The 72,089-nt window shown below is 37.1% G+C and overlaps 1 protein-coding gene across 1 annotated transcript; it reads right to left on the bottom strand.

Annotated features, from left to right (window-relative positions):
• Positions 1-12,384: 12,384 nt before the first annotated feature.
• LOC106089060 (rho guanine nucleotide exchange factor 10) lies at positions 12,385-56,716 on the bottom strand. Its single transcript, XM_013254815.2, has 6 exons — positions 56,662-56,716; positions 55,159-56,309; positions 50,456-50,698; positions 36,738-37,575; positions 15,103-15,734; positions 12,385-14,975 (listed from the first exon to the last, which is right to left on the bottom strand). Exons 1-6 carry the CDS (start codon positions 56,714-56,716, stop codon positions 12,708-12,710), a joined length of 5,187 nt encoding a protein of 1,728 aa, XP_013110269.2. The 3' UTR covers positions 12,385-12,707.
• Positions 56,717-72,089: the final 15,373 nt, after the last annotated feature.

Genomic DNA, 72,089 nt, shown 5'->3' on the forward strand with positions numbered 1-72,089 from the left:
GTCTATTTCAACTTTTATTAATACGTAGACTGCAAGAAAACATATTTGAATCACCATGTTTCAACTAGCACAGACATAAACCATACGGTAATTTCTATTAAAATCTTTTACGGTATGAGTATATCGTAACAATTAAACCATGTACATATCAACAAACATTCCGTTGAGGGACATGGGACAAATTTTTGACATATCAATTAGTGTTGTCCGATTCAAGTTTGCAGCTTTATGATAAGCGACTCTTTATTATTGCCAATTCCGAACGGCGTGTCGTAGGGCGCCATCTCTTCGGGGAAAAGTTTCATTTAGCCGATTTACAATGTGGCTATTAAAGACGTGACAGTTACAACTGAATGCACTCGTTTGGTTGTTTTTAACATTCAGTGCGTATAGAAAAGAAAAACTAATTACACAGTGAGAAAAAGTAATCAATGGTTTATGAGAAAGTAATCGAAAGCCCCTATAGCTTATTGATTCCAGAATACGTTATTCTTAAGACGGGAGATGTTCTAGGAAAGGAATAAGTTAATTTTGTATGTTCGAAGAAGCATTATATAATTCGTTTAATAGAATACATTATTTAACAATGTACAGAGAAAATATTTAAAAAAAAAACAAGTAAGAGCGAGCTAATTTCGGCTGGGCCGAATCTTATATACCCTCCACCCTGGTCGCATTTGTCGAATTCTATGCGCGGTATCTCTTTTTTGGCAAACAAAGAATATTGAATAAAAACTGTTATGCTATTGAAGCTATATCAAGTTATAGTCTGATTCGGACCATAAATGAATGCTGAACGTTGTAAAGTCATTGTGTAATATTTCAGTTCATTCGGATAAGAATTGCGCCTTGTAGGGACTCAAGAAGCAAAATCGGGATATTGGTGTATATGGGAGCTGGTTCAAGCTATAGATCGATTCACACCATATTAGACACGTGGCCCTATAAAGTATCCTCGAAAAAGAAAATTTAAGTTAGGAATTTCGTGTTTCTTATAAAATCCTTAATTGTTTTCCTCTATGTTGGTTCATGTCTGATATAGTGTCCCCACCTAAGTACCGGGATCTCTGTTAGACGCGAAAGCCGGGCAATGACAAAGGAAATGCTTCAACGTCTCTTTATCTTCCACGCATGCCCTACACATGCTATCACATGCCGTAGTCCTATGTGTCCCGTCATGATACCAAAAGCTATTCTGACCTCCTTCTTACTTCCTTTCAGTAATAGCCTCGTCTTCTCACTATCTGGATCACCCCTTAGGACCTACCGACCGTTTCGCTGTTCCACAGTGTTGCATGCGCATTCGTCACCCACGCCCTTAACTCGGACTGCGTCGACCCGAAAGGCTTCGTGTTAACCAAGTTTATTGACGGAGTCCTCTGGCCTTTCGGCCAGACGAAGCGGATTTTGCCATCCTCAGAGAAGGCATTAATCTTCTTCTTACACTGCAAGACTGTTCGTGACCTTAACGCGTCCTGGTTGTTACGACCCTTATTGTAATTTTACTGTCCGTAAAGATATTTACACTCGACATTAGCACCACACCACCTCACGCATTTCGCGATCGCCCGGATCTCCGTCTGCAGGAACGTATTATGGTCAGGCAGTCTAAAACAGATCTCAATCCCAGGGTTCTCAATGTAGACCCCCAGGCCCACTCTGTCCTCTGGTTTTGATCCATCCGTGTAACATGATCTTCCAAAAGCTAATACTCGGCTTACGTCAATCCAAGATAACGGATGAAAGCAGTGCCTCGCACTCAACTTCAAGGTACATCTCAGGTATCCGAGATGATTATATTATCGGATTATAAATGGGCCTTTTTTGGAGCCAAGACTTTAAATCGAGAGATCGGTCTATATCCAAATCTAAACCGATGTGGGCCAAATTGAAGAGGGATGTCGAAGGGCCTAACACAACTCACTGTCCCAAATTTCGTCGAAATCGAACAATAAATTCGCCTTTTATGGACCCAAAACCTTAAATAGAGACATCGGACTATATAACAGCTATATCCAAATCTGGAAATATCTGTGCCATATTCCAGGAAGATGTCGAGGGGCCTAACTTAACCCACTGTCTCAAATTTCGGCGAAATCGGACAATAAATTCGCCTTTTATGGGCCCAAGACCTTATATCAAGAGATCGATGTATATGACAGCTATATCCAAATCTGGACCGATCTGGGCCAAATTGAAGAGGGATGTCGATGGGCCTAACACAACTCACTGTCCCAAATTTTAGCAAAATCGGACAATAAGTGCGCCTTTAATGGGTCCTAAACCTTATATTGAGAGATCGGTTTATATGGCAGCTATATCCAAATCTGGACCGATCTGGGCCAAATTGAAGAGGGATGTCGAAGGGTCTAACAGAACTCACTGTCCCAAATTTTAGCAAAATCGGACAATGAGTGCGCCTTTTATGGGACCAAAACCTTATATTGAGAGATCGGTTTGTATGGGCCAAATTGAAGAGGGATGTCGAAGGGCCTAACACAACTCACTGTCCCAAATTTCAGCAAAATCGGACAATAAGTGCGCCTTTAATGGGTCCAAAACCTTATATTGAGAGATCGGTTTATATGGCAGCTATATCCAAATCTGGACCGATCTGAGCCAAATTTGAGAAGAATGTTGAAGGGCCTAACACAACTCACTGCGGCGAAATCGGACAATAAATGCGTCTTTTATGGGCCTAAGACCCTAAATCGGAGGATCGGTCTATATGGCAGCTATATCCAAATCTGGACCGATCTGAGCCAAATTGAAGAAGAATGTCGACTGGCCTAACACAACTCACTGTTCCAAATTTCAACAAAATCAGATAATAAATCTGGCTTTTATGGGCTTAAGACCCTAAATCGGCGGACCGGTCTATATGGGGGCTATATCAAGATAGAGTCCAATACAGCCCATTTTCGAACTTAAACTGCTTTTGGAAAAAAAAGAATCTGCGCAAAGTTTCAGCTCAATATCTCTATTTTTATACTCTCCACCATAGGATGGGGGTATACTAATTTCGTCATTCTCTTTGTAACACCTCGAAATTTGCGTCTGAGACCCCATTAAGTATATATATTCTTGATCGTCATGTCATTTTAGGTCGATCTAGCCATGTCCGTCCGTCTGTCTATCGAAAGCACGCTAACTTTCGAGGCCACTTGAAATTTTGCACAAATACTTTTTATTAGCGTAGGTCGGTTGGAATTGTAAATGGGCCATGTTTTGATATAGCTGCCATATAATCCAATCTTGGGTCTTGACTTCTTCATCCTCTAGAGGACGCAATTCCTGTCCGTTTGACTGTAATTTTTCACGTGGTGTTTTGGTATCACTTCCAACAACCGATCCTTGGGTCTTGACTTCTTGAGTCTCTAGAGGGCGCAATTCTTGTCCGATTTGACTGAAATTTTGCACGTAGTGTTTTGGTATCTTTTCCAATAACTGCGCTATGTATGGTTCAAATCGGTCCCTGTTTTGATATAGCTGCGATATAAACCGATCTTAGGTCTTGACTTCTTGAACGGCTATATGACGCAATTCTTGTCCGATTTGACTGAAATTTTGCACGTAGTATTTTGGTATCACTTACAACAACTGCGCTAAGTATGGTTCAAATCGGTACATAACCTGATATAGCTGCCATATAAACCGATCTTGGGTCTTGACTTCTTGAGCCTCTAGAGGGCGCAATTCTCATCCGATTTGACTGAAATTTTGCACGTGGTGTTTTGGTATCACTTACAACAACTGCGCTAAGTATGGTTCAAATCGGTACATAACCTGATATAGCTGCCATATAAACCGATCTTGGGTCTTGACTTCTTGAGCCTCTAGAGGGCGCAATTCTTGTCCGATTTGACTGAAATTTTGCACGTAGTGTTTTGGTATTACTTCCAACAACTGCACTAAGTATGGTTCAAATCGGTCCATGTTTTGATATAGCTGCCATATAAACCGGTCTGGGGTCTTGACTTCTTGAGCCTCTAGAGGGCGAAATTCTCATACGATTTAGAAGAAATTTTGTGCAACGGCTTCCCTCATGACCTTCAAAATACGTGCCTAAGATGGTCTGAATCGATCCATAACTTGATATAGCTCCCATATAAACCGATCTCCCGATTTTGCTTCTTGAGCTCCTACAAGGCGCAATTTTTATCCGAATGAACTGAAATATTACACAATAGCATCTCATGCAATATTCTTTGTTTGCCTAAAAAGAGATACTGCGCATAGAACTCGACAAATGCGATCAATGGTGGAGGCTATATAAGATTCGGTTTGGCCGAACTTAGCACGCTCTTACTTGTTAAAGGCTGTAACATGATTTCAACAGATAGAAGGACGGACATGGCTAGATCGTCTTGGATTTTTACGCTGATCAAGAATATATATACTTTATAGGGTGGGAAATGGAGCACTTACCCTATTTTCTCCAAATCCCCTATATTTGCCTGACATTTTCCCTTTACATTCCATTTGTCCTTTCCCCTCTGTCAACTGCTTTAGAAAAATTAAATTCGTTTTCCTTTTTTTTTTTCTTGTTATACATATTTTTATTTACTTTTTGGATTGGTTTTTTAAATGTTTTTAATGATTTCATTCATTTTCGGTTTGTTGTATAATTTGTTGTAATATTTTAATTTATATTTGTTTTATTATTTAAATATTTAATTATGTATATATATATATGACAATTACACATACAGTAAACATGTATAAATAAAAGGTGTAATATTTTTGTTAATATATATATATATAGAATATTTTTAATGCAAATATATATTTTTAACATATATTTATATGCATGTGTATATATATGTAAATGAATTCTATAGTTATTATTGTTTAATTATTATTATTATTATGGGTTAATAGATTGTTTCGGTTCTTTTTATTTTCAGCCATATAATAATATATTATTTTTTTGTTTTTCTTTTTTTTTGTTAATTAATTGTAAGCTATATGAACGTAGTTTTATGGGTTTTTGTTTTATTGTTGTTGTTGTCGAGTGGTTCTCGTGCAATTTGTGTATGGTGCCTGTGCTGAGGGCGGGACTGGGGGGTGAGATAGTCATGAATAGTGTTTTCTTTAACATTCATATCAATATGTCAATTTATTTATTGATTGATTGGTATACTTGTTGGTTTGTTTTGTTTTGTTTTTGGGCATAATTTTATTATGTACCACAAAATTTGTTTATAATTGATTTTGTTTTTTTTTAAGGGAAATTTGTTTTTGTTGTGAAAAAATTTGTTTTACAAAATACACAATTAGCAAAAGGGGGAGGGGGGTTAAATTTAAAGTTTTTTAGAATTTATTTTGATTCGATTTGAATGATCGTTTTTTTTTTCTTTTAAGGTTTTGGGGTGATTGAAAATAACAACAACAAAAACAGAATAATGCATTTGTTAGAGGATTTAATTTTTTTTCGTAAAGCAAATAAAAGGCTTTAATAATATACACTTAGAGAGTGAGAGAGAGAGAGTCGTCTAACATAGAACAGCATAAATTCAAAGCTACATGTAAGAGCCTTTTAATGATTTTAAAGAGGGGCAAGTTTGTTGTTGCTATGCGCCCGGGGAAAAACATTTCCAAGAGCCCCTGTAGTTTAAGTTTAAGCAGTTGAAACCATAGCAAAATTGAGTTTCTATTGTAGTTTTTTTTTTTCTTTTTCTTTGAAGCTTTACAAAAATGAAGCCATAACATTATATTGTTATTGTTTGTATTATTATAATTTATCATTATTATTATTTTGTTGTTGTTGTTTGTTTTACCATACTTCTGTAGAAAAAAGAGATATGCTTTGATTTAACTATTTTTTAGTTTTATTTTTTTTTTCGTTATTCCTATAACCTAACCACTTTTATATAATTTTTGTAAACTCCTAAGACTACACACTACTTCTTCTTCTTCTCGGTTCGTCGTCTTCGCTCTTCGTTTCGTTTAGATAATTTTACACAGGGTTTTTGTTTGTTCTTGCTAATGTATATAATTTCGTTTTTGTTTTTTTTTTATAACATCATTATTAATTTTTATTAACTTCTTAATTATGTGTTTATGTTTTTATTTTTCTCTCTATATATATGTATATGGGAATATAGAGTAATATAAATATGCAAGTTTTTCTATATATAAAAAAGAAGAATTCAGGTTTTTCTGTTCATTATTTTACATTAATCTTTTATATTGTATGTTATATATGTATATGTATGAGGGTGTATTTGTTTAGAAGTAATAACAAAATTAATCATAACACTGTGCTATAAAACAAGAGTTTAAGGCTTTCTTATAGACGAACAAAGCTCAGTCATTGGGCATACAGTGGCATGAAACCAAGCTAATTTACATTAGAATGAGCTATTTTCGTTAAGAATCATTGTTTCTCCAAAGGCTAAGGTTTATTCGCCTTAATGTTAGACCTTATAAGCAATATGCATTCGCAAGGGGATTAAGCCTATATTAAGAAATGCTTAGTTTGGATAAGGAGATTTTAAAACTATTCTGAGAGCAGGCCATATAAAGTCCTTTAGGACACTCTTAGGACACTGGTTGTAGTAATGAACAAGTTAGAGCGTGCTAAGTTTGGCCGCGCCGAATCTTATATACCCTCCACCATGGATCGCATTTGTCGAGTTCTATGCACAGTATCTCTTTTTAGGCATACAAAGAATATTGCATGAGAATTTGCTATTGTGTAATATTTCAGTTCATTCGGATAAGAATTGAGCCTTGTAGGGGCTCAAGAAGCAAAAACGGGAGATAGGTTTATATGGGAGCTGTATCAAGCTATTGATCGATTCAGACCATATTAGACACGTATGTTGAAGGTGATGAGAGAAACCGTTGTATAAAATTTCTTCCAAATCGTATGAGAATTGCGCCCTCTAGAGGCTCAAGAAGTCAAAATCCCAGATCGGTGTATATGGCAGCTATATCAGGTTATGTACCGATTTGCGTCATACATAGCACAGTTATTGGAGGTCATAACAAACCACCTCATGCTAAATGTCAGCCAAATTGTATGAGAATTGCGCCCTCTAGAGGCTCAAGAAGTCAAGATCCCAGATCGGTGTATATGGCAGCTATATCAGGTTATGTACCGATTTGCGCCATACTTACCACAGTTATTGGAAGTCATAACAACCCACCTCATGCTAAATGTCAGCCAAATTGTATGAGAATTGAGCCTTCTAGAGGCTCAAGAAGTCAAGAACCCAGATCGGTTTATATGACAGCTATACCAGATTATGAAACGATTTGAATCATACTTAACACAGTTATTCGAAAATGAACCAAAACACTACGTGCTAAATTTCAGTCAAATCGGACAAAAATTGTGCCCTCTAGAGGCTCAGGAAGTCAAACCCCAAGATCGGTCTCGTACTCTGTTTATAGCGAGGAAAATGGCAAAAAATTAAATTGGCAACACATAAAACTATTATGGCTGCCATTAACGGCATCGTTTTTATTTGTTTTATTGGTTTAAATTGTTGGTTTTTCTTTATTTATTTCCGAAAAAATTAATTGAATATAGAAAACAATAAGTGCGGATCAAAAAAAAGTGTTTTGGTATGGAGACAGAGGCATTTGACTGTTGCCAAAATTTTATAGCCGAGTCCGAACGGCGTGCCGCAGTGCCACACCTCTTTGGAGAGAAGTTTTACATGGCATAGTACCTCACAAATGTTGCCAGCATTATGAGGGGAAAACCACCGCTGAAAATTTATTTCTGATGATCTTGCCAGGATTCGAACCCAGGCGTTCGACGGTGGCCTCCACTAGGTAAACTAAAGCAGTTCTGCATCAAGGATGCAACGCTTCAATTCCTACTGAGCTAGGATGGTATAAGGGATTCATATAGAATTCTAGACGTGTTTATCGTCTTTTAGTTGGAGATTGCTGGGTGGTGAAGGTCTTGTAGCCGAAATTTTGCGAAACAGGATGTCGCTTATCAAACCATGGTCTAATTGGTACTTAAGGAACAGAATTTATCTTCGAACAATAAGTCGCTCAATAACGGATGCGAGAACTTTGAGGCCCCAGGACTTCTAACTGCTGATGGGAATCCTGCCAGTTCATTGCAAAATAAGGTCCTAGACGCAAGACTGAACGCAAGAAGATGTACACTTCTGCATGGTGGGCAATGACGAGAAGGATACACTGGAAGAAACTCTCAGAGGCGAGACTATGGTGCAGTCAACCAATTCGGACCTCTACAGAGCTCCAGAATAACGAGAGGATTAAGTGTCTAGAGACGATCTAGGAAAGGAAAGAGGTGTTCACCCATTACCGCCTAGATTGTCTCCAAGCACATACTCCTCTCGTTATTCTGGAGCTCTGTAGAGGTCCGAATTGGTTGACTGCACCATATTCTCGCCGCTGAGAGTTTTTACCAGGTTCGCCTAGTTCCCTACTATTTTTTTGCGTTCTAATTTTGTTTGTCGTTTTTGTTGTTTTGTACCTTGCAATGGTGTATCTCTAGAGGTATTTGTCAGGTTGCTACAAATACCATTTGTTTTGAATTACGTTTTAGGACATCTGATCATAGGACACAATAAAATCGCCTATAAAAAGGCGAGATAGGCTTTTGGCACATGTATCAGTTAATGGCCATTAAATGCTGCGAAGAACTACTGTAAATGCCAAAACAGAACGATTGCGTTGCGTAGCGTCTCGTTGAAAAATGCAACTCTGCAAACAAATGTAAAAAAAAGCAAAAGTTAAACAATTTTTAACTTTGACGACAAAAAAACACTACTTCAAGAGTGGCAACACCGAATGGCGTTCGGTTACAAGGGTCAAAGTTGACAATTTTTTAACTTTTCCGCTTTGCTTTTGTGGAATTTGTGTGCAGAGTTGCATTTTTGCAACGCGATGCTCAAAACCCAGACTCAAAATGCTTATTCTGTTTTGGCCTTAAACGCGTTGTGCTTTGTTTTTGAGTGTCGCGTTGCAACTCTGCAAACAAGTTCCACAAAAGCAAAACAATTTTTTACTTTGACGTCTTAAAAGAGTACTTTACGTACGCAACACAGAATGACGTTCGATTTCAGTCGTCAAAGTTGAAAATTCTTTAACGTTTGCGCTTTGCTTTTGTGGCATTGATTTGCAGAGTTGCATTTTTCAACGCAACGCTCGTAAAGCCCAAAGGAATGAGCTCGTTGAGGTTTGGCTTTGAGCGTCACATTGCAAAAATGCATCTCTGCACATAAAAGCAAGGAGGAAAAGTTAAAAAATTTCAACTTTGATGCTTGAAACCATGATATAATTACCAGGTAGTGTACCGTAAACAGCTGAGTACAATTTTTTCTCGCGAAGTGAATTATCTGTCAACGAGTTTTGATTGTGTGTGTATTATTGTTAAGAACCATAACACACACAAACAACGACAAAAGGCCCGAACTAGTAACATACACAAAATCAGAGTTGCATTAATCACTGATTTTGACAGATAATGCACTCAATATTTTGTTGTTGGGCAGCTGCCGCTAACTGTAAATGAATATATCTTGCTTGAAAGCGAGCGTCGTACGGTGTTGCCACACTTGAAATAGTGTTTTTGGTCGCCAAGTTAAAAATTTTTTAACTTTTGCGAGTTGCTTTTTTAACCAAGACAAATTTAACAGTTAGGAGCAGTTGGCCTACAACAATAGAAAATAGAGTGCACTATCTGTCAAAATCAGTGATTAGTGCAACTCTGATTTTGAGTATGTTACTAGTTGACGACATTTTTCTTTGCCTGTGTGTGCTGTGGTTCTTAACCATAAAGCACACACACAACCGAATGCTGACAAATAGTGTACTCCGCGAGAAAAAATTGTACTCAGCTGTACACTACCTGGATAAATATGTCTTCTTTTTTAACATTTGTTTGCAGAGTTGCATTTTTCAACGCGACGCTTCTCAAAGCGCTCTTTCAGTTTAGGCCTTTAGCGTTTAGTTATGGGATCTGGGCTGCTGACACTATGGATGAGTAAATTATTGCGGTTTTCCATATCGTAAGTTACCACAAATACTCAGATTTTTTGAAGGTTAAAAACCTGAAGTTCGATTTTGATTTTAGACCTTTGATTTATTGGGCAACATTACTTGGAATTTGTCGAAAATTATGACAAATTCCAAGAAATGCTTATAAAGTGACCCACCCCAGCGGACACATATGAAGTTTTCTTGGAAATCCTTCTATCGCTTGCAGCCAGGCTTAGATTTTGTCATAAGGCCATTGAGTCAAATGACAATGAGACTACTTAATGTGACTTTTCTTTATTGGAAATGAATTGGAAGTATAGGAAGTTACCAGATAAATCACAATTTTTTCCCCCATGAGATTTAAAACAGGTCCTTTTCGGATGAGAAAATATACTTAGGTTAGGTTGAAAAGAGGGGAAAATATACTTCAAAAAATGTATTTTAGGTAAGATTAGCATCCTTTTCGTATGAGAAAAATATATTTAAAAAAGGTGTTTTAGTTAAAATTAGCGCTCGTAGCAGGGTTACGATTACATCGTAGGGACATTGGTTAAAAATCGTTACTGGTATAATTCCTTTAACTCCGCGAAAATAGTTTTTAATAGACGAAAAGGGATGTAATCTCAGCTCCCACGCAACTGAGACCCAAATTTTTATTTCAAAAAAAAATTTTTTTTTATCAATTTACAATGATTTGGAGCCTGAGTTACAGATCAACATCTGAAAGTGGAAGAAAAATTTTGCTTTTTTTGGTATCAATAGGTTCTTTAGGTTAGCTTAGGCCTAGCCTTAGTGGTGGCCAAAAAAGCGTCAAGAGAAAGTGAATTTTTTTTGTATGCTGACTCTTGCCAGAGTTGCTCTGAAAGTTTCAGGCAAATTGGCTGGGATTTACTGGGGCTTAAGGAGTAAAATCGGAAGATTGGTATATAAAGAAGATATAAAGACATTTGAGTCATACATGGCATGGAGTTCCAAAGTCATAACAATATGGGATTTCAAAGTCACTCATGGTTAGTTTTAGTCAAATCTAACAGGAATTGCACTTTTTAGAAATCAAAAAGTCATTACAGAAGGTTAGCATATAAGAGGGAAGGACTTGCATTTATTCGCTTGGACTTTAAAGGTAATGTGTATATATTTTTAACTTTTTTTTTACATTTCAAAATAAACAAAAATTAAGAGTAAAATTGAAATTTTACTGTGAGAACCACACATTTCTAAATTTTTCTTATTGTCGCCTCTATGGGCAACTCTATCAAAATTTTAAAATCTTCTTATCCAATTCCCAAAAAAAGAACTTAGCTGATCCCATCACAACTACATATAACTTTGCCCTTAAATTTTTAGCACATTGTTTATAAATATAAGTATAAGGAAATTGTAATATTGAAAAAGAACAAGTTATATAAAAGCTTATCAAACTAAAAACAAAATATAAATCATTAAAAATAAAATACAAATGAATTAGAGATAATTTTAACAAAAAATAAAAATATTTTATATAATAAAAAATAAGCATAAGTGAAAAAAACATTACAGCAAAATTAAAGACCTTGGTTGTTTTTTGCAAGGTAGTACTAAAAACTAACGCTTAGTGCTTAACAATTAATGATCATACATGAAAAAAAGCTTAGCTTTTGTGTGTTTTGTTGTTGTTATTTCTATACAACTAATAATAATTATGGTTAGATTTTGTGTGTGTGTGTGTGTGTGTGTTTCTTGTTTTGATTTCATTTAAATTAGATTTAAATTTCATTTAGTAATAAAATTAAATATTTTCGAAACAGTTTAAGACCTCTAGATTCAAAATCTTTCAAAATTCTGCTGTATAAGTAAGGGCTAATTGGAATTTACACAAAAAGCAAAAACTAGTAACAAATTAAAAACATATTTTACAAAAATTTTAAGAAGAGAACTCTTGAAAACTTTCTACAAGCCCTTCAAGTCCTGCGACAATGGATAAAAAATAAATAAAAACCAATCAAAGGAAATCAATGGTAACACCAACTTATAAAAAAAATGCCAATAGGTTTCAATTGCAGAAACTCTTTCAAATAAAATTCTATCATAAAATAACTAATTTTACTAATTTTAAATAGACGATAAGGTATTTAAAAAAAAAAAAAACATTGTTAATGAATATCAATAGAAAATGTTACACTTTATACATGGAAAAATAATCGTTTAAAGATTTACATTACAGAAAATATTCGTTTCTTCTTGGAAAACCAAACATCACGTTCACCAGCAAGAATGCTCACACCTCTAGTCCCAGTTAAACTTAGAGTCCTGCTCATTGTTAAAAATATTCTCATTGTGATGTCGAAATTTTGTAAAATTTTGAATACCGCACTCAAAGGCCAAAAGCTACACCCTACAAATTCCCCCTAATCCAAACAACTCCCTCCATTTCTTTCTCTGTTTTCCTTTTACGTTTAGAATTCTTTTAAACTACCACCACGCCTTAGTTTGGCCAAGCGTCGAAAACTGCCTCCCATGGTGGGTGTACCAGGTACCATGCCCAAATTTGGCGAGCCCGTTAGTGAGGAACAGGCATTGCGATCTCGTATAACAAAAGAACCTCGAAATCTAACACGGCTACGACGTTCTGGTGTGGTTTGTAAGGACATGGGTGGCTGCAAAAATATGGAAGATGCTGAAGCTGCTGCTGCATTTGGTCCAGGTGTTGAATATGAAGGTGTGGCCTTGCCATGCCACACATACTCCCGAGATTATAACTTTTTCTCCCAGATCACAATGTGGGCATCGTTTGAGTTGGCAATCAAAGGCGATGAGGCTCCCGAGCTCAAGGAGCCCGATGAGGAGGATGATTTGTGCCCTGGCGAATTGCTGTTGCTGTACCAGACATGGCGCCAATAGCCTCTGCCTCCGGTCAAGGTGATTATGGTGCGGGGTCCATCAGCCTGTTGTTGCTGCTGTTGTTTGGCGGTTTGTTTCTGTTTGCGTTTCAGAGTAGCTGTGGCCGCCGGTGGTGGTGTGGTGCTGGTCACAGCTCCCGCAGCTGCTGCTGCTGCCCCCTGCTGTTTATTTTGCTGCAGTTGCATCAATTTGAAGCCGTCATCAGACTTGGGTGTACTGTGAGTATAATGCAAATCGGTCATTAGGCCATTCTCGGATATGTTTCCCAAGTCACTGCCATTGCCCGAAGTTTTATGACTGGCACTGGAGCTGTTGCGTGAAACCGAGCGGCCTCCAAAGAAACGTATGCCCATGCTCTCTTCACTGCCCGAGGAAGTGTAAAGACTTGATGACTTTGAGTCCACTGACCAATTGGATAGATCCAAGGATCTGGGCCGCGAGGCCTTCATGCGCAGACGTCTATCCAAGGTGGTAACACGACCCGGTATGGCTGCCAATTCGGGATCTGATCTACGCATACCCTCATACATCATATCCATGAGGTTGCCCTGATTACCCTCTTCGGCATCGTAGTCTTCTTTGACGAAAATCAGTTTTCCATACAGGCCATATACATCACAATAGCCATGTTCGGTGTGGGACAAGGTACTGGTATTGGAGTTCATTCCGGATTGGAAGTAGCCCGCAGAGCCCAAGCCTCTGGGCAGAGTTTTGGACATGCGTGCCGACTCGGATGATAAGTCACGGAAACGCTTGCGATGGAAAGCTGGTGAGTTGGCCAGAGAGGCTCGTATCTTGGCGGAGAAACTTTGGTCCAAGGAATTCTGTTTATCCAATTTGGAGCAGCGTGGCGAGGATGTAGTCGAGTCTGCAGCATCAATACTAAGCTCCCTCAACATAATGGCCGAAGGGGAAGCAGAGCCTGAACCCGTTTCCTCTTTACTTAAATCGCGTCTCAATATCACCGATGTTTCATCTAAATCAGCTTCGGTGAGTTTTTTGGGATCTGCATCTATGGCAGGCAACTGTAAATCATCGCCCATGCTGGGAACCGCCGCTGCTGGTTCTGGGGCCGCACTCAAAGCCAAGGGAGCCGCCGCCGTAGCAGCTGGAGGCTTGTAACTGGGATACACTTTGGGCACCAAAGGCAAGAGGAAGGTAATGGGTCCAAAATGGGCATGACAAGACATGCTAATGCCCCCACTAATAATAGGTACACCCTCAAGACGTGGCAAAGGTATGGTCACAGCAATGCCCACATTGGTGCCCACCCATAACAAACCCTTGCAGGCCATTAGGGCCGTCACGTAAATGGCACTGTTATTGACTGCCTGCTCCTTTTTGCCATCACTGCGCAAAACACTCGAGGCTATATTGATATCCTGCAAATGCTTGAAGGTCTCAGTGTGATATAGACACAGCATGGTTGAGTTTTTCAAAGAAATCCATAGACCAATGCCCGAATGGGCCATCAGATTGACTTGCTGATTTGAACCATGATGGACTTCGAAGCTTCTTTGGATCTCCCCATTTAAGGCATTCAAGACATAGACACGATTGGCACAAGCCGCATAGATATTCATGTTGATGGGCAAGATACTGGGCACCGGCAGACCGGAATCGCCCATTAGCACCACCTGAGGATCTTTGAGCATCCAAACGCCATCGTAGGCGCGACGATAGATTAACACCGTGGCATTGGATAATGCCACATAGACGGTGTCAAAGTGATAGAGTATGCGCATTACCACTCCCTGGACATTGCAACAATTCAATTGCTCCTCCTGTTCGGGATTCTTGGCCGAGTATATGAGTAATTTCTTGGTATCAGTGCCCATCCATATGAGATCGCCCAAAAGGCTGCTGACATCTTCGCGAGTCTTGCAGTTCTCGAGGCCCTTTACAAATTCCATGGCTGTCACTTGGGTTTCGGCCAGCTCAAAGGTGCCCACATCGCGTAAGTTGCCAGCCTGTTGGTGATGCTGCGAGTAAACAGTGATGTGTGATGTACTGATGTTGGTGGTGCAGACCCAGAGATAGTTCTGTTGCTTGTGACGGCGACGAGCATTGCCACTGAGTTTAGAGTCATTAGCGATGCTGTAATAACATCCACAGCGAACCTAAAAGGGAGGCAGGAACAGAGATTAGTCAAATGTCAAGTGCAGCTAGTGCATAGGGGGAAAACGGAATGAGGAAATTAGGGACAGGCCATTTTAATTGAATTTCCTTGCTCTCGTTGATACTTACCTCCGTTTGATGCTGTGACTTATGCACCGGCATCGCTTTAACAAACAATGGCATCTTATTCGACTGCCTCTGCACCAGCTGCATCTGTTGCTGTTCATAGGCTGGTGTACTGGTGGCACATGGCTCCGCCGATGTCGTCTCCCAGGCTGGCGAATTGTTTATGTCCAAGGCCAGCTGAGCCAATCGCAACTCGGTTATCCACTCCTTTTTCACATTGGGATTCAGCGTTTGGAATGTGAATGTCTCCTCCTTGCCATTCTTGGAGCGTGCTACCAATTGCAAACAGCATGAGTCAACCCAGGCCATTTCCTCGTTTTTGCGCTGTATCGAACTCTGTATGGAGTTCATTAGATTTCGGGTTAAATTGCAATTCAGCTCCTTGTAGGTACCCTTGAGGCTGCCAACCAAATCGTTGATACGCGACACAACCTCATAGTCGTACATGAGAGTGGACATCTCATTGCAGAGGTTGTCAGCACCATTGGTAAGTAAAGCTGCGGGTGAATTATCGAAAGCGGGATTTTGATATCCCGTCATGGCTGAAGGTGAGGATGTGTTGGCGGGTAAGGTATTGGTTTGGTAATTGTTGCATGAACTGCTGTTCGATTTAAGACTTCCGCCTCGATTGAGACCTAAAATGTAAAGGCGAAAGAAAACATGACATTTTATATGAAACTGAGAAATCAAGAGTTTTATTAGAGGGCAGAATTAGGTCCAAAACTCGTGAAATAAATTATAAGAGTAAAAATAAAATTTGTCTAAATTTTAGCACACATTCCTAAAAAATCCTTATTTTGTGAAGAAAAAAAAAACATGAAAATAAAGCATAGGAGCAAGTTATACCATCGCGGGATAATCGTAGCGACGATATAAAACTTCCTGAATTCGCAGAAGTTTATATCGGATGCCTGAGTAAGCACTTGAGGTCGAGTGTGAGATCCTATTGCTAGGGGCGCAGTGTTGGTTTGACGGCACTCTGCTATTGTCATCTGGTAGTTCATGCCCAACGGATGACCGACCAGACCGACCCAGAGACCGAGTTCTGCTTTGGGCTGCCTACCATAACATGTTTTTGCTGGCGGAAATCCGAAAGCGTGAGATGGTCAATGCGATTACTTCGAGTGTGAAAATCTTTGCGGAGCAACTTGGCCTGTGAACGGGTTACAAGGACGGCAAAAATACCGTCGCCCAGCACGGTATAATTATGGATAGGGTTCACTTTCTTATGGAAAGCTCAGCTAAGAGCTACCGAGAGCATCTACAGGTTGTGGATAGTGAGACGCTCCGCAAGTATGCTTTAGTAGCTTCAAATGCAGTCGCGCACTATCAGCATTTACGATTGGAGAGTCTCTGTTGGAAGTCGGTCGGCATCAGTTCATACTTCAGTACTAAGTGCCTATGATGCTTGATAAGACAAGCGAGTCATTGGCCCCTTGAAATAATTAATGACCATCACGTTCCCGCAGAGGAACTACACAGAAAAATTAATTGCTTCAATAATTTTTTAATAGAATCGGATTTTTTTTTTTTTAAATACGATGCTGAAGGTCTTGAGAGAAGCCGTTGTCCAAAATTTCTGTCAAATTGGATGAGAATTGCGCCCTCTAGAGACTTAAGAAGTCAAGATCCCAGATCGGTTTTTACGGCAGCTATAACAGGTTATGTACCGATTTGCGTTATACTAAGCACAGTTGTTGGAAGTCATAACAAAAGATCTCATACAAAATTTCAGTCAAATAGGATAAGAATTGCGCCCTCTAGCGCCTCAAGAAGTCAAGATCCAAAATCGGTTTATATGGCAACTATACCTGGTTATGAGCCGATTTTAACCATACTTAGCACAGTTGTTGGAATTGACAGCACAACACCACGTGCAAAATTGCATCCAAATCGGACGAGAGGCTCAAGAAATCAACACCCAAGATCGGTTTATATGGCAGCAATATCAAAACATTGACCGATTTGGCCCATTTACAATCCCAACCGACCCACACTACTAAAAAGTATTTGTGCAAAATTTTAAGCGCCTAGCTTTACTCCTTCGAAAGTTAGCGTGCTTCGACAGACAGACGAATGGATGACGATCAAAAATATATATACTTTATGGGGTCTCAGATGCATATGTTGCAAACAGAATGACGCAATTAGTATACCCCCATCCTATGGTGGAGGGTATAAAAATGCGAGCTAGCTTAGCCACATTTCGAAATGAAATGTATACCAATCGGTAGCTTCTTTACGGTAATATTCCACAAATTAAAATCCTCTCTTCCGACAAGATTTCTAAAAAAGTGCCTAAAGTAATCAAAACAAGTAACAGGCAAACATAAAAAAATAGCATAAAAATTTTTTTTCAGCAGATTTTTGTGTTTAAAACTGCAGTGTAGCTAATCGAAATGTTTGCTAATACAGCAGCCCTAAGTTTGCTGAAACAGCAGTAATGACTACTTTCCCATTTTCAGCAGACAAAAACTTTTGTTTTAACTAGAATGTTTGCTGTTTTGAATAACAAATTTGGTTGAATAATCAATTTGATTGTCAGGAGTGATCATGGACCCAAACATAAACCTCAAATTCATGTTCCAGGAGTTTAACATATGTTAACCATGTTACATCTAAATCGAGGGTGCGCCTTTACATCAAATTAAACGACTAATTGAATGTTTCAGAAATTTCAATAATTTTTTTAATAGAATCAATTAAAAAGGTAATTGAAAAGTTTCAAAATTTTCAATAATTTTTCTAATGGGATCAATTAAAAAATTAATTGCAAATTTAATAAATTTTCTATCATCTTTTAATTGATTATGCAATTTTTTAAATAGAAAATATTTTTCAATCACCTTTTTCAAAAACTGTAATTGATATTATCATTTCCGTGATTAAGGCGGTTTCAATTAAAAAAATAATTAGATCAATTAATTTCGTGACTGAAACCGATTTTTATTTTTTTTCGTGTGTATAGACCGGAATAACCCAGCTCACCTCGAGTCCTATGGATCGGAACGACCCATCTCACCTTGGGGAGCTTGACCAAACCATCACATGAGAATATGTGATTACAACAACAATAACAAAGGCGAAAATCTCATGGGGAGTAACGGATCGCGATAAAACGATGCATATACTGAGGGTAAGTAAAAAGAAGGCTAGTTTGGCTTTCGTCATTTCTGAAGTATAAAAAGTGAAAGCGTTTGTAGGACATCTGGGAACGACGAAAAAACGTTTTTGCATTTCCTTTGTTCGGCGGCCATCACGTAACGAGGCTTAGATTTTGATATGATGACAAACTTGAGTCGATTTAGGGGATGAAATTTATGTTTTCGAGTTAACTTTGAGGCAACTGTGGCTCAGAGGTATGTCCACCTATGACACTTAACGCTTTGGTTCGAATTCTGGCAAGAATATCAGATCAATTTTCAGCAGAGGTTACCCTTCCTAATGCTGGCGGCATTTGCGATTTATCTTTTTGATGGGTTTCATTTAGTGAACCTTGAACCATTGAAAATCTAAAATTTTCAAAATCTTTAAAATTAATCATAAATCTTATAAATAAAAATCAATTTGTGTTTGTTTGTAGGTTTGTTTGTGTGTTCCTTATAGACTCAGAAACGGCTGAACCGATTTTCTTGAAATTTTCAGACGGTGCATAATGATCCCGTGGTGAAAATAGGGTACTAAATTTTTTGATATCTGGAGCCTCTCCCTTACCCTAATTTTCAGAAACGCCAAATCTCGGAGATGGGAAGTGCGATTTAAGCGAAATTTTGTGTGCTCTCATATAGTACCCTAAAAATAAAAAGTTGGTATCTAAATCACGGATGGGGTACCTAGGGGGGCCGCCCCACCCAAAACCTACTAAACATATATTTAGACCACCACGACAATATGGGACTCAAATGAAAGGTATTTAGGATAAGAAAACGTATCTGATATCCAATTGTTGGGCCACGTGTTAGGGGGACCACCCCAACCCCCAAAACACCCTTAAATCGGACATATTTACCGACCATGTCAATATGGGACTCAAATGAAAGATATTTACAAGTAGAATACGAATCTAACATTCAAATATGGGACCAAGTTTCTAGGAGTCCACCCTTCCCAAAAACACCCCCAAACAGGACTTATTTACTGACCACGGGAATATGGGGCTTAAATAAAAGGTATTTGAGTGTAGAATTCGAATCTGATATCCAAATATGGGACCAAGTGCCGCCTCTCCCCAAAAATACCCCCAAGGAGTAAAGCCCGAATCTGATATCAATACTCGGGAAAAGTGTCTATGGGGCCACCCCACCCCCACAACACTACCTAAATAGGAAGTATTTGCTGACTATTGCAATATGAGGCTCAAATATGAGAGTTTTTAGGGTAGAAAACGAATTCGATGCATATTTTCAAGGCCAACTCACTGAGTGGCCGCCCATCCCCCAAAACACCCCGCAAGCCGGTCATATTTGCCGGGTATGGAAATATGGGGCTCAAATTAAAGGTATTTGGGAGTAGACCACGTATCTGATATCAATGTTAGGGACCAACCGTTTAGGGGACGTCCCACCACCATAACAACCCCCAAATAGGACGTATTTGCTCACCAAGGCAATTTGGGTCTTAAAGAGAGAGGAACTAAATATTTATAGTTTTTAGGGCCAATACCCCAAACCAAACATATGTGCTGACTTTTGCAATTAGGAGTTTAAATGAAATTAGAAAACGAATTTGATATCCAATTTTGAGGCCAATGGCAATATGGAGTTCAAATAAATGATATATAGATATAAGAGAATAGAGCACGTTGATGATATATTTTCCGGGCTTAGTGTTTGGGGGACCACCCCAAAACACCCATAAATCGGGCATATTTACCGACCATGGCAGTGTGGAACATAAATGAAAGGTATTGGGAGGTAGAGCAAGAATTTATACCCACTTTTGGCCCAAATTTTCTGGGGGTCTACCCCTTTTTCAAAATACTCCACAAACAGCAATTTTTTTACTGGCCATCGCAATGTGGGCTCAAATAAAGGTAGTTGGGAGAAGAATACGAATTTGATATTCAAATGTAGGACCATGTATTTTGGGCATTGCCCCTTCCCCAAAACACCCCCCTAAAGGGTAAAAATTTTTCGCCCCTGCCAATATGTGGCTCAAATGAAATGTATTTGAGATTAAAAAACGAATTTGAGAACAAAGAGCACGATGCTGATATTTTTTCAGGGCCAAGTGTCCGGGGGACCTCCTCCCCCCCGAAAACACTCCTAAATCAGATATCATGAGAATATCGGGCTGAAATAAAGTATTTTAAGAATGGAGTACACCTTACATCCAAACTTAAATTCGTAAACCAATAAAGATCATATGGGATTCAGATAAAGGCACTTATATTGTTAAACTGTTAGTCAAGCGATATACCATCTACGTAGCATGGTATTTCACTAAAAGCTCTTTAATTGTCGATAATAAATATTCCAAGGAAAATTTTGTTCCATATAAAGTAAAAGAAGGCGCAGCGAAGCGGGCCCGGGTCAGCTAGTTTATCATAAAAATAAAATTTCCGGAAATTATTAAATTTCAATAAAATAAATAAAATTTTAATAATATTCTAAAAAAAAAGACCAAACTAAAAAACATAAACAAATATGGTTATTACAAATAAGAAATATTTCTTCATAACTTTCTCTTCAACTTGAATTTTCCTTTCATTTCGAAGTTTGTCTTGGCTTCAAAAAAGGAACTGAGATTGCGTTACTTAATGGTTACATCTTTAGCGCACAAAACCTCCATGTTCAAATCGAATTTAACTATGAAAATTTCCGCATTAACAATAATAATTTTACAGTTGTTTTGTTGGTTTGCTGGTTTTCGATGATTATCTATTTAGGAAGTTTGTTTTCGTTTCTACTCTTCATGTCATAGCATCCAGAGACAGATGGATCCTATAAGGATAAATGGATAGATGGACAGACAAGCGGACGGACAGACGGACGGACGGACAACCAAGCAGACGTCTGAAAAATGTTTCTAAACAATAAATTTTCTGACATACAATCGCTTCGTGTCTCTTTTGACTATTGCAAAACAGCAATAATATTAATATTATTAAGTATTATGTGTTTAAAGAGCTTTAAGGAAATCAAAACAAAAAAACTTATTCACTCCAAATAGACCTGCATTGGTGAATTTTTATTGTTACTCATGAAGTTGAAGTTTTTCCTATTTTTCAACTAGGAACGCAAAAACAACCATTGCAACAATAAATGGTTTGAATTTAGCTTAGTTTACTTGTTTCTGTTACAAACAAACAAACAATCAAAATAAACCATAAAAATTCACTTTATTATCTCTTTAGCAATTTATTACATCCGAAGCGGAAACCATACCCTTTTTCCCAACAAACCATTACAAAAATCGCCAAGAAAAAAAAAACAGCAACCAAACTCACATCACAATCTAAAGTTACCGTTTTTTTTGCACAATTGTTTGCAAGTTTGATCTTCTACTCCAAGTCTAACTGGGGGTGAGTTGAGGATATCTATTGAATTGAAATACAATAATTATGATTATTGCCAAATTGCATAAATCAACAAATTAACATGAAAACTTTATTTTGAAACCTAAGCAACTTGACGAACATGAAGCCAGCCATAGCAAGATAGACATTACAGAAAGTCATTGGGTGATGTTTCTGCCCAACGTCAACAATAATGGACGAGTTTAGTGAAAATACTCCAAAAAAAAAAAAAATTTTATCCAATGTCTGAGTGCTGCCACAAACACACTACGTACACTCAAAAATTATTAAAAACAAGTAAGAGCGTGCTAAGTTCGGCCGGACGGAAACTTATACACCCTCCACCATGGATCGCATTTGTCGAGTTCTATGCGCGGTATCTCTTTTTAGGCAAACAAAGAATAATGAATAAGAACTGTTATGCCATTGGAGCTATATCAAGTTATAGTCCGATTCGGACCATAAATGAATGCTAAACATTGTGTAATATTTCAGGTCATTCGGATAAGAATTGCGGCTTGTAGGGGCTCAAGAAGCAAAATCGGTATATCGGTTTATATGGGAGCTGTATCAAGCTATTGATCGATTTAGACCATATTAGACACGTATGTTGAAGGCCATGAGAGAAGCCGTTGTACAAAATGTCTGCCAAATCGTATGAGAATTGCGCCCTCTAGAGGCTCAAGAAGTCAAGATCCCAGATCGGTTTATATGGCAGCTATATAAGGTTATGTAGTGGTGGAATAGTATGCGGTGTTAGAAAAGATCTTCAAACAAAAGGAGTTGATTATAGTTTCGTGAAAGAAAACCATTTAAATATGATTAAAATAAGCACACTGGAATCATGTTTTACGTTCGTTCCTGTTTATATACGTGGAGAGAATTGGGCCTGTGATTTTGAGGCGATGAGAGAAATATTTGAAAAAATAGATGACGGACATATAATATTAGCAGGGGATGTTAATGTACGAATTGGTAACCTCCAACAAAATCTTGAAAGCGGTCTGGAAACTGAGTTCACAGCGGGAATGGAAACCAGGCGCTCAAAAGACTCAATTGTAAATGCAAAAGGAAAACAATATATGGAATTCTGTGAGGATAATGGACTGTTAATTCTAAATGGCAGAACCGAAGGAGACGAAGAGGGGCATTACACGTATGTGAGCAAAAATGGCAGTTCGGTTAACGATTTAGCAGCAATATCATATTATGGACTGAAAATGATTAAAAAATTCGAAGTTGAAGAAAAAGTTTGGTCTGATCATTTTCCACTAAAAATAGAAATTAAATTAAATAAAATCGATATCAATGCAAAGCCATTAAATTTACCGCCAAAACTTATTTGGAAAAAGGCAACAACTGAGCGATACCAGAACAGCTTGAATCAAAACCTTCTTTTAGCTATAAATGGGAATGGTATAGACAATCTATCAGATTTGTCCAATTTAATTCAGAAGTCGGTCGTAATAACAAATAAACAAAATACATGCAACAAATACAAAGCAGACTGGTACAACAGTCGATGTGAGAGGGCAAGAAAAAAAATCATTTGAATGCCTCAATAAGTTCAGGAGAAGTAGCACTCTACAAGACAAAGAAACTTATCTGAATGCGGTTAAGACGTACAAGAAAACATGTAAAGAAAGGAAATTGGAGTATGCCAGAGAGTTAGAAGCTAAAATCTGCAACACCACAGATGTAAAACAATGGTGGATACTTGCAAAACAGATAAGAGGACAAAAACATAAAATCGGTAGCAGTATTTCTGCTGAGGATTTTAAGATATATTTCAATATGCTATTAAATAAACCACAGTTTGCAAATAACATTGAATATGCCGTACTGAAAAGAACAAATATTGAACTGGATAGAGAAATAGATGTACGTGAAATTCAAGATGTTTTAAACGAAACGAAAGAAAATAAGGCGCCAGGAATGGACAGGGTGCCGTATGAGTTTTTGAAATATTCATCACATCAATTTCTTACAGAGCTAGCACGTCAATATAATCGAATTTATGAATCAGGACAGCTAGATAACATCATGCAAGAGTCGGTAATATTTCCTATATACAAAAAGGGCGATATAAACACCCCAAGTAATTATAGAGGCATCTCTTTTATGAATACAATGGCCAAGATTTTTATGGGAATTGTAAATAATAGACTAAAGAAATGGATTAGTGATTATAATATATTAAAAGAATTTCAAGCAGGCTTTAGACCAGGATACTCAACCGTAGACAATGTTTACAACCTGGCATCAATCGTCCACTGCAAGTTATCTGAAAGAAAGAAAGTGTACGCATTTTTCGTCGATTTTTCAGCCGCATTTGATATGGTACCCAGGCAACTTTTAATCTATAAATTGCATGAAATCGGAATCTCAACAAAGATGGTTTATTTAATACAAAACATATACCAAAACACTAAATCGGTAGTTTGGACTGGAGATAATGTATCGCAACATTTTAATACTTATACAGGAGTTAGACAAGGGTGTTTGCTGTCGCCTTTACTGTTCACTCTGTATTTAAATGATATACACGACTGGTTGGAAGGAGGGTTAGTGCTAGACGAAATAAATATTCGGGTACTACTGTACGCTGATGACATCGTCATACTAGCTGATGATATTGAAGTATTTCGAAAAATGATATGGAATTTAGAAAACTATTGTAGTAGATGGAATATGGTGGTAAATTTGCAAAAATCCAAGATAATGGTGTTTCGAAATGGAGGACGGTTATCTTCAAGGGAGAGATGGAAATACCTCAATGAAGAAATTGAAGTGGTGAACGAATACTGCTACCTTGGAGTCCTGCTAACTCCAAAAATGAGTTTTACTAAGCATGCAGAACAAAGAAACAAACGAGCGAAGATTTGTATAAACGCAGCTTGGGAAAATCTGATCAATAACTCAAATGTATCCCTTATATCGAAATGGAAAATTTTCCAGAGTGTGTGCAAAACCACACAGTCATATGCAGCCCAGGTGTGGGGGTACAACTGGTTTGAAGAAGTAGATGAACTACAAAGGTACTTTTTGAAAAAGGTTTTAAAGCAACCAAAACATATACCAAATTATATATTATCTTTAGAGACCGATGTACCTGACAACCACTTTTACACATTGAAACTACATATGGATTATATATATAAAACTTTATTCCTTTACGATAATAACAGACTCCCGCATAAGCTTTCTATAAAAATATGGAACAAACAAATTTTCTGGGCCTTGGCACTGAAATCTTGGTCCGAAAGCACTAACGTTCCAATTGAAAATCTATTCAGAACAGCGCAAGATTGGTCTACAACCACAACTATACTTGTAAATAATCTCAAAAGGAAAAGCTATACAGAGAAAATAGATAGAGCAAGAGCAAGTGAAAGCAGATTTTATCGTTTTTTGAATCCAGAAATCGGGATTGAATACATGCAAGATGTTTGGAAACTGGACAAAATTGCTATTATAATGAAAACAAGGGCAGATGTACTTCCACTGAATGGAAACGTTTTTAGAAACGCAGCGAGACACCAATGTACATTGTGTAACTTGAGAGAAGTCGAAAACTTGCAACATTTCATAGCCAGATGTCCAGTATTACAAGAATTTAGGGTACGGCATTTTGGAACTGCCTATCTAGATGATGTACAGCTAATACAAATTTTAAATGGAACTTTTTATTGTGGGTGGGATGGATTATATAATTATGTTAGCAATGCTTTGAGATATCGGAACTACATAAATCGAGAACAATTTTGAAAAAAAAAAAAAAAAAAAAAAAAAAAAAAAAAAAAAAAGAATATGTAAATTTTTTCCTTAACTTTACACTTTATAAAATTTTACGTTAACTTTATGGCTTATAAAATGTATATATCTAAACGTAATGTTACGCAAACATACTAAATTTAGCTATTTAACAGCACAAATTAAAACAAATATGGTATTGACAGACAACTATTTAAAGTTATTGTCATTAACTAATTACATTTACATTTTGTTATCTTAATCAAACAGTATATAGAAATTTGAATTGTAATGTTTAAAGAAAACAAAATAAAATCTAAATCTAAATCTATAAGGTTATGTACCGATTTATTTCGGCCATACTTAGCACAGTCATTGAGTCATAACAAAATACCTCATGCAAAATTTTAGCCAAATCGGCTAAGAATTACGCCGTCTAGAGGCTCAAGAAGTCAAGACCCAAGATCGGTTTATATGGCAGCTATATCAAAACATGGACCTATATGAATCATACTTAGCGCAGTTGTTGAAAGTGATACCAAAACACCACGTGCAGAACTTCAGTCAAATCGGACGAGAATTGCGTTCTCTAGAGGCTCAAGAAGTCAAGACCCAAGATCGGTTTATATGGCAAAACAATAACAATAACCAATTTTGCCCATTTACAATCGCAACCGACCTAATAGAAAGTATTTGTGCAAATTTTCAAGCACTTAGCTTTACTCCTTCGAAAGTTTGCGTGCTTTCGACAGACAGACGGACGGACAAAGCTAGATCGACTTAAAATGTCATGACGATCAAGAATATATGTACTTCATGGGGCCTCAGATGCATATTTTTAGGTGTTACAAACAGAATGACGATATTAGTATACCCTAATCCTATGGTGGAGGGTATAAAAATAAACAAACATAAACGCCCTAAGTTCACTAAGTTCCTTCCACCTTAGGTTAGGTTTGGTTAGAGTGGCAGTCTTTAAATCGACTCATTTAGAAAAATTTAATCCATTGTGATACCACAATAGCTTCAGACCAAAACCTCTGGTGGGAATTGAACCCACGACAATTTTACCTAATTCGGTTAAAAATATACGTCAACAAAGGAGACAAAATATTTTTTTTAATTTTAAATAATGGTTGTCGGAGTTCATAAATGTGATTTTTTTTAAATTCCTAAGCAATTTTGGCATTCCAGAGCGTTTAATCATTGAATAAATATGTTGCATTCTTCCTCTTTTAGTTTGGTCATTCAGATTGAATGATGACACCATATGTTTTAATAAACGGCGACAGTAAGCGGCGATAAGATTAGCCGCTTAGCTTATCGGGATAGCTTTTTTCTTCATTTCAAACTAAACGAGAAAATCCGCTTAATATTAAACACGCCTAATATTTCGATAAATTACGAAAGGGTAAAAAGTGCACTCATACAGGGTCTAAAAGGTACCCAGGGAGGGCATAAAAAGTACAGGGTAAAAAAAATTCTTAGACAAAGGAATCCGATGATTCATTGACTCTGCGCCAGAAGAGTTTTAGGGACGGTGATTGTCTGCGTCAGACTCAGTTGTTAACGTTTATCCTGAGAAGACTCCTGTTCAGTACGAATACGATGATAGATCATTATAAGGATCCACGCCTCGTAGATAGAACAACTGAAATGAGTCTGGTACACGAAATTTAAATAGAACTAGAACCCTTCTACATTGAGGAACGTGAGAAGAAGGTTCTTAAATATTGGTAAATATGCAGAAGAGGTATAGGGGCGAAATGAGAAATTAATAACCTGCTGGTCCACTGACTCTACGAAAGTGAGGTAAGGGCGAATCTGACATACGCAGCGATTGCATTGTACTGTGTATTGTGGAACGAGATGAAGAGAAGGCTTCTTGTCGACTTGACATAAGTGGGTCTATGAGAACCACGCCAACTAAGACGAGAGTCCTATAGGCAACTGAATGGGTGGATCGTTTTTCGGGCGGGGGTTTGAAGACCCTGGAGATGTTATTAGTGGTGAGCCATGTTCAATTGGAACTGCTAAGGAGATGCAAAAAAAAACATCTTCATGTCATAAGGAAGGCTATCAGGATTTGTGGGTCAAGAGATGAAGGAAATAAAGCGGCTGACAACCTAGTCAGAAGTGGATGGTTGATGAATGCTGAACCACTGAATCATTGAATTCATCCCTTTGCTGGCTCATTGGTGCGATAGGAGCTGTCTCTAACACCATGACGTGAATTGCTGCTGTAGATTGTGGAGTGGAAAAAGCTAGGGTAGTTTACTGAAGAATACGACAGTTGTCTTAGTATTCAGGAAGCATGAGCTTGGAATACTGATAGGGAGTTCTGACTGGTCATTGCAATGCCAGGTCTTTGACGTTGCGCTAGATAAAGAGGGGATTTTATGGTAATGAGCAGTGTTGCCGTTTCTGGTAGGTTCCTACCTAATTTTATAGATTTGTGTTCTTAACCTCAATGATAAGGGGTCTCCTTTTTATAGCCGAGTCCGAACGGCGTGCCGCAGTGCGACACCTCTTTGGGGAGAAGTTTTACATGGCATAGTACTTCACAAATGTTGTCAGCATTAGGAGGGGAAAACCACCGTTGAAAATTTTTTTCTGATGGTCCCGTCAGGATTCGAAACCGGGCGTTCGGCGTCATAGGCGGACATGCTAACCTCTGCGCTACGGTGGCCTCCAAAAGTTCTTAAACTTTTTGTCGTTTCTGTCTATTCACTTAGATTGCAGAATAAAACCATGAATTTCGAGGAGCCAAATACTTTTACAAGGGGTCTGCAACTGCAACAAATTTCAGGAAAAAAGGTGAATGTTCTGATATTGACTGTAACTGGTATGAGTGTTGAGGGATTTCTTTCAAATTTCATAAATTCTAGGTAAGAAATGAGGCTTTTGAACGTTCAATACCTTCAATCGAAAAACAGGGCTTTATGGCAGCTGCATACAAATATGGTCAGACCTGGTCCATACTTTGATGTTGAGGGGTCCAACCAACTCACTGTAACGGCAAAAATGGGTAGTAAAATCACATTTCTTGGCTCAACCCCTTCAACCGAGAGATCGCTTCTTCCCAACTCGGCACGGTTGTGCATTAAAATCGTGAAAAAATACGACTTCTATAAACTCAAGATTTCTTATCAGGAAAGGGTGCTTTATGATGATATAGGGCATCTTTGAACTTTAAGATGTAGAGTGATTTCAACAAACAGATGGACGGACATGTAAATCAATCCCATGGCAGCCGGTTGTATGTACCGGATTGACCCGATGAATTCCTTCATCGGCAAGGGCTGCCGCCTCAGTGTACCACACACTGCTACAACAACAACAACAACATGTAAAAATCGTCTATGAACATGTATAAATTAATGTGCTGCAAATGGAATGACCAAATAGGTAACTTTTCGAACATTTGGTAGGTTTTGGTCGGATTTGGTAGGATTTTTCTTAAATTTTGATGGGAAATAATATTCTTGAGTGGCAACACTGTTAATGAGTATACCGTCGATACCGACGGTTGCCCGCGACTGTAGTTGCGGCTACTCCGTATAGAGAATTCCACTTTCCACAACCTGACACCGCACCCAATAGCTACTAGCTAAGCATCTCGTGATAACGATGAACACCACACAGATCGTAGCTCAAAGTTCCAGCCTGTGCGCTTCTCATGGTTATTACATGTCGGGTGTACCTTTTGTGTCACTGCAATGTAATTGTGGGGAGAAGGCACAGAATTATGAGTGAATATTTCCCTTCGTGTTTGGATTCTCTCCATGCGTGTAGTTCACTTGTCGATATGGATTACTGCAGGTACTGGGTGGCTGGAAAAAACAATCACTGCTGAAGCCGGTCCACATGACTTCCATTGCACAGTGGGAAAATATCGGAAAATAGTAAAAAATATGCCGTGTGAGAACGGGTAGAGATATATCTTTGAAATTTGAAAAGTTTAGAGCTGAGGTGTTAGCGAGAATGTGTGCAGGTTGTCGTATTTTTTTTACAAAAATCCCCAAAATAGGCCTTTTGGGCAAAGATGGTTTCAAAATCGGTATTTTTAGTGAACTTGCTGTGGAGGCTGCAAATATTGTTAGGTGGAAAAAATTTTGTGCACGGGTTTAGAAGACATTTGGAGTAAAAACCAGTAAGGAAAGGCAAAAGTCGGGCGGAGCCGACTATATAATGCTCTGCACCTACCCTACAATTATAAATTCGGGCAATATATATTTGAGAGCTATATCCAAATCTACACTGGTGCTATATTCAAATCTGAACCGATTTTTATGAAATCTTGCAGATATGTTAAGATCAGTAACAAAACAGTCCGTGCCAAATTTGGTGCAGATCGGTTGAAAATTGTAGCTACTATGGCCATTTAAGTGGAAATCGGGCGGTACATATATATAGGAGCTATATCTAAATCTGGACCGATTTTTACCAAAATCAATAGCGTTCGTCATTTGCAAAATTTCGTGATGATTGGACAACAAATACGACCTGCACTTTGATTACAAGAATACATGGACTCACAGACGGAAATGGCTAAATGAAATCAGAAAGTGATTCTGAGTCGATCGGTATACTTATAAATGGGTCTAGCTCTTCTCTTTCTTAGCGTTGCAAACAAATGCATAAACTTATAATACCCTGTACCACAGTGGTGGTGTGGATTGAAGAGGCTGACAAAAGTTTGGCAAATATTCTGTGGATAGATCTGAACCGCAAAAAAAGTGTAGAATACTGAGGAAGAAACTGAAGGAGATTGGTACGATTTGTTCAGCATCTATACGGGTAACATAGGATTACAAGTTAGAAGTGTGCAAAGCCTGTGGGCACTACGACGAGACTTTGGAAAACTTTTTATGCAAATACCATGATTGGGCCAGTGCAAACTCCCTCCGATTGGTGTCGAACATTATACTAAATTTTAACTATCTGTGGAGCGTTGAATGGAAGAGTATTTTGGAATATGCCAGTTTTAATTAAAATCAAAAATTTTTCATTGAAATCGGATGAAATCAGCACGATGTGCCCTTAAGAAGTAAAATCAGGAGATCGGTTTCTATGGGATCTACATTGAAAAGTGGATATATTGGGTTGCCCAAAAAGTAATTGCGGATTTTTCATATAGTCGACGTTGACAAATTTTTTCACAGCTTGTGACTCTGTAATTGCATTCTTTCTTCTGTCAGTTATCAGCTGTTACGTTTAGCTTGCTTTAGAAAAAAAGTGTAAAAAAAGTATATTTGATTAAAGTTCATTCTGAGTTTTATTAAAAATGCATTTACTTTCTTTTAAAAAATCCGCAATTACTTTTTGGGCAACCCAATACATATGTCTACCATACATGACTAACTGAGCTCACTTTCTCTCGAAGCAGAAGGATATTTGATGTGCTCTCAAAAACCAATATTGGAAGGAAGATATACAAATATGAGCTCATACCGGAAATTTCTCCCATATGCCACAGATACATTAGGTGCTATTACAATACAATATTGCAAATATTATGGAAATCGAATCAAAACTATTTACAACTTTTGTGGTCTTAAGAAGTACAATCGCAAGATCGATTTTTATGGGAGCTATAAAACGATAAAGTCCGATATAGACTACTTTCGAACCGGCCTATGGACAAAAATCATATCTGTACCATTAAGGTAGGTTCGATGATGATGGTGGATGACACAGTATCGGGGTTCGAATCCTAGCGAAAACATCAGAAAAAAATTGTCAGCGCTGGTTATGTCTTTTTGGCATATTTGTGGGATCAAAGCCAAACTTGAATCGGACAACCCTCATTATTGTCAGAGAAGTCTTCCCTAAAGGCAATTTTGGGGGAAAAATATCATTTGAAAATTTCGATGTGCTGCCAACGCAATAGCAAAGTTAATGCCCATGGCAATGCGTACAAAAACTGAAGTCTATTTGATATTTATGTTATTTTTGGCAAATATTTTTCTAAATGTAAAAAGACAACCGCAGTGAAAACAATACTCTTAACTTTTTTTGTTGCCCAAAAATAATAAATTTTTTTTTACTCCGAGTTCACAAACTTGTTGATTATGTTTGATTTTGGCCATTCCGTGGGCCAAATGCCGCCCCACTACCATTAATGGTTGTCTGCTATCCAATAAAAACCAAGAAAAACTTTGGCCAACAAAAACATCCACAAAGTCTGCTCTGATATTTGATTCCAATACATTTTTGGACAATACCCTCATTGCAGACAGACACGAGGCAATGGTCTTTGATGATTTTGTTGTTTTATTGACATTGTTTGTCCCCATCTACTTTGGAGGCGATCTAAAAGTAAATCACAGTCAATGTATAATGCCATAGATTTTTTCAGTTTAACAAAGTTTTCTTAGTATAAGGCGGGGGGAGAAATAAGCATGGATGTAGGGTTTCTATCAAACCCCCAATGTTTTATTAGCTGATTTTGTAAAAATATATTGTTTGGGTGTTTGCTGGCTTAAAACGCAATTTGGGAAATGGATGTCAAAGAATTTTCAAAGAAAAAAAGATTTGTCAAAGTTGAGAATGATAAGAAAAAGTTGAGGATAAACTTTTTCAAGGATGCAGAATGATAGGTAAAGAAAACTCCTTCTGGCTCAATAAATTGTAAATAGTTGAGCATGTCCTTAAATCATAGTTAGGAAAAGGCCAACCCAACTCTATTTTTCTGCATTTTCAAAAATTCAAAAGTACACCCTCGTATTTTTAGAGTAATAAAAAATACAAAAAAAAAAGTTTCCAGATCATCATTATGATGACCATAACATAGGATTTCATGCCGATCATATACAAACATTTACTGAGTTCCAGCCTCTCTAAACAAAGAGCGGCTAGCAAAAAACAAAAAGCTCCCACCATTCATATCAGTCAAGCATTAGTAAGTGGCTTTTGAACATTCAAACCATTTCATATGGCATTCGTCCATCATTTGGCTATGGCGAATTCAATGAGAGTTTGTTTTTTATAATTTTTTGTTTTGGAGGAGTCCATGCGCAGGCTCATGTTTTTAGCATTAGCATGACTGACCAAGCTGATCGATAGCAAAACTACGCAACAACATGACGACCATTGAAAATGTGATATGTCTGCCTAAATGTTCGTCCGTCCTGGCGAACTGTAGGAGTAAAATATCATAAAAAAGTTTACATTACGTTTATGTTTTTTTTTTTGCCAGACTCTCATCGTAGTTTGGCACTATGAATTTTCAAATGATGTCTTAGTCGTCATCTTTTGGGGTCCAAAATACGTTTGCGATTTTCTTTCCCAACAACTTGGTGGATTATTTGTGATTGAAACGATTTTTCTCTTTTTGTTTGTTTGTATGCCATGGATGGAGGGTATTTAACATCACGCAATTCATTAGAAAGAAAGTCAAACGAGGTGGAAAGAAATGGTTGAGATATTAAAAGTAATTTTGTGTAGTTTTTTTCTTCTTCTTCATCATCATCATCGTCATCTCTGGTCCATAGAAAATGTTGGAAATTTCACTCTCATTATAAAGAAGTCATTGACATATGCATGCATGCCGTGGTCTTAGGTGTAGTCCAAATTATAGGTGATTCTCATCGATTTGTTAGAAATTGCTCTTATTTTAACATATTTTTGAAAGAATGTGAAATTTAATTTGATCAATTTTTATTAGAAATTAAAACAAAAAAGTGAAATTTTCAAACAATACTTGTGCAGACTTTAAAGGCTATTAGAATTTAAATTTTTTTGTGTTTCCGTTGGGTGTTTTCCTTTTTGGCAATGATTAACCAAAAAGTAAAAAAAAACTTTAAATAAATTGGCAAAGCAACTTTTAGCGGTTTCGGGTTTAGCCCACTCTTTCAGTCAACGATTTGTGCCATAAGAATTACCACAATTAACATCATGAGGAGTAATCTTCAAATAGTATGGCAGCGCTCCAGAATTGCCATCGCTAAGATATCTCAGAGTATTCGAATGGTCGTCATAACCGAGCACTACGTGATCAGATTTAAGAGTCTGCTGGAGCATAGACTCTCTCCCTAGGAGATAGGGTTCTTCTGAAAACTTGGGGGACCTTGCAAATATACCTCTTGGGGGTGTCCTATTTTATATCGACCGGACCACCCGTTCATTAATACCCACATCGTAGGGATATAAACAAGCATACATATGGAGAGTAGATACTAATGTGGTTTTGGGCTAATGATCCTCCGGGGTTGCAGATAAAAGGAAATGTACTTGATTACGCGAGTACCACCTATAGTTATTTATATGAGGCAGACGCTATGCATTGGTCCAATATTGACAATCAAGCGAACTCATCTTAAAGGGTAACTAACCATTCAACCAGCTTGACCACATGACAGAAGTCCTAAAGTGCTAGCTTAACGACCTAGATTGGTGACCATTTCACTTGAAGACCTTAGGTTTATTGTGTTGACCCGAAGAGAAAAGAATGGCACAGATAGAGTTTCACCGCAATACGTTGTTAAACAGTAGAAGGAAAATAGAAGGGAACGCGAATATGTGAAACGAAGGAAGCTCAGCGGATCTCATCCGTGAGATTTTTCTTCAGTCAGCCATTTAAGACTTCTAGAGTAGTTCATAATGACGAGAGGACTGTGTGTCTGGAATAAGGTTTTCATCCATAATCATGCGCCTTCTCCCCGGAATTGCAGCACAGTGCCACAATAGACGCATAACCGTCCCCAAACCTTCCTTCAATAAATGTGAAACAATGTCTCTCTCTGTGTCAAGCTCGATGTTAAAGACCTGACGTCATTAGTTGCTTAAGGTTCCGCCTCCTCAACCCCAGTATAAGTGACGTCCTGTTCTGTGAAAAAATTAATCCCTGACGAGAAGACTATGTGCCTGGAAAAAGGTTTTCATCTATAATCCTGTGCTTTCTCTTTGGAATTGCAGCACAGTGTCACAATAGGCGCGTACCCGTTTCCAATCTTTCCTTCAATGAATGTGAAACAAACCTAGTTGAAGTATGTCTCTCTTTGTGTCAAGTGCGATGTCAAAGACTTGACTTTATTAGTAGCTTGAGGTTACTGTTCCTCAGCCCCAGTATAAGTGACTTCCTGTTCTGTGAAAAATGAGTTCCTGTCCCATTTACACATTCATCGTAGAAAATTTCATTGAAATTCGGTCTATAGAGAAAATTTGTCTATAGAGAAAATTTCATTGAAATTTGGTCTCAAGAAAAAATTTTATTCAAATTTTGTCTTTATAGAAAATTTTATAGAAATTTTGTCTTTAGAGAAAATTTCATAGAACATATCATTGAAAGTTTGTCTTAAGCTTGAGGTTACGCTTACTCAGCCCTAGTATAAGTGACGTTTTGTTCTGTGAAAAAATGAATCCGTGTCCCATTTGCGCATTCACCGAAAAAAGCATTTAACCTACCCCATCTATCCTGAGTTAACTAATACAGTAGCATGATTATCACTCATTAGTGATCCATTCCTGGCTAGCTCGACAGCGATTGTCTGATCGAGGCGACTTTTGCATTGAAATTGTCTTTAGGATTTTAAGAATCACGAAGATCTATGTCCGTGTAAAAAGCTACACTCGTTTATAAGCCTAAATAACTCCAAATTACAAACTCAATGAGCACTCCAGTCCAAGAGGCCCCATTCAAACACCATCTATTCGTATATATAGATGATCCAAGGAAGACAGGAATGCCACCAGCTCAGAATGTCCAAGCCGACAAGAACGACCTCCGGTACATAGTCCATTACACTGTAAATACCCTTCCACCACGCACCATCACCTGCCCCCAACAACTTCTTTGGAGCCCTCCTATCTGCTTATTTCCCTACACTTTCTCGCTCAATTCGTTGAGGCCACATCCAACCATAGCTAGATGACGGACTAGACATCCAGAGGTTTCACGTGTACTTAAAGGTGCACCGTTGTTGTTATTGTAGCTACATTTCATGTGGAGGTAGCGATCCTCGTAAAACTCCTAAAGGTGAGTAAGTTCGTTTCGATGTGTAGGATCGATTGCTTCGGGAACGTGATGGCCATTGGTTGGCGCCAACAATCTCGCCTTGTCATATCGAGCATCATAGACACTCAGTATTTAAGCAAGAGCTGGTGCCGCCCGGCCTCTCACTGAGGCTCTCCGCTCGATACCTCTAATAGTCCGCGACTGCAATTGCAGCTTCTCCGTATAAGAAGCATTCCACTACCTACCCGCAACCTGTGGACGCGCTCGGTAGCTCTCAGCTAAGCTTCACGTGATAACATATGATCACCACACAGATAGGAGCTCAAAGTTCCAGCCTTTTTGGTGTTCATAATTATCCAGTGCCGGGAAGGTGCACCGTCTCTGGCCCAAGCTGTCAACACTTATCTATCGAGATGCGACAGGAGTAGAGAGCATTAAGTCCTATTTTGGTGATTTCCTCGATGTTCAATATCCAGTTTAGTCTCTAGACTATAAAAAATTACCTGGTACATGCCCTCTTTAATTTTTTTTTTTTTTTTAAATAAAATTTCATTGAAATTTTGTCTTTAGAGAAAATTTCATACAAATTTTGTCTTTAGAGAAAATTTCATACAAATTTTGTCTTTAGAGAAAATTTCATACAAATTTTGTCTTTAGAGAAAATTTCATACAAATTTTGTCTTTAGAGAAAATTTCATACAAATTTTGTCTTTAGAGAAAATTTCATACAAATTTTGTCTTTAGAGAAAATTTCATACAAATTTTGTCTTTAGAGAAAATTTCATACAAATTTTGTCTTTAGAGAAAATTTCATACAAATTTTGTCTTTAGAGAAAATTTTATACAAATTTTGTCTTTAGAGAAAATTTCATACAAATTTTGTCTTTAGAGAAAATTTCATACAAATTTTGTCTTTAGAGAAAATTTCATACAAATTTTGTCTTTAGAGAAAATTTCATACAAATTTTGTCTTTAGAGAAAATTTCATACAAATTTTGTCTTTAGAGAAAATTTCATACAAATTTTGTCTTTAGAGAAAATTTCATACAAATTTTGTCTTTAGAGAAAATTTCATACAAATTTTGTCTTTAGAGAAAATTTCATACAAATTTTGTCTTTAGAGAAAATAGAAATGTTGTCTTTAGAGAAAATAGAAATTTTGTCTTTAGAGAAAATTTCATTGAAATGTAGTCTTTAGAGAAAATTTCATAGAAATTTTGTGTTTAGGGAAAATTTTATTGAAATTTTTCTAAAGGAAAATTTTTATTGAAATTTTGTCTTAAGAGACATTTCATTGAAATTTTGTCTTTAGGGAAATTTTCATACAAGGCTTTTCCATTTTATTTTTCTAAATATTTTATGTCTTTTCTATATTTATTTTTGTTTTAAATGTAATTTTAAACAACTCACCTGCAGTTAATATTCTCGATAACGTTGCGGAAGTACTATTATCGACTATTTCCACATCCGTAACGGGATACATCCATTTGAATGTCAACTTTTCTGTGGCACCAAAATCGTGCGATTGCTTCGGTGCCACCGATACACAAATGACTTTATCATTCAGCAGCAGCAAACGGCGTTGCTTCGATTTGACTATAAAACCGGCCTGATTAAATTCCAAATGTGTTACATTATCCTCTCTGAGCAAATAACGTGGCCGATTGCCCTCGGTGGTGGTTAGAGAGCGTGTATTGAATGTGCCACTTATGTGGCCCAACATCTCCTTGAAACCCTGATACTGTTCAGCCTCACGTTTGCGCTCGTTGAGCATTTCGGCCAACAGCTCCAGCTGTGTTAAAGCCAATTGCAGCGACATGCGATCATGATGTCCCTGGGGTGTATATTTGAGTAGATCCTGCAAGAAGAGTATGAACTGGGGGAAACGCTGCACCGGCTTAACCATTAGACCGAAGAAACTTAAACGATCGTGAGCACTAATTTGTTTAACTTTGAAGAAATCCGCCAGGGCCGATTTGCGTTTCTCTTCCATTTTGGCTAATTCCATGGCAGCTGAGAAATTATTGATGAAACCCGAATAGATCTCCAAGATACGTGGCTTACTGAAGGCGCTAACAAAACAATCACCCAGTTTCTCGTCACGATCCCAATTGCGGACACATTCGGCCAGGGCAATGCGAAATAGTTGATGCGATTGCAGAATGTCAGGCAGGCGATGAAAGAGTGTATTAATTTTGGTAGCACTCAAAACGGGTGGACTACTTTCTTCCAGAGGTTTTTTGTAATCCTGCATATGCAGTGGGTGTACGAACGAAGGGGTGGTGTAGATGATGACGATGTTATAAGAAAATAGTTTAGTAGAGGAAGAGAATAAAAGAAAACGTAAAAGAAGAAGAATTATTTTAATATTTTTTTACCAACATTGGGTTGTTTAGAATGTGTGTGGAGTGTGCCTAAGTGAAATTTATGTGGAAGGTGAAAAGCAATTTTATTAAAACCTTAAAGAAGAATGTAATGATGACTTAATTAAGGCAATCAGTTTTTTATTTATAATAAGCTGTGGCGCAAATTTAATTTCTTAGAATAAGTTTGGTATACCTGTCACTTAATAAAAGGAGGTACTTATTTCTGACTTAACAAAGTTATATATTTAAAAAATAAATTAAGAACACGTACTCATAATCTTCGAAAATCAAATTTCTTTGATGAAATTTTTGAAACATCACTTTTCAAGGTAAATTTCCCTTAAAAAAATATTTGTATGAAATTTTATTGAAAGAAAACATATATTAAAATATCTCAAGGAAAAAAATTTTAACAAGATTACTTTTATAGATTTCGTGATGTCTCGAACATAAGAAATTAAAAAAATTGCCTAAAAAACAAATCTATGGACTTTTCTAAAAGGATAAAGTTTAAAATTCTCTTTAAAGACAAAACTACGAAATTCAATAACAAAATTTGAAGGAAATTTTCTCTAATGTAGAAATTTTCACAAAGAAAAATTTTTACGAAATTTTCTGTGAAGAAAAAATTTGTATTGAATTATCGCTTAAGCCAAACAATATATGCATGAAATTTTCCATAATGACAAAATGTTTATGCAATTTGGTAAGAATTTCTCCAACTTGGGAAAAAGACAACCCAACAGCAGGTAGAACTTCAACTCCTGGTGGAGATATCGGAAGGGGGCGGACCCTCCCCCATTACCCTAAAAACACCGCCCAAAATCAAAAGTGGACCGATAAGGACAATATGGATATCAAACAAAAGATATTGAAGAGATTAATACGAACATGGTCTTAAAAATTGGGTCCAACTCTTCCCAGAGAGTCGCCCCAACCCCAAAACTCTTCAAAGCAGACATATTGATCGTTCCTATCAATATGGGGCTCCAATTAAAAGTATTTGGGAGTAAAAATCTGGCATACAAAATCATGTAGAAGTATAGGGGAGCAGCCCCCTCCAATTTGAATGGAAATCTCAATGACTTTGTTTAGACAAAATTTTCTGAAAAGAAAATATTACTAGCACACTCCTTAAAAGACAATATTCGTGAAATGTTCACCAAGAATAAAATGTTTATGAAATTTTCCTTTTTTCCTGGAGCATATTCATATTTAACATAGCTCACTCTATTTAATTTCAGCAATAATACGCTATTTATGGGTGAAAAAACTTCAATCGGAAGATCAGTCTATATGGAGCGGTATCTAAAAATGGTTCGATCGACACGGACAGGATCTTAACAAAAATCATTTAGCCAAATTTGATCCCAAACGGGTAATAAATACATCTTATATGGGGGATTTACACCGATTTGAGATATTGGCGGTTTGTGGTTTACCTTTTTTAATGCGCTCGAAGAAAGGTGCCTTAATATGATCCAATACTCGTCTGCCCAATGTATTAATCGCAACCACATTCTGCCTAAAACCTTTTAAAAAAGGATTTTTATTTTGCTTTCTATTTTAAATAGAAACAAAAACAAACCCTACATCGATTTCAGCCGGACAAATAACTCCGAAAATAAAATCAATGAGACGAAAGCAAAAATTGTGAAATTTAATTACCTTTGCCCTAAAAGGCAAAAATCTTTAACATGAAAAAATTTGGCAGAGCCCGGCCGAGAGCCGTTGAAGAGCGTTCGAAGCCATCAATACAACTTCCAACAGATGCACAGAATCATGTGTATACCATGGGAGTACTGTAATTGTGTAGACAAAAAAATAAATTTGCCTTTATACAAAAACATTGGGAAAAGTACAGCTTGGGGAAAGTACAGCTAGTAGACATTCGGTATCAATACAACGTACCAACATACGACATATTGTAACCAAATAACGAAGCGCGTCCCATAGTGGCTGGTATGTGTTGCGCTCTCTGGCTTTCCTTTTCCATTTGTAAAGAAAATATCCGATCATTGAACTCGTCTCGAGAGACAAAAAAATCAAAAATTGTTAAATTTAATTATCTTCGCCTAACAAGCAAAAAACTTCAAAATTAAGGAATTTTTTGCATTAAAAATATTAAAATTTTTCTACAGATAGATTTTTTTTTTTCTTATAAACTGAAAACTGAATTCGGCCTAAAAATCCAACAACTGCACTCAAAAAGTTTTAAACGGAATTGTTTTTGCATAGTTTAAATTACTTTAAACTTCCCACAGATAAATTATGTACCAAAAAGCACTAAAACTGAAAGGTAAAATTATTGGAAAAATTGATTTTTGGAACTTTTTGGACGATCCATGTGAAGATTGGCAGACACATCTTTATTACACAACCCATTTAGATTCGCCTGCCTCCCCCAGGCTATCAGTCGCTCAACTGTTTTAAAGAAGACAATTTTAATATGAAACATTGCAATTATAAACAAGTAAGAGCGTGCTAAGTTCGGCCGGGCCGAATCTTATATACCCTCCACCATCGATCGCATTTGTCAAGTTCTTTGCGCAGTATTTTTAGGCAAACAACAAATAATGGATAAGAATTATTATGCTATTGAATTGAATGTTGAAGACCATAGTAGACATCATTGGGTAGTATTTCAGTCCATTCGGATAAGAATTGCGGCTTGTAGAGGCTCAAAAAGCATAATCAAGAGATCGGTTTATATGGGAGCCGTATCAGGCTATAGATCGATTAAGACCATATTAGGCACGTATGTTGAAGATTATAGGAGCAGTCGTTGTACAAAATTTCAGCAAAATCGGATAAGAATTGCGCCCTCTAGTGGCACAAGAAGTCAAGTCCCCAGATGAGTTTATATGGTAGCTATATCAAAACATGGACCGATATGGCCCATTTACAATACCAACCGACTTACGCTCATGAGAAGTATTTGTGCAAAATTTCAAGCGGCTAGCTTTACTCATTCGAAAGTTAGCGTGCTTTTGACAGACAGACAGACGGACGGACGGACATCGATAGATCGATTTAAAATGGCATTACAACCAAGAATATATATATCCTTTATGGGGTCTAAAATGCATATTTCGAGGTGTTACAAGCGGAATGACGAATTTAGTGAACCCCATCCTTTGGTGAAGGGTATAAAAATTTCCTTCCGATACATACAACTGGGTCTGTATGTATCGGATCTTTCCATCGGGCTTTTGGTCTTCCCGATTTGTGTGTACCACCATGTTTGTCTTTAAAAGACTTCTTTGCTGGAGCTTCATCCATTCATCCATTCTGACAACATAACCTAGCATACGCAGCCGTTTTATTTTGATGTGTGTAACTACGCTATCGTCGTAATACAGCTCACTCAGCTCTTGGTTCGTACGTCGCCTATATTCTCTATTAATGCAAACTGGTCCATATATTTTACGAAGAATCTTTCTCTCAAATACTCCAGGCACTGCCTCATCTGTTTTCACAAGTACCCATGCCTCAGAACCATATAACAACACAGGTAGTATGAGAGTTTTGTATAGTTTAATCTTCCTCTGTCGCTTGAGTTCTTCGCCTTATCTCAAAACTGGTGTCATTCGTTTCGGTTACGGCGGTGCCGAAGTAGATAAAGTTACTGACTCTTTCAAAGTTGTGGTTCCCAACTTTCTCCATTTTCTTTATCTGCTCGGTTGTACAAGGCGTTTTAGGAGTTCAAACCATCCATAAGATACTCTACATTCAAAAAATGTTAAACCTCAACAATAGTTTAAATTAACTAAATTTGAGCAGTATTGAACTTCATATTGCGCTAAAGTATTATGTGGTTGTTATGAGTTCAGCAATTTTTTAACAGCTACGAAATTGTTTATACATAATACTAGTTCATTTTAAACTTTCCAGAAGTAAAATATAAACTTACAAGCATTAAAGCTGAAATGAAAGCTAGTGAAAAAAAATTTATTTCTGTCAAATTAGAGATTGGCGGACACATCTTTATTACACAACACATTTAGTTCCGCATGTCTCCCTACCCCATGCTCTCAATCGCTAAGCTATATTGAAGAAGATATATTATATGAAGATTGCAATTATAAATTAAATAAAACTAAACCATTTTGCCGCAGTTGAGCGTAGAACCAAAGATCTTCTGATTATAAAGCAGACGAACTACGCACTCCTTTACATCACTGTTATTTGAATCTGACACTATTTTTCCCATTTAATATTTGCTTACAACACAAAAGCGAACCATTTTATAACTTTTTTCATCAAAGATTTTCATGCTTTTTTGTTTACGTTTGGCATGTTCTATTTTTAGGCACAATGTCTCACCATTACAATTAAGTTTATTAAATTTGAAATTAAAATGAACGTTTCAGTTATATTGAACTAAAAGTACAAATTTCTTTAAGTAGTTCCATTCAGTAATAAATTTAAGAAAAGATATTGTAAATAATGACATGATTTTAACCATGTTCAGTAAAGTTCTCACTTATCGTCATTTAAGGAAAATTACTAACTCCACCCTAGTTGTAAACTATTTTATCTATAGTCATGCGTAGTTAGTTTTATTTCTACGAAGTTAATTTTTGAACTGCTAAAGAGTTTTTAACTAATCGTGAATAAATAGCATGAACTAACTTGTATTAGGTAATTAACTCATAGTTACGATAAGGATTTCTCTGAATGTGGTTTTAGTTTTCAAGAGTATAACACAAACGTTCAAGCATATGTAAGAGTTTTGAGTATACTCTCTCGTGATATCTATTTTTAGTTCTAAGAGTATACCAGAAACCAAATGGTCCTTTGTTTTATACATATTGAAGTACCTTCTATTATTATATGAAAAACTTAAAAACTTTTTTTGCCACATTTAATTTTCAAGTAATCAATTTTTTTTGTTTTTAAATATTTTTCTTTCCTTCCACATAAATGTTTATATCTTATAGGTGTGTGGGTGTTTCTTTTTGTAAATGCATTGTTGTGATTTCTATAATATACTGTACAAATTATTTACTTTAATTTTGCAACTATTGAGGATGATGTATGAATGGTTGGTTGGTTAGTAAATGATGAGAGAGAAAAAATGTACAAAAATAAATTGTTGATAGACATATTTTTTTCATTTTCGATTTGATTTCGATTTAGGATTTTTTTTGTTTTTGTTCATAATAGCGTGACGTAGTAATATAGTTAGGGGGGAGAAGTTATTATTGATTTTTTTTTTTTTTTTGATTTTTGTTATATGGATGGCATGTAAAGAAATAAATTACAAAAAAAGATTCATGTATTAATAGAATAATATGGTATTATGAGTAACAGAAATACAAACAAATAATCAGGGATTTCAACAAGAGTGCAAAGCATGAGCATTATATATGCAAAAGTAGAAAAATTTTGGCAGAGCTTAGAAAAATGCTGATTACAATTGAAAAAGGTAAGGCAAAACATGCAAATGTCAGAAAGTAAACCGAAAAACATAGAAAAACTCAGCAACATTTTTTTTAACAAATCCTAGCCCATTTGCCTTTCGTTGAATATGCGAAGAATAAAATCCTTTTTCTTTCCTTTGTCCTTTCACAAACATTTGCAAATCATGTGGTAATCTTTGATTTTTCCATTTCATCGTTACAAATTGAATTGATGTTGGTTATTTGGTTACTACTCTCATGATTGAAGTCAATTGCTAAGGGAATAGAATTTTATGCTTTCCTCCAAGGCAATTATTTAATTGTCCTTCCTTTCACCTCACACATTGCACAATGTATCAACATTTGCCCTTGTGCCACATATCTATAATAAAAGGTGAGTGTTAGTGGCTTTAGTGACCATTTGAGGGATTTAACTTTGAGTTTTGGTTTGGTGTACAAAACAAAATGATCACTAATTGAATTTATCGGGGCAAAATATTAGTGTATTTGGACTCGACGCTTGAGAATATAAGCAATCAAGATAATTGCATGGTATAGGATAAATAACCGGCAGGTTATGGCTAAGTGGATTGATGCTTTATAGCATTGACCCCTTGGAGACATGAGACATGCTATGAAAATGTATCATTATCACTACTTTGTTATGTAAGTCAGGGGTAATTGTTTTCTTGGTAATGCATGGTTAGCAGTATTTGGGGTTTGAAGGATTAAAGGTTGCATGTGTCAGAACACATGGACATTTTTATTATAATCAAATGGTACGATGCATAGATTAGGAAGATTAAACATGGTTTTGCAAATTCATTGACACTTTGAAAACTCAGTAAACAAAAAGATTTTCTCGGAAATGGATACTAATTTAAAGCGGTAGTGTCTTGAAAATGTGATTGAAAAAAATCCTCAATAATTCTAAAGCTTAGCAGAAAACAGAAATTTTATGGAAACAGTTAAATTTTTTTAGGGAGTCCATGTTACATTTCTGTCAAATTAGAGATTGGCGGACACATCTTTATTACACAACACATTTAGTTCCGCATGTCTCCCTACCCCATGCTCTCAATCGCTAAGCTATATTGAAGAAGATATATTATATGAAGATTGCAATTATAAATTAAATAAAACTAAACCATTTTGCCGCAGTTGAGCGTAGAACCAAAGATCTTCTGATTATAAAGCAGACGAACTACGCACTCCTTTACATCACTGTTATTTGAATCTGACACTATTTTTCCCATTTAATATTTGCTTACAACACAAAAGCGAACCATTTTATAACTTTTTTCATCAAAGATTTTCATGCTTTTTTGTTTACGTTTGGCATGTTCTATTTTTAGGCACAATGTCTCACCATTACAATTAAGTTTATTAAATTTGAAATTAAAATGAACGTTTCAGTTATATTGAACTAAAAGTACAAATTTCTTTAAGTAGTTCCATTCAGTAATAAATTTAAGAAAAGATATTGTAAATAATGACATGATTTTAACCATGTTCAGTAAAGTTCTCACTTATCGTCATTTAAGGAAAATTACTAACTCCACCCTAGTTGTAAACTATTTTATCTATAGTCATGCGTAGTTAGTTTTATTTCTACGAAGTTAATTTTTGAACTGCTAAAGAGTTTTTAACTAATCGTGAATAAATAGCATGAACTAACTTGTATTAGGTAATTAACTCATAGTTACGATAAGGATTTCTCTGAATGTGGTTTTAGTTTTCAAGAGTATAACACAAACGTTCAAGCATATGTAAGAGTTTTGAGTATACTCTCTCGTGATATCTATTTTTAGTTCTAAGAGTATACCAGAAACCAAATGGTCCTTTGTTTTATACATATTGAAGTACCTTCTATTATTATATGAAAAACTTAAAAACTTTTTTTGCCACATTTAATTTTCAAGTAATCAATTTTTTTTGTTTTTAAATATTTTTCTTTCCTTCCACATAAATGTTTATATCTTATAGGTGTGTGGGTGTTTCTTTTTGTAAATGCATTGTTGTGATTTCTATAATATACTGTACAAATTATTTACTTTAATTTTGCAACTATTGAGGATGATGTATGAATGGTTGGTTGGTTAGTAAATGATGAGAGAGAAAAAATGTACAAAAATAAATTGTTGATAGACATATTTTTTTCATTTTCGATTTGATTTCGATTTAGGATTTTTTTTGTTTTTGTTCATAATAGCGTGACGTAGTAATATAGTTAGGGGGGAGAAGTTATTATTGATTTTTTTTTTTTTTTTGATTTTTGTTATATGGATGGCATGTAAAGAAATAAATTACAAAAAAAGATTCATGTATTAATAGAATAATATGGTATTATGAGTAACAGAAATACAAACAAATAATCAGGGATTTCAACAAGAGTGCAAAGCATGAGCATTATATATGCAAAAGTAGAAAAATTTTGGCAGAGCTTAGAAAAATGCTGATTACAATTGAAAAAGGTAAGGCAAAACATGCAAATGTCAGAAAGTAAACCGAAAAACATAGAAAAACTCAGCAACATTTTTTTTAACAAATCCTAGCCCATTTGCCTTTCGTTGAATATGCGAAGAATAAAATCCTTTTTCTTTCCTTTGTCCTTTCACAAACATTTGCAAATCATGTGGTAATCTTTGATTTTTCCATTTCATCGTTACAAATTGAATTGATGTTGGTTATTTGGTTACTACTCTCATGATTGAAGTCAATTGCTAAGGGAATAGAATTTTATGCTTTCCTCCAAGGCAATTATTTAATTGTCCTTCCTTTCACCTCACACATTGCACAATGTATCAACATTTGCCCTTGTGCCACATATCTATAATAAAAGGTGAGTGTTAGTGGCTTTAGTGACCATTTGAGGGATTTAACTTTGAGTTTTGGTTTGGTGTACAAAACAAAATGATCACTAATTGAATTTATCGGGGCAAAATATTAGTGTATTTGGACTCGACGCTTGAGAATATAAGCAATCAAGATAATTGCATGGTATAGGATAAATAACCGGCAGGTTATGGCTAAGTGGATTGATGCTTTATAGCATTGACCCCTTGGAGACATGAGACATGCTATGAAAATGTATCATTATCACTACTTTGTTATGTAAGTCAGGGGTAATTGTTTTCTTGGTAATGCATGGTTAGCAGTATTTGGGGTTTGAAGGATTAAAGGTTGCATGTGTCAGAACACATGGACATTTTTATTATAATCAAATGGTACGATGCATAGATTAGGAAGATTAAACATGGTTTTGCAAATTCATTGACACTTTGAAAACTCAGTAAACAAAAAGATTTTCTCGGAAATGGATACTAATTTAAAGCGGTAGTGTCTTGAAAATGTGATTGAAAAAAATCCTCAATAATTCTAAAGCTTAGCAGAAAACAGAAATTTTATGGAAACAGTTAAATTTTTTTAGGGAGTCCATGTTACATTACGGACTGGCCGAATCGAATATACCCTCCGCCATTTATAGAAAACAAAGGATAATGAATAAAAATTGATTGTACCATATCAGGTTATGGACCAATTTGGACCATACTTGGTTTGGATGTTGGAGACCATAATCATTGGACAATATCTCAGCCAAATCAGAGAAGAATTGCGCTTTATAGGAACTCAAGAAGTAATATCGGAAGATGGGTTTATATGAAAGCTATATCACATTAAATATATATCACATGGAGGCCACCGTAGCGTAGAGGTTAGCATGTCCGCCTATGACGCTGAACGCCTGGGTTCGAGTCCTGGCGAGACCATCAGAAATAAGTTATAGTCCTATTCGGACAATAAATGAATGCAGAACATTGTAGAATTCATTGTGTAATATTTCAGTTCATTCGGATAAGAATTGCGCCTTGTAGGGGCTCAAGAAACAAACTCGGGAGATAGGTTTATAAGGGAGCTGTATCAAGCTGCACATTACACAAGTATGTTGAAAGTCATGGAGAATTCGTTGTATAAAATTTCTGCCAAATCGGATAAGAATTGCGCCCTCCAGAGGCTCAAGAAGTCAAGAATCCAGATCGATTTATATGGCAGCTATAACAGGTTATATACCGATTTGCGCCATACTTAGTACATTTATTGGAAGTCATAACAAAACACCTCATGCTAAATTTCAGCCAAATGGGATGAGAATTGCGCGCTCTATTGGCTCAAGAAGTCAAGATCCAAGAACGGTTTATATGACAGCTATACCAGATTATGCACCGATTTTATTCAAACTTAGTACAGTTGTTGAAAGTGATATCAAAACATTATGTGCCAAATTTCAGTCAAATCGGATGAGAATTGCGCCCTCTAGAGGCTCAAGAAGTCAAGACCCAAGAGGTTTACAATCCCAACTGACGTACACTAATAAAAAGTATTTGTGCGGCTAGCTTATCTCCTTCGAAAGTTAGCCTGCTTTCGACAGACAGACGGACGGACATGGCTATATCAACTTAAAATGACATGACGACCAAGAACATATATACTTTATGGGGTTTGAGAAGCATATTTCGAGGTTTTACAAACAGAATGACAGAATTGGTATACCCTCATCCTATGGTGGAGGGTATGAAAATTTTTTAGCGATGGTTTTCCCCTCCTAATTCCGGCAAAATTTGTGAGGTACTATGCCATGTAAAACTTCTCTCCAAAGAGGTGTCGTTCGGACTCGGCTATAAAAAGGAGGTCCCTTATCATTGAGCTTAAACTTGAATCGGACTGCACTCATTGATATGTGAGAAGTTTGCCCCTGTTCCTTAGTGGAATGTTCATGGGAAAAATTTGCATTACATTTGCATATATGACATTATAAATCGATTCCCGGCGCGGGATAGCTGTGAGCACCACACAGGCTGGAACATTGGGCTCCAATTTGTGTGGTGTTCATTGCTGTCACGAGAAGCTTAACTGCGAGGTACTGGGCGGGTCCATAGGTTGCAGATAGTGGAATGCTCCATACGAAACAGCTGCAACGACAACCGGTATCGAGCGAAGAGTCTCACTGAGAGGTCGGGCGGCACCGGTTGTTGCACAAATACTGAGTGTCTATGATACTCGATATAACGAGGCGAGTTATTGGCGCCTTTAAACAACCAATGGCAACCTGTTGCCACGGCGATCGGTCATTTGCACCGGAACGAGCTTGTTCACCTACAGGAGTTTGGCGAGGATAGCCACTTCCACATAAAAATGTGACTTATAACAACAACATAAACCGACTAAAACCATATTTGGCACGCATGTTGAAGGCCCCAGGAGAAATCGTTGCGCCAACTACACTTCCAAAAATTATAGTCGGTAGATCATTTTATATGGGAGCTATATCAGGTTATGCAACGATTTGGACCATACTTGGCATATTTATTGGAAATAAAAAAAAAACTTCATGCTAAATTTTAGCCACATCGGATTGTAGTTGCGCTCTCTAGAGGCCCAACAAGTCAATAGTCAAGATCGGTTTATATGGCAGCTATATCAAAACATGGACAGATATGGCCCATTTCCAATCTCAACTGACCTCAAATGATTGGAAGTATGTGTGCAAAATTTCTAGCGCCTAAGTATTTAATTGTGGATGGGTTTTTTGAGCGTCGTTCACCAGACTACAATACCATATTGCTTTCAAACCCATTTCTGCCGGTTGTACGTACCGGATTGAACCGATGGATTTTATCAAAGGCTGCCAACTCAGTGTACAACACGCTGGTACAACAACAACCAGATGGGTTTATAGGTCTGTCAACTACATGCGGTTTAAGCTTCCATCTTTCGTCAATACACCACTTGCAGGTGTATAGGTCGGGAGTTACATTTTTCGTCCCTTCCAAAATGTTTTATTGGAGGTTTTAATTTCAATCTATGGACACATCCTGGAATCTTGTCCCGTTGGTATTTTACATCTCCAACTGAAAAGGACAATAGACGTCCTACACGCCGTCGACAAAAGATCTGGAAAAATTGGTTGCGTATTCTGATGACATGGCTACTGCGGCTAGGGACAATTTTCCCGCGGTTCCTAGAGACATACTTAAAAAAGCTTTCGTGTAGGACGTCTATTGTCCCTTTCCAGTTGGTATTTTACATCTCCAACTGAAAAGGACAATAGACGTCCTACACGCCGTCGACGAAAGCTTTTTTAAGTATGTCTCTAGGAACCGCGGGAAAATTGTTCCTAGCCGCAGTAGCCATGTCATCAGAATACGCAACCAAATTTTCCAGAGACAATCATATATAGTTAACGACTTTTTTCAAAGAAGTGGAGTCGGAACTCATCATTGAGGTGTGTCTCTTCTGATCCATCTGCGTATATATCTGATATATAAATTTGAGGCACGTGTCTAAGGCAGCACAAACAGAACGATATGGGATCCAAATAAGTTTTTGGGTGAAAGTACGAATCTGCCATCAAAATTTGTGGTAATTACCTCACAAATCGATTACCTAGATACATATTTAAATATAACTCTCTTACGAACCGATCTTTGATTTCCTTAGTCGCAAGAAGCCCTAACTTTTTGCCTTATATATTAAATTTCGTTTCAATTCGATAAATGCTTAACAGAAAATAAAATGATTGTTTTTTTTTGATCTTTTTATTGAATTAACAATGCTGCTGTTTTTAAATCTTTGCATAATGTAAAATTGCCATGGCAATGGCATTCACATTTAAAGGCAAAACTCTTAATAAAAGAAATTTTGCCTGCGTACAACTCAAAACAATGAATTTGAGAAAAATCTTTGATTGATGTAAATAATGCAAATTTTATGATGTGTGAAATTTCACATGAGCGAATTTTGTTGTAGAAAGAAAAAACTAAACTAAAATTGATGCCCCAAACCTCAAAGAAACAAAGTCAGCTGAAGATTTAGTAGCAAAAAAGTAGCCAAAAGTCTAATAAAAAGCTTCAAACATGATTTCAATTCCCATTAATCAAGTCAATGGATGGCTGGATGGATGGAAACAACCTACTGTTCATAAATAAAATCAAAGCAAACTATTCATCCAACAAACAAGGAGAAGCTTAAGAAAATGCAAATAAATCTTTTTTTTACAAAAAATGTTAGTTATGAAGAAAATATGAGAGAAACAAAAACATGCAAACTCATGATATGCAAAGATTTTTTTAGTAAAAAAAAAATAAAAAGAAAAAAAAATTCCCAACTGATGTTGGGAAACTTTTGCGAATTAGATTTAACAAGAGCTAAGCTATAGGCTATATGAAAAATTGTTAGTAAACTTATGAATAAAGTGAATAGAACCAATCAGAAACAGGAAATGAATTGAATTTTTAAGAAAAATCTCACTACAATACTTTTGGTTGAAAGCTTTTGATTTGAATGATGATGAACTTACATTGACTAGACGTTGCAGTGTTGCCACATATGAATTTTCACTGTGTACTATGGCCGACACAATGTGACGACGTTTCAGTTGTTGCTGTGAGAGACCAGGTGGCGCTGGTGGTAGCATTGGCTGTACCAGACGATTGTGAGCGGTGCGGGCAGTACCATTTGCACGACTGCCAGGTGGTATCATAAAATCCAAATCGAATCTTGAAGTCGATGCGGTTAATGAAGCCAAATCGTCATCATCGTTCTGAAAATGAAGAACAAAAGAAAAGAAGAAAAGTAATTATTAACAAGGAAGTTAGTAGTAAGATTGATTGGTTATGTTGATTAAGGAAGAGACAGGATATTAACTGATATCCTGTTGTCCAAAAAGTAGTTTTGGTAATAATAAGAATAAACGAAAAAGAGGACATAAGTATAATATCTTGAATATTTCTTTGCTGGTATGCATATAAAATATTGACAAAAAAGTTGTAGTCAATGGTATGATTGAGAGAAAGGATACCACAAATCGGACTAAAGGCAAAATGAAGATAGGAAGTAATAAGCTATGATGGGAAAAACATCATTAGAACTTTAAGGCTATACTGAAGTCTGGCCATTTGGACTAAATACAATCCTCTAGAAAGATAGGAGGACACGATAGTAACAACCTTGAATATGAAAACGAGAAAAACAATTCAGAGCCTAAGAACTACAAGAGGACTAAGTACCTGGAAGGGCAGGGACACAAAAGATATCGACCCCAAATGCTCAATGTCGTTGCAGATCCTGCAGAAATATGCCTCTCCCTGCATGACACACATTGCAGTCCTTATGTAGTCAGGACTCTTATCAGTAGTCCGAAGTTTTGATTTTTCAGACCCAGAACGGGCGACGTGCTGTCCCGTGAAATACTCGGGGTCATCGTTCGCGCGGTCATCGTAGAAGGCGTCCACGTCTACAGGCGAGCTCTCACTGAAACCAAAGCAAGATTGGCGCCAATCATCTAGGCATTCCTAGCCAGCTTTTCAGACGCTTCGTTCTCCGTCAGCCATTAATGGCTCAGGAAACAGCTGAGCCTAACAGCTCAGCTCATTACATGTTCTCACCAGTCTTGACCTAGTAGAGGCCATACGTAAAGCCTTCGGCCCCGTTTGAATGTTCAAGTATACCGTGCCATTCACATCGGACCGTCGCTTTCGCAACGACATTGCACACTTATTAGGGCAAAGGAATAACATAAGAAAAATTATGGAGATTCCAAAAATAGCCACCATTATGTGCAAAATTTGGGAGAATCCTGAGACTACCTAGACTATAATTGACACTGGAAGTTCTCTGTGAACCCTACAGATCAACAAAATGGTCTAAACAGTTTATAACTCAATGTGGTATGTCAAGTGTGGAAGTTATGATCGGTGAGTACCAAAATAAGTAAAGGTTGTGCGAGAGGTTTCCCAACAGGGTGCTCTAGCCTGAAGAATCTGTTTTTCGATCTTTTTTCATGGGACTAATACAAGCCATCTACACATTAAACTATCACTGATGGAAAAGACTTTGCAAAATCATGCACCAATGTTGTCATTATGATACACAGAAGTTGTTCGAATATTGTTACCAAGCGTGGATTATTTTTTAAACACGCGTTGTTTGTTGTGCACCGGCCGTTATGAACATCATCCTTAAAAATGAGTATGTAGACCGAACTTAATTTAAATGACTTATAGATAAAAGATGTTGCAAATTCATGTCCTAAAGGTATCATACACAGGCGTCATTGAAAATGCTGTCAACATACGGGGTTGATTTTGTGAACGCACGTTGTGGTTTCATGCACTGACCGTTGTGATGTACATGGGCGGCTGGTGCGCTGTGGTAAGGAGTTTGTAAACACGAAAACTTAAAAAAAAACCTGTGACCTAGACAGAATGTGAACGCCTGCGGAAGTTTCGTTCACAAAAGCTGTTGTTGATTTATGCATACCTGTGCCCTAGACAGAATGTGAACGCCTGCGGACGTTTCGTTCACAAACACTGTTGTTGATTTATGCACATTTGTGGTTGATCGGATAACAGCTGTGTGTTGATTCAGATTTATGAACCAACGTGGTCAATTTATCAACGCCGTGGTTGGTTTTTTTGTGGGGCTCTTACAAGACTTGACTTCGAATTCAGGTCTGAGTATTTCGCCGGAGTCTTCGAGCCGAAGCGGGTAAGTTTTGCGACTCCGGCTTGATTCCGGCTTCGAAAACTCGACTCTGTCGCCCTGAATGTGGTGTCGGGTATTATAACTTATATAACGGGTAAAAAAATGGACCCACAGTTAAAAATTTTGATCGACTCAGAATTTCTTCGATTAAGCCATATCTATCCATCTTTCTGTTTGTTCATCCAAGTTAATTTGTTTGCGAAGCAGAGGTGAAGAACTATCGATAGTCGGCGCTATCGATACTCGACGATAGTAGTTTTACAAACCCACAATAGGCGCGTTTATTTTCTGATTTCGCTGTATTTTGGAAAATGAAGTTTTATTAAGGCCATCAACATCCGAATCGAATATGATTCATATCGGGCCATTTTATATACAGCTACCATATAGACCGATCAGCAGATTTGGGGATTTGAATTTACAACTGCTGCTTGTCCATGCGATGCTGTCAGTATCCGGCGAAATAGCTGGAGTGCTGCAATCTGGGACATGCATTTTCAAGCCAGAGTGGTATCTCCTCAGATCATCGTGCAAGTTTGAAGTATTTTCGCTGGTTTTGTACTACTTTCAGTAGTTAATGCACTTTGCAAATGTTTTGTCATTTGATCTTTTTTTCCTTTTTTTGTGTTCGCCTATCGGTCGCCAAATCTTTTTCCGAATCCGTGGTACTACAATCGTATGCCTGGCTTTCAGCGCTCGACACTCTGAGTGTGAGGGAGCTCCTACGTTTATCTTAAATTCAACACATAGTCAAAATACTTCATAACTGCTTTGAAAGTAAACATTATAACGTTTTGAACAAAACAATCCATTTCACTTTATCGTAGTATCACTTTTTTAATAAATTTGTTCGCAAATATTTTTTTAGCAAGAGCCACAAAGTAACGCGCAAATTTCACTTGGTAAAGTGATAACAAAACTATCGACTATAGTGTCACTATCGAAAATATCTTGGCCGCTATCGATAGTGCCAAATCATCGATAGTGCTATCGATAGTTCTCCACCTGTAGTACGAAGTACAGATCACATTTTCGATCCGATTGAATTCCAATTTGACACAGGTGACTTTCCCGCTATCGATAGTGCCCAATCATCGATAATGCTATCGGTAGTTCTCTACCTCTAGTACGAAGTACAGACCACATTTTCAATCCGATTGAATTGCAATTTGAAACTGGTGACTTTCCCGGCCTAGAGACGACTAACTTATTTATCTGTCAAAAACAAACTGACAATCCAAAATAGCTGATATTACCAATGTATATAACAGACATGTGTACCAACATAACAGAAACAAGTAAAAGCGTGCTAAGTTCGGCCGGGCCGAATCTTATATACCCTCCACCATGAATCGCATTTGTCGAGTTTTTTTCCCGGCATCTCTTCTTAGGCAAAAAAGGATATAAGAAAAGAGTTGCTCTGCTTTTAAAACGATATCAAGATATTGTCCGGTTCGGACCACAATTAAATTATATGTTGGAGACCTGTGTAAAATTTCAGCCAATTCGTATAAGAATTGCGCCCATTGGGGCTCACGAAGTAAAATAGAGAGAACGATTTATATGGGATCTGTATCGGGCTATAGACCGATTCAGACCATAATAAACACGTTTGGTGATGGTCATGAGAGGATCCGTCGTACAAAATTTCAGGCATATCGGATAATAATTGCGACCTCTAGGGGTCAAGAAGTCAAGATCCCAGATCGGTTTATATGACAGCTAATCAGGTTATGAACCGATTTGAACCTTATTTGACACAGTTGTTGAAAGTAAAAATAAAATACGTCATGCAAAATTTCAGCCAAATCGGATAGGAATTGCGCCCTCTAGAAGCTCAAGAAGTCAAATAACCAGATCTGTTTATATGACAGCTATATCAGGTTATGAACCGATTTCAACCATACTTGGCACAGTTGTTGGATATCATAACGAAATACTTCGTGCAAAAATTCATTCAAATCGGATAAGAATTGTGCCCTCTAGAGGCTCAAGAAGTCAAGACCCCAGATCGGTTTATATGGCAGCTATATCAAAACATGGACCGATATGGCCCATTTACAATACCAACCGACCTACACTAATAAGAAGTATTTGTGCAAAATTTCAAGCGGCTAGCTTTACTCCTTCGGAAGTTAGCGTGCTTTCGACAGACAGACGGACGGACGGACAGACGGACGGACGGACGGACGGACGGACGGACAGACGGACGGACATGGCTAAATCGACATAAAATTTCACGACGATCAAGAATATATATACTTTATGGGGTCTCAGACGAATATTTCGAGTAGTTACAAACAGAATGACGAAATTAGTATACCCCCCATCTTATGGTGGAGGGTATAAAAATTCGAAAATCGAACATGCGTAACTCACGAAATATGAAAATAACGGTTATTTTTTTATCAGAACTCGTATAGCTCAATTTAGACCCCGACTGACTTCCCCTACTTGTTTTTGTTTCTACTTTGCAATGAACTCCAAAAGTCAAAGAGAATAAAAATTTCAACTTACCTCTGGTACTCCAGGCATTTTACACGCAGATTTTGATGTATTCGCAGAATTTGAGCTTATCTTTTGTGGCGATCCTAGCGTGGAATCACATGTGGAATCTGGCATATCGATACTCGATGAATTCGAGTGTCTACCATCGCGGCCACCCACATCGTATTGATGCGAAGAGCCTCGTCGTATGGAGAACCATCTTGAGAGTCTACCACCCGGTGATTCACCGGGTGTTGTTATATCTTCTCTCGGTGGCTGATGAGCTGTTGGCATGGTGGCACACGTTGTACTGGCACGTCGGGTTAAAGTTCCTCCTCCGCCGCCAACTCCTGTACTGCTACTTCCCGTACTCGAATTACTGCTGCTATCAGCCGGTGAGTTTTGTGAGTGAGTCGAGCGCCATTTGTCAAAGGACAGATGCTGTTTGGCCCGATTGAAGGTCGAACGCAATTGGGAATTGCGTTGATTTGTGGCACTTAATGAAGACGTCACGCTGCCGTTTATGTCTTCCGCGTGAGTCAACTCTTCGTCTTCCGAAGAGCTGTTAAGTGGTGGTGGTATTGGAGAGATGGTATTAAAATCGCCGGTGGCACTATCGCCAATATGATCCGCACTGTTGGGTGATGTGGTACCGCTGCCGCCGCAGCCGCCAACACCAACGGCAGTAGATCCGCCGTTGGCGTTAAAACTACCGCCAGCTATTGTGTTGCCGGTAACAGCTCCTGCTCCCTGAAGAGCGAGCTGCTGTTGATGCTGATATGGCGGCTGTTGTTGTGTTTGTTGTAAGGGATTTTGCTGTGAATTAGCCGCCGCCGCCTCTCCACAGCGGCCTATGGCACTTGAATTTTGTGTTGAATGTTGACTGTTCTGCTGTAGCTGATGATGATGGTGATGTTGATGGGAGTGGAGGGTATGATGTTGATTCTGTTGTCCTGCTGCCGGTGGAGGTTGTATTAGCTGTAATGGTTGCAAACCGTTACGTCCTGTTGTCAACGTATCAGGACGTCTTGGATTTGTGGTATTATGTAATTGTGCTGTGGTTGTTGTTGTTAGCAAATTGCCGTTATTTGGCGCACTCGAGTTTAGCGCTGAGTTTTGATTATTATTATGGGTTGAGGGTAGAGGATCCTCCCAAGAACCAGAATTTAATTTTGATTCATCTGTAATATAGAGACAAACAAAGGAGAATGATATAGTAAATTTTAATATTCAAAAAAAAAAAGAAAAATCGGTTATTAAAACAAGAAATTGTTAGCAAATTTTGAATTTGCAGATCCCCTTGGGGATGACTATTTTTTTTTTAAATTTTTATCTAGTTGGCATCTCTTTCATTCTTTCTATATGACTATCTTACTTTTTAATGTTATGGATGGATTTAGATTTACTTTGCCGTATGTATTCACTATTTTGTTATTGTCTAACTAGATGTATAACTTGCCACAAAAGAACCGGCCATGGACACCAGACATTATTTTTATTCTTTCCCTTGCCTAGCAGTTCATCAACACTGACCCTTCTTTATGGCTAAACTGAAAAGCTTATCATCATTATTTTGCATGCGAAACATTAATAGTCCATAAGCACAACAAAGTTGGGAGTCTTCTATGTCATACAAAAAGCAACAGACAATAATAGGAATGTTCCTGACGTCTTACAGTCTATAATAATGGAAAATTGGATTCTCAGATATATATTACATCAAAGTTATACTTCACAATAGTTCCAACAAAATTTTTTGATTCCAAAGATGTAAGAAACAAAATTTTATGTGTGGCTATTACGGCTGGTCGATGAATTTATTATTTAGAGTCGAGCTAACTTTTCATGGTAATGAACATCACAAGATATAAAGGATTTTTTTTTTCATTTCTGGAAAGAAATTGCAGGTCAAGAGATGGATTCAATCACTGACAACACGCCACTCTAAAATTCGTCGCGGGCAGACTACTCTTCCGTACAGTAATGTTGCTCTCTAACCTTCTCGTCTGTCAGGCCTGCAGTTCATAGGATGTTATTTTGTAGTCTTGAAATTAAATTCACATCCGAATTGGAATATGGAGATTTAATTTTGCTCTCACAAGCTAATTCCTTCAGCCGTTTTACAACATCTCTTCGTGTGTCTAAGAGATTTTCAAAGATAATTTTCTAAAATTGGCTGGCTTTATTCGAGCTTTCGTTTCATATACACCAACAATGTTGATGACTTCGAAACTGAAGAATAAAAATCTACTGTGCAAAGGTGTTATATATACCTGCCTCATCTGGTACAAAGCGCCTAATCTCACGTTAAGAAGTTTCAAGTTCTTCAAAATATAGAGGCATTTATTTTGAAGAATTTGAAATAATAAATAATAAACTTTGCAGATACCGTACAGACTTACTACACTCATCCAACAAATTTAGGTTTAAGTGGCAGTCTGCCATCAGACTCACTTAGACGTTTTTGTCCATTGTGACACCACAAGAATGGACGAAGGAAGATGCCTTCTAGTCCCTACCGTAGAACCATCCAGATCGTTTTAAAAAGTCTAATAACTTGTGAATGTTCGCAGCCGCTAAATCAGACAAGTTCTCAAAAAAATGAGAACCTCAAGTGGAACTCCTTCTTACTGCTAGTGCGGGACACAAACACAGAAGGTTTTCTATAGTCTCTTCTTCTTCGATGTCCTCACAGCTTCTGCAAAAGTGTTTGCAGGAAACTTTCAGTCTGTCAGCATGTTTCAAGATTAGACAGTGATCTGTCATGACGGACATAATGACTGAGATGTCAGTTCTAGCCAATGACAGTAAAGCAGTAGACCTCCTCAAACCTAGATTAGGCCAAATAGTTTTTGGAATGCTCACAGCCCCTCTTTGTGACCATCTATTATTCGTTGTCCTTCGGGCCAGTCCTGAAAACTTAGCTTGCATGTCGCTAGAGGCATACCCACAGATTCCAGTATCCCTGGAATGTGTAGGGTAGTTCCTAGTCTCCCAAGCTCGTCCGCTTTACAATTCCCTGGGATATCTCTGTGGCCCAGCGGCACTCACAACAGGTGAATTTAGAACTGTTCAGCCCTCTCGTTGAGAGATCTGCGACAGTCGAGGGCGGTTTTTGTGTTCAGAAATACGTTCTCCAGGGATTTAATGGCTGTCTGAGAAGATATTTATGCCAATCGTCGTAATGACATTATATCTAAGCCATTCCACCACTTCCTAAATTGCAGGGATCTCTGCTTGATACACAATTGTAGTTCCAATCGGTTCTATCAGGAATAGTGCTACAGTACTTTTTTTTTATCAAAAAGCGGCTCTTTTATGCACAGAATTACTAGAGAATTATACTTATGCCCTGTTAGGGAATGTAGCGACTAATAAATCCAAAAAAATTACCAAATTGAAAATTATTGGCCTTCATAAAACTTCATGAAGCCTTAAAATAGGTTTAATATGTGGCAGTTCCTATTTCAAATCTATATTAAGTTTTGTGAGTAAGGCCGTATATGTTTATGTTGATATTATTATCATATAATTATACCATAGACATATGTATTTTCAGTTATATTTGTATAATCTAATTTTTGTTTATATAATGGGTTTCCTAGTTTTTAATTTTTAATCGATATAGTGAATAAAAAAAAAAAAAAAATATATATATATATATATATATATATATATATATATATATATATATATTTTTTTTTTTTTTTAGATACCTCTGAAACCTTTGTTGGGAATTGTTGTAATATCAAACTATGAAAATACTTGGAAACATAATTTGTAAATGAAGATGATATTTGAAAATTGAAGTACATAATATGCTGGTCTCTTAGAATAACTCCAATTTATTTTGATGGGGTTGTTAGAGATTTTATAATAGCTGGGAAGATAAGAATAAGCTTTTTAAGTTCTTAAAAAAAATAAAAAGGTTTTCCCGTTTCTCAAAAAATGTTTCTTTACCTCTACTCTCCAATAGATGGCGTTGCAGAGAAAACTTTTAATAAGTCACGTCAATTTTCCCACTTTAACAAAAATTTTTACAAAACTAAAATTGTTATTAAGAAATATTTCTAAACAATTTTGTATTAAAAAAAACGGTGATACTGATAAAATTAAAATAAAAGTTGTCCTTATTAATAATTTTTAAACAAAGTTATAAATTAATATCAAATTATTTTTTTTGTACATTTTCTTTGTATTTCTTCTGAGTTCCAATTTTTGCCTTTTCTAAACATTTTTAAATTTCGGCGGGAACACAGCTCAAAGGTTTGCAGCAAAGTCTTAAAACAAATGACGCAAAACGACGCCTTCAATTTATTTTGTAGACTTTATTTCTGTACATTTTTTTTGCAAGCGTGCTATAAATGTCCATTAAACTGTCTGCCTGAGTATGAGAACTTTTCAAAAGAAACTTATGAAACAAAATCATTCCCACAGCCATTGATTGGTTGGTTGGTTCTGCTGGTTAAGTTCTGTGACACAATCAAATTTAGGAAACAATAATTCTCGGAATTATTCAAGTGCTCGTCAATATGTCTATGTAGATACATAGACTTTTTTGGGCTTCTAGGGAAATATGTCTTAACTTAATGAAAAAACCAAATTTAAATTGAAAAGATAAATAATAAAATTATTAATCCATTTTTCTCAACATATGGTTTTTAGCAATAAATTTTAATATACGAATTCCATGAACGATAATACATATAGACAATGATGAAGACTCTCATTGTTTTGGGAAAACAATTTTTTTAGATGGGCTATTGTTATATGAAACAAATAAAGTTGATGGCTTTATATGAATATATTGAAATTGAAAATAATTCAGCATAACAATGTTACAGCTAATTCTAGGTCGTTATTTGTTTTTAATATAAAAAAAATATATATATTTATTATAATACACTTTGGCCTTTTCCACACATTGAATTGTTCCCCTTATTTTACAAAAGTTCCATGGCCACAGTAGGTACATACACATGGTCTGTACATTTCATTTGCTGGCGGCACTTTTTTGCACTTTTATTATGCACCATATGTTGGCACACTTTACCATGAGTAAATATGTATGTTAGTTGAAATTAATGTTTGTTTTTGAATGATATTGTTATCTAAGCGCAAATGGGAGTACTATTACAAATATGTTAAATGAAAACCTACTTGCAAATAAATGCAAAGAATTTAAACTTGCATCGGGTTAAATTTGAATTAAACTTGAAGAAAATTTTTATATTTCCATGCAAAAATAAATTTTGACAATTTTGACAAATTTTCTACAAAAATAAAAAAGTCTATAATGACTGCAATGCTATGCACAACAATTAAAATGTTCAAAAGTGTTTTGCTACCGTCAATTTTTTTTCTTTAAGTTCAAATTTCGCACTTGGGAAAATTTTACTAAAACTCTAAAGAATTGATAAATGACTGAGTAATTTGTCGAAATTCGCTGCTGATGAAAGGCTTGGTAGCACAGAAACTGAAGTCAAGCGAACCATTAGATCACTTTTGGAAACCTTTTTATTTAAACCATCTCCCCAAAACAATTTGTTTATCTATTCACAAATGCTATACCCTTTTTTGTACCTCATGTAGCTATTATTGGCAAATATTCCTATTTGGGGAGATGTTTTCGTGTCCCATATTATCATGATCGTCCACAATTCCTATTTAAGTGGGGTTTCAAGTCGGTGCGGCCCCCTAGGTACTCGGACCAAACTTTAAATATCAAATTCGTACTCTACTTTCGAATACCTTTCATTTGAGTCCCATATTGTAACCATCGGTCAACTTTTATTTTTGGGCGGTGCTCTTGGAGTAAGGGGGAGGGTTCATAATCCTCCTACTCTCTAATACCTTTCATTTGAGTCCCATATTGTCATTATCGTCCAATATGCTTATTTAAGTCCAATATGCTTACGTAGTCATCAAATTCGCTCCACTTTTATTATTGTGTGGTGCTTTTGGGGTTAGGGGGGAGGTCCGCCCGCTTACGATATCAACAAATTCTATAGCCCATCCTTCATCCAAACCATATTCGTGATCTAATCCCTATTACATTTCATTTGAGTCCCATATTGTCATTATCATCCAATATGCCTATTTGAAGGGGTTTTTGGGTCGGGGAGGCCCCCTAGGTATCTGGACCCGACTTTTAATACCAATTTAGTACTTTACTCCTGACTACCTTTCTTTTGATTTCCATATTGCCCCCATCGATCTACTTTTATTTTTCGGCGGTGCTTCTGGGGTAAGGGGGAGGTTCCGCAAATCGGGTCGTAATCTTCTCCCTAACACCTTTCATTTGAGTACCATTTTGTCATTATCGTCCAATATATTTATTTAAGGGGGGAGGTCCCCCCCTTATGATGTCAACAAATTCTATAGCCTATCTTTCATCCAAACCATATTCGTAATCTACTCCCTATTATCTTTTATTTGAGTGCCATATTGTCATTATCGTCCAATAAGGCTATTTGAGGGGGGATATTGGGTCGGGGAGGCCCCCTACGTATCTGGACCCGATTTTTAATATCAAGTTAGTACTCTACTCCTAAATACATTTCTTTTGATTCCCATATTGTGCCAATCTGTCTACTTTTATTTTTGGGTTGTGCTTTAGGGTGAGGGGGAGGATTTTCAGCGGTTATTTTCCCCTCCTAATGCTGGCAACATTTGTGAGGTACTATGCCATGTAAAACTTCTCTCCAAAGTGGTGTCGCACTGCGGCACGCCGTTCGGACTCGACTATAAAAAGGAGGCCACTTATCATTAAGCTTAAACTTGAATCGGTCTGCACTCATTGATATGTGAGAAGTTTGCCCCTGTTCCTTAGGGCAAAATTTGCATTTTGCATTTGGATCCAAAAGCCCGACTTGTGCCGTCCTAATCTTTTTTCAGTGTTCTTCAGTGAAGTGTCCTGAATCAAAAAAGATAAATTTTAGCTGCACCAATTTTGTAAAAAATGATTTTTCGGCCCTTTTTTGGTAACAGGGCTAAAATCTCCTTTAAATTGGGAATCTAACATATCAAAATATTCTACAAAATTGTTCACCGGACAATTCGACTACAGTCCTCTGAATACACCAAAACACAAAACTTAACGTAAACACTGGAAATAAATAAAACGGAAAACACAATTCAGGGATAAATTCGTAAGTTAAAGTAAACGCCCTCTATAGGTTTAAGAACTCAAAACGAAAGATTGGTTAATATGGGACCTATGTCAGGTTATATACCGATATGGACCATACTTGGCGTAGTTTTTGGGAGTCATAGTAGAAGCCATTGTGCAAAATCTTTGGAGGCTATATCAGCTAATAGCCCAATCTGGACCATACTTGTGGTAGTTGTCTTAACAGATGTCATCATGCAAAATTTCAGACAAATCGGGTAATAATTGCGGCCTCTGGAGGCTCAAGAAGTTAAATCGGGAGATCGGTTTGTATGGGAGCTATATAAGGTTATAGACCGGTTTGGACCACACTCCACTTTTTTCGATAGTACGCTCAAAAACATTTCACATGTAATTTGAGCGCACAACAAGTCGATTACTGGCATAGGGTTATGTCTATAGTGGCATGGGGCGGATTAATATCCGTAAACTCTTTTCAACCTAACCTAACCTTACACTCAAAAAGAACTCTGTGCAAAATTTAAGAACTCTATGTTAACTCTAACTATTTTTGTCCAACGAACAACACTAAAAGGCAACACTGTGCGATGTGACGCAAAGCGACACCACTTGGCAGTAGAGCTGGCAAAATATCGATGGCACTATCGATATTTAATTTTTTGACTGAATAAAGATTGATATTTTTCCGATGGATAGTATCGCAAAGGTAAAATTTTTTGCAACACTAAAAAGAAAATAAGAAATCCAACATAGAATGTATCCCTTAAGATATATTGCGCCTATAGAGGGCGCAATTTTTTTATCCGATTAAACTAACATTTTGTACAATGATTTCTGTCATGATTTCCAACTAATTTTATTAATCTTGGTTTTATTTGGTGTATGCATTGATATTACTTCTATTTAAATCGATCTCCTGATTTTTACTTCTCATTTTCGTTTGAAATATAGGTGATGGGAAATGAACCATAGTATCGATACTATCGATATTTATTATTAAAACTATCGAAAATATCAAATGCTGCAATTATCGATAGTTTGCCAGCTCTACTTGGCAGAGAAGTTTTAACATGGCAGGATACTTTACAAATACCCAGCATAAATAAGGAGATAACCACAGGTGAAAATTTTTTTGAAGTTTACGCCGGGGTATGAACCCGGGCGGACGGGGTAACCTCTGCGCCAGGGTGGACTCCATACTATACCACCATACGACTGCTAGCGGATAAGCAAGACGATCTAATATTATCATCAATATTCCAATAACAGCAAACAAACATTAATGCAAACAAAAAATAAAATTGACTCCTCACACCAGTCGGTGTGGTGTCTATGAGTCTATAAGTCCTCCAAAAGCTATCATCATCAGAAGCAACATGAAATCAACAAAGTCGACTCATCAAATGAAAATCGATTACTATCAAAGATCGAAGTAAAATGGCAAAAATGGAGTAAACAAAAAACAAAGCAAAATAAACAAAGCAAGGCTAGGCTAGGGCAATGCAAATATTTCCAAGTGTGTCTGTCCAAAACCATACATCCATCTACCATATCTATCCACAGTTGAGTCTAACGCATCCAAACTAAACTATATTTTTACTTTTGTTGACATTATAACGCTTTCATATGTCATCTGTTGTCTATGGAAGGCAGGCGAAAAAAAATCGAACAAATAAAAAAAAAACAAAACCCGCCAAAAAACCAACGCCAAACTACTCCAAAGAGACATGAGAAAAAAAGCACCATCAGTAAAATAGATGATATCAAATGAAAATTGTGAATACACAGGAACAAATCGATTAATCATTTCAACGGTTCGAGAAAAAAAACATGATGCCCACTCACATGCAGAGACAGCGGCATACTTGCTTTACCAGATACCAAAGTCAAGTAACATTAGCCTAAAATGGTTGGTTTTTGTTTAAGGCGCTGTGCCTTACTTGGGAGAGGATAGATTTGAGAAAATTTGCCGAAACCAATATTTTCACGCTATAAACAAAAACAGCCTATGACTGTAAGCCCACATAAACAGCATAGCCACGCTGTAAGCCACTATGAATTATTATGGCGCTATCAATCTAAGTTAAATTAATAGTCAATAAATCTAAAAATCGATTCACAACATTGAAGGAATATGGATCAGTTGAGGAAAAAGAAAAACCAAGAAAAAAAATGAATCAAGGTAAGGAAACGCATTATTGGGGCAATGGTGAAAATAGAAAAATATTAAAAAAAGAGTGTTAAAGTAAGTAAAATAGTTTTAGGCATCTGAGTTAAGGCTGGGTAAAATTTGTTAAATTTTAAAATTAATAAAAAGGATACAAAGTTGACATATCACACCATTTGGTATGGTGTCTATGACATGTACTCCAAAAGCTATCATCATAAAAAATGCCCATGAATATTCCATTAACGAACAGCGGGGATACTTCTCTCATATCAATGAATGCTGTCCGATACAATTATAAGCTCAATGATAAGGGACTTGCCGCAAAGCGACACCACGTGTTAGAGGAGTTTATACGTCTAATTACCAATAATACCTGGCAAGTGGCGCCAGCACTAGGAGAGGTAAGCACCACAGTCGACTCGACAATCGACAAATGAAAATCGATTGATATTGAAGATCGAAGTGAAAAGACAACAGTAAAAGCCGGCCCGAAACTTATATACCCTCTACCATGGATCGCATTTAACATTTTTTTGAAATTACGTTTTTTTTAATATAGGACATACACCAAGCTATGGAAAGATGTGAACCGTACTTGTCTTAACTTCAGGAAGACCTAAAATAAACTACGTATAAAATTTCTGCCAAATCGGATAAGTATTGCGCGCTCAAGAGGAATTATACTTGGCTCTGCTTTACGTGCAAAATTTCAGTCATGTCGGGTGGTAATTGCGCATTCTAGTCAAATAAGACTAGAAGACGATATGAATATGAACCGTACTTGTCATGATTTTAAGAAGTCCTAAAAAGAAGCAACGTATAAAATTTCAGCCAAATCGAATAATAATTGCGCGCTCAAGAGCCATTATACTTGTCGCGGATTTTTAAGGCTATAGCAAAACTCTACATGCAAAATTTCATATATGTCGGGTGGTAATTGGTCATGACGGTAAGGTAATTCTAGTCAAATAAGAAGATCCATTTATATAACAGCTATATCAGGTCATGAATCGATTTGAAATCTGCTTTGCACAGTCGATTGAAGTCAAAACAAAACACTTGCTTCAAAATTTTCGCCGAACAGGTTAAAAATTGCGTCATCTAAAGGATCAATAAGTCAAGATCCAGGATCGGTTTATACCAATAGGAGGAATTTGTGTAAAATTCAAGGGCCTAGCCTTACTCCCACGAAAGTTAGAAAGTGTTTTCGACAGACAGACGAATATTGTTAAATCGACTACGAATACCAAGACGATCAAGAATATATAAACTTTGTTGGGTCTCAAGAACAATATTTCGGGGGTTGCCCACTCCACATTTTTTCAAAATCGAAAAATTGCCAAAATTCTTCTGTTACTGGGAAATACCCCAAATTTTTTATTAAAAAATTGTGGTCGCTACTGGGCTAGGAAAATGTAGTCGATTGGAAAGATGGTATTGAAATTTATTAAAATTTTTTTTAGAAAAAAAAAAAAAACATTTCTAAATGGGCCCAGACTGCGCAACATTTTGTCTTTCCGTTAAAGTTTAAGTGGCGGACTGTTTGAAATCCCTGGATAGGCTCCGGGCCCACGATGTGACGCTGACATGGGTTCATGGGCAGGGGGGGATTCCAGGAAATGAGAGGACGGACGAGTACGCCAGGAGAGGTTCGTCTGCGCCGGGCAAATCATTCATCGCTTTTGCCTGTGTGCCATTTGTCGAGCTACTGAACACATTAGATGGGATGGCCAGGACGGCGTCGGTGGTGAAGTGGGACTCGGTAGATGGTTGCCGGACTGCGAAGGCGCTATGGCCGGTTATCGATCGTAGGACAACCAGGGAGTTTTTGGCGTTCGATAAGATGTCGATGAGTACTTTGACAGGGTTCATTACCAGACAATGTGCCATAGGCGGCATGGCAACGCGCATGGGGATACCGCACAATGACTTCTGTAGGAGTTGCCTCCATGAGGATGAGGATGAGACTATTGAACACATGCTGTGTTCCTATCCGGGTCTGCAGAGACGTGGGCTCTCCTTTCTGGGTAGCCGTTTCTTCTCTGTTCTGGGTAAACTTGCGAACGTACCTCTGGTATCTCTCCGGAGATTTGTTGAGGGAACATGATGGTTCCGACGGAGGGGTGCCACAGGCCCCGGCGTAGGTAGATCCGTGCTTACGTAGGCAAAAGCGGTTCTTCACCCCCCGCTCGGGTTTCTCCACTCCTTCTGTCTTTTTCTTTTATTCGTGTATAACCTCTAGTACGATGTCTCACATTTTCTTTTTTCTTCCCTTTCACTCTCTAGAGTACCACAATGGACCAATCTGGCCTCCGGGTCAATTCACCTTTGATGGGCGACCCATTCAACCCATTCAATTCAATGTCTTTGAAGTTTTATCTTTAAAAAGCAAAAATTTAATTTTGTTGCAGATTTTAATATCAGCACTTTCAGTAATTGTTACATTTCTCTTGCTTGATAAAATCAGCTTAGTTTTTGATAGATTTAAACATAATGCATTATTGACAATCCAAGAAGGTATTAATTTTAAAATATTATTAATGTCCATGACACAGAATTGTCTGTATGTATGTCACTGAGTTTTCAGTTTGAACATCTTTAGCATACATTTGGATTTTGCAGGCAGTTGGATCTTTTGTTAAGTCATAGAGGATAAAAGAGGACCAATAATAGAACCCTGAGATACTCCTTTAGAAATCTTCAAGGAGTTTGACCAACTTTTATTACAGAAAACAAGCTGGGATATTTTGTGATATATAAAGATACCAGTTTACAGGCAATATGAGAGAATTAAAAGAATTTTTGTAGTTTGGGGATTAGAATTGGAATTACAGTGTCGAATGCTATGTTTTCTCGAAGGGATTCTATAACATCATTCTATAACAGCGTTACAACTTCTTTCTTTTCTTAGGCCAGATTGCCAGTTTGATAAAAGATTTTGAGTACCCAAGTATTTTTCATTTTGATTTGCCAATATGCGTTTCCAGTTAAAAGTCTACCACAAAAATTCCTTTTTTTCACATCGATCAAACACATACAATACAAATAAAATAAGTCTTTAAAAAAAAAACTAAAAAAAAAATTCCTCCGCATTTCTCACATCATCAATAGCTTGCAAGATAAATTCATCCATGTTGCATGTATCGCATTTCCGATTTAACTTAAATAAATGTCTTTATAAATCACAACTGCCAACTGTGCCGCCGCAGTAATCACCGCTGAAAATTTGTTCTGATGTTTTCGAACCCAGCCATCCAGCGTCATAGGGGGACATGCTAACCTCTGCGCTACGGTGGGTAAAATTGCAAATTTTGCCCGTGACATTCCACCAAGGAACAGGGGCAAACTTCTCACATATCAATGAGGGCAGTCCGATTCAAGTTGAAGTTCAAAGATAAAGGGCCTCCTTTTTATAACCGAGTCCGAACGGCGTGCCACAGTGCGACAGCTCTTTGGAGAGAAATTTTACATGGCATAGTACCCCACAAATGTTGCCAGCATTAGGAGAGAAAACCATCGCTGAAATTTTTTTCATAGGCGGACATGCTAATCTCGGCGCTATGGTGGGTGGCCTCCTCACATTTATAAAATGCGATATTTTGGAGGTGGATGAGCGAATTTAAAAAATATTTGTTTGGATCCTTACCGTAATCCAAAAACGGACATTTTATGTAAAAATTTGGGGCGAAAGGCCCACCCTAAAAATCCTCAAATGGCCATTTTGACGGGCTTCGACAATATGGGCATTAAATGAAAGGTTTTATGATATAAAAATGTGGCCCCAAGTAACTGGAGGAATGCGCCACCTCAAAAGCCTCCAAATTTAAATGTGACACAATAATCACAATATTGGTGTAAAATGGAAATATACACGCAAAAAAATAAGTCATTAGCCACAAATGAGCTTTTGGGACAAGTAAACTTCTTTTATGGAAAACATTGGAACTTTGTTTACGATAATATTGCAAGAATTTGTGTGTATACCTCCATCCTATGTCCACCATAGGATAGGGGTATACTAATTTCGTCATTCTGTTTGTAACACCGAATAAACTATATATTTATATTCTTGATCGTCGTGACATTTTAAGTCGAACTAGCCATGTCCGTCCGTCTGTCTGTCGAAGCACGCTAACTTTTGAAGGAGTAAAGGTAGCCGCTTGAAATTTTGTTCAAATACTTCTTATTAGTGTAGGTCGGTTGGGAATGTAAATGAACCAAATCGGTCCATGTTTTGATATAGCTGCCATATACACCTATCTTAGGTCTTGACTTCTTGAGCCTCTAGAGGGCGCAATTTTCGTCCGATTTGACTGAAATTTTGCACATAGTGTTTTGATGTCACTTCCAACAACTGTGTATGGTCCTAATCGGTCCATAACCTGATATAGCTGCCATATAAACCTATCTTGGGTCTTGACTTCTTGAGCCTCTAGAGGGCGCAATTCCTGTCCGATTTGACTGAAATTTTGCACATAGTGTTTGATGTCACTTCCAACAACTGTGCGATGTATGGTCCTACTCGGTCCATAACCTGATTTAGCTGCCATAAAAACCGATCTTGGGTCTTGACTTCTTGAGCCTCTAGAGGGCGCAATTCTCATCCGATTTGGCACAAATTTTGTACAACGGCTCCTCTCATGACCTTCAACATACTTGTGCAATATGTGCAGAATCGATCTATAGCTTGATACAGCTCTCATATAAACCGATCTCCCGATTTCGCTTCTTGAGCCCCGAATCGGACTATAACATGATATAGCGGCTTCTCCGTCCTTATTCATTATACTTTGTTTGCCTAAAAACAGATACTGCGCAAAGAAGTCGACAGATGCTACCATGGAGGGGGGTGGTATATAAGATTCGGCCCGGCCGAACTTAGCACGCTCTTATTTTTAAATTTTCACTTTCCTGGCTGAATGAGGTTTCCCAAAAAGTAGTAATTTTTTGAGCTACACTGTCTGCCAAATGGAAGAGATGCAAGACGAATTATCTTTTGGAAACATTTTGATTGATAGATGTTAGGAATTTTCGCGTAAAAGTTTCATCCTGAACCAAAGACGAAGTTCCTAAAGTTTTAACATAACTGAAATGGCTTTTACATCAAAATGTGGCCAATGAACTACTAACGTTCAATAGTGGTGGGAAATGTTGCACAGTTACTATGAAAATAGCATTTCTCCAATAAAACAAATTTGTTGGTCGCAAAGATGTTCTAAACGTTTTATTTTTTGCGTGTACAAATGTAGGTCGACCAGAACAATATGGTCGGACTAGAGCACGAATTTCCAAATTTGGGGTCAAGGGTTTGTTGACCGGCCTACCCTCTAGGCCTCCTGCCCCATAAGAAGTTCAAAGCTAATTGGAATAATATGCTATTCAGGAGTAGAAATTAGACATCTTATTTGTGTCAAAGAGTTCAAAAGACACTAATCGGATATGTAGGCCAATCTAGAAAGCATTGGATTCAAACAAAGGTTTTTAGGAGTAGAGTACGGGTCCAATACCCAAATCTGGAGTTTAGTGGGATAAGCTTAGAAAACAATGTGGTAGGGAAGGAGAAGAAGATTTGCGTTGTCCTCCATGATAATTTTATATAAAAATCAATCTCCCAAGCTTTCGATCATCGTTACACTCTACGTCCAGTTTGCGCAACGTTGTTGGTTCATCTTATAAAGTCGCGATACACAGATAAAAACAATTTTGTAAAACAACAACTTTTGTTGAAATATCAACTACAAAATTTGTCAATTTTCCTGCAACAAATTATATTAAAATTTCACCAACCCCAGGTACAAATTGGATTTCAGCATTCATTCGCTTACAAAGCCTTCAAATAAAATGTATTCTCAATAATAAAGTTTGTACATAGTTTGTTGAGAGCAAAACATTACAAAATATATGTCGGTGAGTCGTAGATTTTCTATTTACCAATTATATTTGTTTTTTCACAACAAAATTGGTGTGTTGTTTGTTGAAAAAATGTCCCTTTACTACCAACAACTAACTCAAAAAAAAACAAATTTATTGAAAATCCTTAAAATTTCAAAGTTTTTTCTGTCAAGTATCAATAGACACACTTCAACAACTACAATCAATATTTCAATTACCAAAATTGTTGAGCATCAACTCTTTCCAGAAAGTAGTTGAATTTTCTTTGCGCTGATTATTTTCTTTGTAGCGTTCGAACCAATAAAACTATCTGCATTAAATTTAACACAGATAATTCTTATAGATGTAGGTCGTTGAGGAATGCAAATGGGCCATGCGACCCGTACCGACACGACGTCCAAAGATATATGAAGATCTTTCTAAGAGAAACAGTGTATGATTATTAGGCCTGGTATGACATTTGTGAACAAAGTACACATTTATAAGGAATTTATGGTAGAAACATGAACTGAATCCTGCGGCATAACTGATGCTGCGATATTTCGCCCGATTAAAAATTGTTAAAGTTACAACATCCTTATGTGTTGGATGTAGTCACTTAAATTTTTAACCGATTTGCACGAAATTTTTGTCATAACGTCCAACGGTCATAAGCGCAAAAATAAATTTTGGGTGTTATGACCGCCCATAAATAAGTTGAAGCCCACCGTAGCGGTGGCTGCTGAATGCCTGGGTTTGAATACCAGCGAGAAAATCAAAACCAAAAAGCGGTGAGGTGAGTTACTTTGCCGTGTAAAAACTTCTTTCCAAAGAGGTGTAAAACTGCGGCACATCATCCATTCCTTAACATTTGCCTTGACTTTAATCGGACAACATTCATTGACATTCATTCTCTCATGTCAAATCTGCAATGGGCGTTCATAAGGTCCAAAAACAATTGAGGAGGTAAGCGTTGTAACAGGTCGCCTGCTTTATCATCCATCCGAATGTATTTGCCAAATTTCATCATAGGCGATTCAACATACATGTTTAATTTGGCCTAGATAGGTCCCGATTTAGATGTGGATACCATTTAGACCGATCTCACGATTTAAAGTCTTGGGCCCATAATAGGCGCACTAATTGTCTGATTTCGCTGTAAGCGAAATGTTGGATATTCATGTGCTTTTTGAGTGAAATGGATGTTGGTTACAGTCTATCCTCTATTGGCTTAATGGTGAGTCCAATCCAGCGGCTCCAGGGGCTAAAATTCTTTAGAAGGGATATTAAGGGGTTATATTTAGGGAATAGATCTAGGGACGCAATTTCCATAGGATACATAGAGAATTTTTACAAACTTAAACATGTTAGTGCACATCTCTTATCTAAAAACGGAATCCCAATAAAGATCTTAATTTTAATAAATCCAAAAACCAAAAATTAACATTCGATTTCATTCAAACTATTTGGCAGCAAAAATGTGTCCCAACCATCTTCATAAAAGGCATAATAATTGATACACTGAAACTAAATGAAAAGAAAATTGCATATTTGTCATATAAGCATACAGAGAACATATGGTGATGGCAGAGCAGCAATAACTACAACCAACGGCAATGATGACGGAAAGTGGGCAATTGTCCATGGCAGCTACAATAGCACAGCCAACTGGTATGGGCTTAAGCAAATACAAATAATGGCATCAGTCCTCAAACAGCAGCCGCAGCAGCAACAGCAGCATGCAACGTAATAATGCAAGCGACCCATATTCCATTGGCGTTGTTTGCT

Source organism: Stomoxys calcitrans, chromosome 4 (genome assembly GCF_963082655.1).
Source record: "Stomoxys calcitrans chromosome 4, idStoCalc2.1, whole genome shotgun sequence".
NCBI classification, from domain to species: Eukaryota; Metazoa; Arthropoda; class Insecta; order Diptera; family Muscidae; genus Stomoxys; species Stomoxys calcitrans.

Coding starts and splice junctions, on each gene's coding strand:
- LOC106089060 (XM_013254815.2), bottom strand. CDS start 56,716: ATGTTTCGCATGCAAAATAATGATGATAAGCTTTTCAGTTTAGCCATA. Junction 56,310..56,661: donor CAGTTTAGCCATAAAGAAGG/GTCAGTGTTGAT, acceptor TCTATATTACAG/ATGAATCAAAATTAAATTCT. Junction 15,735..36,737: donor ATCGAGAATATTAACTGCAG/GTGAGTTGTTTA, acceptor TTTACATTTTAG/GTCTCAATCGAGGCGGAAGT.